Source organism: Oncorhynchus clarkii, chromosome 1, assembly GCF_045791955.1.
Source record: "Oncorhynchus clarkii lewisi isolate Uvic-CL-2024 chromosome 1, UVic_Ocla_1.0, whole genome shotgun sequence".
Lineage (NCBI taxonomy): Eukaryota > Metazoa > Chordata > Actinopteri > Salmoniformes > Salmonidae > Oncorhynchus > Oncorhynchus clarkii.
The window spans coordinates 73,006,085-73,067,032 of NC_092147.1; the positions used below are offsets into that span (position 1 = coordinate 73,006,085).

At 43.0% G+C, this 60,948-nt stretch overlaps 2 protein-coding genes across 2 annotated transcripts; one reads left to right on the top strand and one right to left on the bottom strand.

Moving 5' to 3' along the window:
- The first annotated feature begins 5,063 nt into the window (after positions 1-5,063).
- LOC139417392 (inhibitory synaptic factor 2A-like) lies at positions 5,064-31,338 on the top strand. The gene is made up of 4 exons (XM_071166666.1): positions 5,064-5,221; positions 14,957-16,142; positions 19,976-20,047; positions 30,994-31,338. The coding sequence occupies exons 2-4, from the start codon at positions 14,962-14,964 to the stop codon at positions 31,175-31,177; spliced, it is 1,437 nt and encodes a 478-aa protein (XP_071022767.1). The 5' UTR covers positions 5,064-5,221; positions 14,957-14,961; the 3' UTR covers positions 31,178-31,338.
- Positions 31,339-32,148: 810 nt separating this feature from the next.
- On the bottom strand, positions 32,149-51,441 carry LOC139408352 (indoleamine 2,3-dioxygenase 2-like). The gene is made up of 10 exons (XM_071152162.1): positions 51,343-51,441; positions 49,915-50,010; positions 49,123-49,242; positions 48,910-49,028; positions 48,693-48,707; positions 48,468-48,567; positions 48,135-48,252; positions 37,646-37,697; positions 36,265-36,413; positions 32,149-35,586 (listed from the first exon to the last, which is right to left on the bottom strand). The coding sequence occupies exons 1-10, from the start codon at positions 51,439-51,441 to the stop codon at positions 35,237-35,239; spliced, it is 1,218 nt and encodes a 405-aa protein (XP_071008263.1). The 3' UTR covers positions 32,149-35,236.
- Between the last annotated feature and the right edge of the window lie 9,507 nt (positions 51,442-60,948).

The window sequence follows — 60,948 nt, forward strand, 5'->3', positions numbered from 1 at the left end:
GCAAGCTATGCACACACACGCACACACACACACACACACACACACACACACACACACACACACACACACACACACATCTGTATGAACAGCAAAAAAAAGGATATATAGTACCAAACTTATAATACCTATATGTGTTGCAATGTTGTTGATGCATTCTGTATCAGTAGCTTAGGCTGGCATTCAATCCGACCACAAGTACAATGGTACTTTTAAAGACAATGCTCTGTGTTTGCTGAGATCATATGTTTTGGTAAACACTTCATATGTCGGCTCAATCTGAAATTGTCACACCCTGATCTGTTTCGCCTGTCTTTGTGCTTGTCTCCACCCCCCTCCAGGTGTTCATTTACACCATTATCCCCTGTATTTATATATTTTTTATACCTTTATTTAACTAGGCAAGTCAGTTAAGAACAAATTCTTATTTTCAATGAAGGCCTAGGAACAGTGGGTTAATTGCCTGTTCAGGGGCAGAACGACAGATTTGTACCTTGTCAGGTTCCGGTTACTAGCCCAACGCTCTAACCACTAGGCTAGCTACCCTGCCGTCCCTTTATACATGTGTTCTCTGTTTGTCTGTTGCCAGTTTGTCTTGTCTCATTGAGCCTACTAGCCCCTACTACTCCCTGTTTTCTTAGTTTCCCGGTTTTGACCATTCTGCCTGCCCTGCCAGCCATTCTGTACCTTTTGGACTCTGCTCTGGATTACTGACCTCTGCCTGCCCTTGACCTGTCATTTCCCCGCCCCCTGTTTTTGTATTAAACTTTTGTTACTTTGAACTCTCTGCATCTGGGTCTTATCCTGAGGTCTGATAGAAATTGCTAAATTTAAAAGTGCTTTCCTCACCATCTTAAATAAGCATAACCCATTCAAAAAATGTAGAACTAAGAACAGATATAGCCCCTGGTTCACCCCAGACTTGATGGACCTTGACCAGCACAAAAACATCCTGTGGCATTCTGCATTACCATCGAATAGCCCACTACGATATGCAACTTTTCAGGGAAGTCAAGAACCACTATACTCAGCCAGTTAGTAAAGCTAAGGCTAGCTTTCTTCAAACAGAACTCCAAAAAGTTTTGGGACACTGTAAAGTCCATGGAGAATAAGAGCACCTCTTCCCAGCTGCACTGAGGCTAGAAAACACTGTCACCACCGATAAATCTACTATAATCGCTAATTTCAATAAGTATTTTCCAACGGCTGGCCATGCTTTCCACCTGGCTACCCCTACCCCGGTTAATAGCTCAGCACCCCATGCAGCAACTTGCCCAAGCCCCCCCCCCCCCCCCCCCCCTTCTCCTTCGCCCAGATTCAGACAGCTGATATTCTGAAAGAGCTGCAGAATCTGGATCCTTACAAATCAACTGGGCTAGACAATCTGAACTCTCTCGTTCTAAAATTATCTGCCAAAATTGTTACAACCCCTATTACTAGCCTGCTCAACTTCTCTTTTCGATACGTCTGAGATCCCCAAAGATTGGAAAGCTGCCGTAGTCATTCCTCTCTTCAAAAGGGGACACACTCTAGACCCAAACTGTTATAGGCCTATATCCATCCTGCAATGGCCTTCTAAAATCTTCAAAAGCCACCTACAAACGAGCTTCAATGGCATACAGCACACCTTCCGTGACATCCAACTGATTTTAAATGCAAGTAAAACTAAATGCATGCTCTTCAACCGATCGCTGCCCGCACCCGCCCGCCCAACTAGCATCACTACTCTGGACGGACTTAAAACTCTCCTTCCAGACTGTTAACTCTCCTTCCAGACTCACATTAAGTATCTCCAATCCAAATTAAATCTAGAATCGGCTTCCTATTTCGCAACAAAGCCCCCTTCACTCATGCAGCCAAAAAACTCCCTAAAGCTGACTATCCTACCGATCTTTGAATTCAGCAATGTCATTTTCAAAATAGCCTCCAACACTCTACTCGGCAAATTGGATGCAGTCTATCACAGTGCCATCCGTTTTGTCACCAAAGCCCCATATACTGCCCATCACTGCGACCTGTATGCTTTCGTTGGCTGGCCCTCGCTACATATTCGCCACCAAACCCACTGGCTCCAGGTCATTTATAAGTCGTTGCTTGGTAAAGCCCTGCCTTATCTCACCTCACTGTTCACCATAGCAACACCCACCCGTAGCACGCGCTCCAGCAGGTACTGTATATTTTACTGGTGATCCCCAAAGCCAACACTTGCTTTGGCCGCCTTTCCTTCCAGTTCTCTGCTGCTAATGACTGGAACGAATTGCAAAAATCATTGAAGCTGGAGTCTTATTTCTCCCTTTCTAACTTTAAGCATCAGCTGTCAGAGCAGTTTACCAATCACTGTACCTGTACACAGCCAATCTGTAAATTGCACACCCAACTACCTCATCCCCATATTGTTATTTATCCTCTTGCTCTTTTGCACCCAAGTATCTCTACTTGCACATCATCATCTGCACATCTATCACTCCAGTGTTAATGCTAAATTGTAATTAGTTTGCCTCTATAGCCTATTTATTGCCTTACATCCCTACTCTTCTACATTTGCACACACTGTACATACATTTTTGTATTGTGTTACTGACTGTACGTTTGTTTATGTGTAACTCTGTGTTGTTGTTTTTGTCGCCCTGCTTTGCTATATCTTGGCCAGGTCGCAGTTGTAAATGCAAACTTGTTTTCAACTGGCCTACCTGGTTACATAAAGGTGGAATATATATATATTTTTTAAATTGACGACAACCCATGACTCTCAACTCAGTAGAAATGGCTGAGAGTGAAGTTCCATTATTGGCCTATTCAAGAAATGTTCCTTTATTCTTGCATTGGGACACATTCTCCACGTTTTATTTGTTCTGGTCCCCTTATTTACCAGCAAAGGAAAAAAAATGTTTAGTGCTTCAAGTGTTTCATCCCAAGCCGTAATATGCTAATGTAAACATTTCAGTTTCACCTAGGGATGTAGATCTGAGAGAGGCGTTTGACAGCACTCTTCCTTTCTTCTTAACCTTGGAAGAGTGGAAAATTAACTGGAAAAACAAGTGGAAGAAACAGAATAGCGTTGGCTACTGAACCTCAACAGAGTCCCCTTACAATGTGCGAATACATTTTCCAATGTTCTCTGTTACCAGCAAAATGGGATCACTTTCCAGTCTCAGCGCGTACAGTGGCCTTCCAGGCGCAAACAGTACCCCTGGGAATCCAACTGCAATGAACAGTTAAAAACTGACAGTCATCACCACGAACAAACTATTTGCATAAAACACACTCACTAGCCAGCCCTTGGCAGATCAATAAGTGGAGTGGAAGAGAGATGAAGAGAGATATTTTTCTCCAGTTCGACTTTGCGTTGTCCACTCTTTAAGTCAGTTTTATCTGGGCTTCAGGCTGATGGGGAGAACTTAAGGCTGTTTCTGGGAGTGAGAGAGCATGTGTGCAAGAGCTACATGTGCATTCTGTGGTTTGGCATAGTCAGGCTTATGAACAGGCGGAGCCAGGAGGGAAACAGACAATTAAATCAATAAGACAGCAGTCAGCAGACTACCCTTCTGCCTCCCCCTCAGCTCTTAGCAAGAAAAACTTCATTTGGAACACTTTCTGCAGGTTGCTTACACAAGCAAAGCACAGGGAAACTTTTAGTCACACTGGCTGAAGTTGTGCTGAGAGCTCTCCCAGCAGCCACCTGTGGTGCCTTAGGAAACACTGCATCTTTTTTTTTATTGTAGCGATGCTGTAGTTTTCCCAGCAGAGAAAAACAACCCACAAAGGTGGAGGATTGTATTGTTTTGAAGATCCTTTCCAATCACTTATCCCCCTCTTGATATGCACACCACATTTCATTTCACGATATCTAAAGTGTGTATCACAGTCAACTGAATCGAGTTCATGTATTTCACAGACGTTTGTGCATCTCAGAAGCACGAATCCCTGGCTGATTGTCAGACACGCCTGTGCACTGACCACTGCAGAGAAACAGAATAGAACACTTGCATCAATCAAGAAATCAAAGCCAGATAGGCTTTGATACAGGCGTCGTGTTACTTGCTAGTATACCATGCAAATTCCAATAACACGATAACAAGAATGATAATAAGATGGACAATCAATATACATTTTGAGTGTATTATATTTTGGAATTACTATCTTTGGCTGCAAGTCAAGTTATCTCTGTGGGGTCAGAAATCAGCAGTAGGTCATGCAGAGTTGGATTAAATTAATTAATCTCTCTCTTATCTCTTTCTCTCTCATTCCCTTTCATTCTGTCTCTCTCTCATCTCTTTCTCTCTCATCTCTCTCATTTTCTCTCATCTATTTTTCTCTCATCTCGCTCTCATTCTCTCTATGTACTCTCAATTCTCCTCCCTGACTCACCCTTCCCTCTATATTGCTCTCACACATACTATTGCTGCCTCAACTCCTCTCTCTCCCCACCATTTCCTCTCCCTCTTTTCCTTCCATCCCCCTCTGCCTCTTCTCCTATCCTCTCACAAACAAGGTGTCAGATATCTAAAAGTAACAGGGGCAGGAGGCATCCAATTAAAAACACAATGCATTATTATTTCAGAGCCTTCCCCCCCGCCATCTGGGAAGCCCATCGGATGATATAACAGCTCTGTGACAGCTAGTCTCACCAGCCCCTACGCCACTACGCCAGCTCAGAGGACATGATAAGGAGCTCTTTACTGTTGCTGCATGAGCTCACCAGCTGTGGCGACTCTGGACTTTCCCCAACAGCTTGCACTATCCCCCTCTCTCACCCTCCCTATCACTCACCCTCACTCTCTCTCACCCTCACTTTCTCTCACCCTCACTCTTCCCCTCTCTCTCTCTTTCTCTCACTCACTCACACTCCCAAATGCACAGGGATTGCAGCAGCGCGAGATGGAGATCTCCACTGCGTGTGTGAGTGCCTATTGCCGGTGAGTGCAGGAACGGCAGCAGTGTCAGTGGTGCTTGAGTGAGGGGAAAGAGAGAGAGAGAGGCAGAGAGAGGGAGAGAAGTGGGGGATATCATTGTGGATCTTACGGGTTTAGAGGCTTTTTTATTTCTTTCTCACTGCTATCCTGAACCTTGGCTGATGTGCCACAACTATTGCAGCCGTCACTGCAGCGGTCCCCTCTCCTCTCTCTGGACAGAGCTCTCTATGCCACTCAATGAATGGATATGCACCGGCTCAGTGGGAGATCTCTGCTTTGTTGTCCTTTGAATCACTGATTTGTTTCTCACGGTAAGTGTTTTAAGTCTGTAAAGAAATACTGATAGGAAGTGAATGTACAAACATAGGAGAACCTGCACTTAATGTCAGTTAATCGGCTATGATTTGTCAATAAAGTAGGCGCCTGAGTGGTTTGAATGTCTGTACTGTATGCGCTGCAATATACTGTAGTGTTGTATGTCTAGCTGCGATGGCAGGGGGGGGGGGGGGGGGGGGGGGGGGGGGGGGTGCATATCTGCATTCCAGCCAAGCAGTAAAGGGCTCACGATTTATCTGGAGAAAGCAATGATATTGTCTTTATGTTAGCTGTTTCACTTTTGGCTGATGCTATCTTATTCCCTGTTTTGAAGGTGTAATGAACAGTTTACTGAACAAGAAAATGTTCAGATCAATATTCAATCAGAATTGACATTGTATAATTTACCATAATTTACCATGGCTTGATTTTTAGGGATATCAATGAAAGTGATCAAGTGCTCATGACAGTGTGATAGGTGTTCAGTGTTAAAAACCAGAACAACAGTAGTGCTGCTGACAGCACTGTGAGTATCATGGGCGATGGACGTGTTCTTCAAGACTTCATGTGACGAGGAGATGAGGATCTTGCCTGGGACTGGAGACTTATCATGAGTAATGACATGTATGATCTTGATGCCACAGGCAGGGCACTGCATCACATTCAGGGCAGATCAGATTCTCTCTCTCTCTCTCTCTCTCTCTCTCTCTCTCTCTCTCTCTCTCTCTCTTTCTCTCTCTCTCTCTCTTTCTCTCTATTAGATACTGTTTCATAGTCATTCCACCCCACCCCTTCATTGTCATTCCACCGATTAAGAGACGCATTGTCTCTCTGACCACCTCCTTATGTAGTCAGGGGACCCATTGCATCTGGATATCAATCAAGTGTAAACAAATCTGGAGGGTCAAACCATTTAAATCCTCATTATACAGGCCTCTAAATCATTATCAGGTAGCACCACTAACTTATGACATTAATAATTGTCAATTTTTTGTATTCATATCGGTCAAATAATTTAAATACAGGGAGGAAGCAAGAAATCTGGTCGCAATGCAGACACAGTGGACACGTTTTAATGCCATGTGTGGATCAGATCATGAAACACACGTCAGTGCAAAGTGTAAACAAGGCTTCTAAAACCAGTTCAGAAGGTTTGTTCTCCCCCTGCCTCATTCTAAATTGAGACGTGTTCATGTGCCCTTCTAATTAATTATTTTGTTTTTGTTTATGATCATCTCTTTCTACTCATCTCTGTCTCTACAGAAACCTCAGTCTTAGAAACCAGCTCATGGTACGCGCCCTAGCCATCTTCTATCCTAGGCCCTTAACATCTTTTATTTTTTATTTAAATAGGCAAGTCAGTTAAGAACAAATTCTTATTTTACAATGACGGCCTACCCCTGCCAAATCCTCCCCTAGCTCAGACGACACTGGGCCAATTGTGCACCGCCCTATGGGACTCCCTATCACAGTCAGTTGTGATACAGTATCTATGGCACAATTGGGAAAGGAACAATTACTGTAAGGCAAGGGAACATAAACCAATCTGCCTCTCATGCTCTCCTGCATCAGGGAAAAAGCCCTCAGTTCCCCACAGTATTCTCTTCCTTCCCACTTTTAACAATGTCAATGCGTCAAGTGTAATGCACTTCTGCCTGTCATGGCAATGTTAAACCTACTTTTCGGAGGATCCATTTCATAATCTATAGCTTTCAGTTTGCAGATGTAGGCACTCCTCTGTAACAGAAGGTGCTGTGCAGTGATGAATATTTTAAGTCAATGTCATAAAGCACACTTTCACAGGTGAAGCCTGTAACCCAGCAAGGTACTACGAATTCACACGCACCTGGGGGATACCTATCCTATAACTTGGTGTGAGTGTCTACTGAAGGGCAATATGATACAATCAACTAGAAATACAAAACAAAAACAAAAAAAACCTTGCAGTTGTCCTGACATCACTCACATTACTCTCAAATCACATGTTGTGCAATGGATGGCGAAGTGCTTCTGATTCAAAGCATTACAGTACCTTAGAAAGTATTCATACCCCTTGACTTAAATCCACATTTTGTTGTATTACAGACTCAATTAAAAATGATATGCGCAATACCCCATAATGTCAAAGTGAAAACATATTTTTAGAAATTTTTACAAATGTATTGAAAATGAAAAACACAAATATTTAATTGACTTAAGTATACATGTTAGAATCACCTTTGGCAGTGATTACAGATGTGAGTCTTTCTGGGTAAGTCTCTACGAGCTTTGCAAACCTGGATTGTACAATATTTGCACATTATTATTTTTTTAATTCATCAAGCTCGGTTAAGTAGGTTGTTGATCATCGCTAGACAGCCATTTTCAAGTTTTGCCATAGATTTTCAAGCCGATTTAAGTCAAAACTGTAACTATGCCGCTCAGGAACATTTAATGTCGTCTTGGTAAGCAACTCCAGTGTATATTTGGCCTTGTGCTTTAGGTTATTGTCCTGCTGAAAGGTGAATGTGTCTCCCAGTGTCTGTAGGAAAACAGACTGAACCAGAATTTACTCTAGGATTTTGCCTGTGCTTATCTTTATTCAGTTTATTTTTATCCCAAAAAACTCCCTAGTTCAAACCCATAATATGATGCAGCCACCACCATGCTTGAAAATATGAAGAATGGTACTCAGTGATGTGTTGTGTTGGACTTGCCCCAAATATAACGCTATGCATTTACGACATTATGTTCATTTCTTTGCCACATTTTCAGTTTTCTGCTATCCCACATTAAACTCTTCAACTGTTTAAAAGACACCATTGACCTTATGGTGAAATACATGAGCGGTTTCCTTCCTGTCCAGCAACTGCATTATGAAGGACGCCTGTAATTAATAACTTCACCATGCTCAAAGAGATATTCAATGTCTGCTTTTTTTTAACCCATCTTAAAATAGGTGCCCTTCTTTGTGATGCATTGGAAAACCTCCTTGGTCTTTGTGCTAACAAGAAAAAACTAAAGCAGGAAGTACCAGTGACTCACTCAATGCGGAAGTGGTCAGATGACGCGGATGCTGAGCTACAGGACTGTTTTGCTAGGACAGACTGGAATATTTCCGGGATTCATACAATGGCATTGAGGAGTATACCACCTCAGTCACCAGCTTCATCAATAAGTGAATTGACGACATCTTCCCCACTTTGATCTTACATACACATCCCAACCAGAAGCCATGGATTACAGGCAACATCCGCACCGAGCTAAAGGCTAGAGCTGCTGCTTTCAAGGAGCGGGACACTAATCCAGACACTTATAAGAAATCCTGCTATGCCCTCAAACAAACCATCAAACAGGCAAAGTGTCAATACGGGACTAAGATTGAATCAATCAAATGTATTTATAAAGCCTTCTTTACATCAGCAGATGTCACAAAGTGCTATACAGAAACCCAACCTAAAATGCCAAAAAGCAACCAATGCAGATGTAGAAGCACGTGGCTAGAAAAAACTCCCTAGAAATGCAGGAACCTAGGAAGAAACCTAGAGAGGAACCAGGCTCTGAGGGGTGGCCAGTCCTCTTGTGGCTGTGCCGGGTGGAGATTATAAGAGTACGTGGCCATCAAGGTCAGATTGTTCTTCAAGATGTTCAAACGTTCGTAGATGACCAGCAGGATTGCAGAGAGTGCAACAGGTCAGTAACTCATAAGAAAATGTCAGTTGGCTGGAGCTCTATAGGAGAAAGCCCTGCCTCCAGCAGTTTGCTTAGAAATTCTCGGGACAATAAGGAGGCCTTTGTCTTGTGACCGTAGCGTAGCATAGGTGTAGGTAGAGTTGAAGTCGGAAGTTTACATACACCTCAGCCAAATACATTTAAACTCAGTTTTTCACAATTCATGACATTTAATCCAAGTAAAGATTCCCTGTTTTAGGTCAGTTAGGTTCACCACTTTATTTTAAGAATGTGAAATGTCAGAATAATAGTAGAGAGAATTATTTATTTAAGATTTTTGTTCTTTCATCACATTCCCAGTGGGTCAGAAGTTTACATACACTCAATTAGTATTTGGTAGCATTGCCTTTAAATTGTTTAACTTGGGTCAAATGTTTCAGGTAGCCTTCCAGAGGCTTCCCACAATAATTTGGGTGAATATGGGCACATTCCTCCTGACAGAGCTGGTGTACCTGAGTCAGGTTTGTAGACCTCATTGCTCGCACACGCTTTTTCAGTTCTGCCAACACATTTTCTATAGGGTTGAGGTCAGGGCTTTGTGATGGCCACTCCAATACCTTGACCTTGTGGTCCTTAAGCCATTTCCCTTCCTCATTATGCCATCTATTTTGTGAAGTGCACCAGTCCCTCCTGCGGCAAAGCACCCCCACAACATGATGCTGCCACCCCTGTGCTTCACGGTTGGTATGGTGTTCTTCGGCTTGCAAGCCTCCCCCTTTTTCCTCCAAACATAACGATGGTCATTATGGCCAAACAGTTCTATTTTTGTTTCATCAGACCAAAGGACATTTCTCCAAAAAGTATGATCGTTGACCTCATGTGCAGTTGCAAACCGTAGTCTGGCTTTTTTATGCCGATTCTGGAGCTGTGGCTTCTTCCTTGCTGAGCAGCCTTTCAGGTTCGGTCGATATAGGACTCATTTTACTGTGGATGTAGATACTTTTGTACCTGTTTCCTCCAGCATCTTCACAAGGTCCTTTGCACCTTTGCACTTTTCGCATGAAAGTACGTTCATCTCTAGGAGACAGAACGCGTCTCCTCCAGAGCAGTATGACGGCTGCGTGGTCCCATCGTGTTTATACTTGGGTACCATTGTTTGTACAGCTGAACTTGGTTGTAACGTGATTCGTCTTCCTCTGACAAGGAGTATGAAGGATCGGACCAATATGCAGCGTGGTACATGTCCATGTTGATATTTATTAACATTGAACACCAAAAACAAAATAACAAGGAGAACGAACGAAAACTAAACAGTTCTGTCTGATGAAGACACAGCGACAGAAAACAATCACCCAACTAAATTGGGGAAAACAGGCTACCTAAGTATGATTCTCAATCAGAGACAACGAACGACACCTGCCTCTGATTGAGAACCATACCAGGCCACACACATAAATACTACATAGAAAAAAGTACATAGACTACCCACCCCAACTCACGCCCTGACCAAACTAACACAAAGACATAACGGAACTAAGGTCAGGACGTGACAGTGGTACCTTCAGGCGTTTGGAAATTGCTCCCAAGGATGAACCAGACTTGTGGAGGTCTCCAATTCTTTTTCTGAGGTCTTGGCTGATTTATTATGTTTTCCCCATGATGTCAAGCAAAGAGGAACTGGGTTTGAAGGTAGACCTTTAAATGCAACCACAGGTACACCTCCAATTGACTCAAATTATGTCAATTAGCCTAACAGAAGTTTCTAAAGCCATGCATCATTTTCTGGAATTTTCCAAGTTCTTTAAAGGCACAGTCAACTTAGTGTATGTAAACTTCTGACCCACTGTAATTGTGATGCAGTGAATTATAAGTGAAATAATCTGTCTGTAAACAATTTTTGGAAAAATTACTTGTGTCATGCACAAAGTAGATGTCCTAACCGACTTGCCAAAACTATAGTTTGTTAACAAGACATTTCTGGAGTGGTTGAAAAACGAGTTTTAATGACTACAACCTAAGTGTATTTAAACTTCCGACTTCAACTGTATGTACGGTAGGGCCAAATCGGAGAGATACAGTAGGTAGGTGCAAGCACATGTGATGATTTTTATGTTAACAGTAAAACCTTGAAATTAGCCCTAACCTTAACAGGAAACCAAAGTAGAGAGGCTAGCACTGGATTAATATTATCAATTTTTTTTGGTTCTTGTCAAGATTTTAGCAGCCGTGTTTAGCACTAACTGAAGTTTATTTAGTCCTTTATCCAGGAAGTCGGAGAGAAGAGCATTGCAGTAGTCTAATCTAGAACTGACAAAATAATGGATGAACTTTTCTGGATACTTTTTGGACAAAAAGGTTCAGATATATGTAACGTTACTAAGATGGGAAAAAAGCTGTCCTTGAAATATTATTGATCTGTTCGTGAAAAGAGAAATCGGGTCTAGAGTAACGCCGAGGTCCTTCACAGTTTCATTTGAGACAACAGTACAGCCATCAAGATTAATTGTCATATCCTAAAGCAGATCTCTTTGTTTCTTGGGACCTAGAACTATCATCTCAGCTCTGACGCTCGATGGATGTGGCAGGGCTTGCAAACTATTACAGACTACAAAAGGAAACCCAGCCGCGAGCTGCTTTGTGAGCCTACCAGATGGGCTAAATGTCTTTAATACTCGCTTCGAGGCAAGTAACACTGAAGCATGCAGGAGATCACCAGCTTTTCGGGACGACTGTGTGATCATGCTCTTTCCATAGCCGATGTGAGCAAGACCTTTAAACAGGTCAACATTCACAAGGTCGCGGGGCCAGACAGATTATTTTGAATCTGTGTTTGAAATTCACTGCTTGACTGAGGAAACTTACAGATAATGAATTGTATGTGTGGGGTACAGAGATGAGGTAGTTATTCAAAAATCATGTTAAACATGATTATTGCACAAAGAGAGAGTCCATGTAACTTATTATGTGACACATTTGTACTCCTGAACTTAATTTAGGCTTGCCATGACAAAGGGGTTGAATACTTATTGACTTATTGACTGAAGACAGCTTTTCCTTTCTTATAAATTTGTAAAAAATTCTATAAACCGAATTCCATTTTGACATTATGGGGTATTGTGTGTAGGCCAGTGACACAAAATCTAAATTTAATCCATTTTAATTTCAGGCTGTAACACAACAAAATGTGATAAAAATCCAGGGGTGTGAATACTTTCTGAAGGCACTGTAAGAAACCTTGCATGGTTAAACCGTAGACACAAAGTACCTAACCAAGAGTTATGACCCCTCCTCTTTGGGCATCCTAGATGGGCTTTAAAAATGCTGACAGTATGCTATGCAACATCTGGCATGTCCTCATATATACTCTATTATCTTCTGTATTCATGGGTTTTCCCAAGCTGATGTCATGGGGGGATTGGTGCGTTGTGGAATTGGTATGTGCCTTCTTATTGCTTCATGTACAGCGCCTAGTGAAAGTCTACACACCCCTTTATGCCTTCAATTAAATCTAAAAAAAGGGGTTCAATTCAATTTTTGGCCTCCACAAAGTATTAACTCTGGGGTGTGAAGACATACGCAATCAAGACATCTTCTTTTTATATATACATACACTTGAAAAACTTTCACTTTGATATTGGGGAGTAGGTTGTTCAGATCTGTGGGGGGGAAATATTATTAAATCCATTTTTTAAATGTAATTTTAAGGCAGCAGTGGTGTGTAGACTTTCACTTGGCATTGTATGTACAGCAGCCAATTTATATTCATTATTGACTATGCATACAGTGCAGATACGGAGTAAAATGCATTCATACATGGATAATGTACAGTTCATATAATAAACAACACTGAGTGTAGCCTGGTGATTATCAGAAGCACTAACGCTAAATGGTGTCATAACAGAAATATTCAGAATTGTTATGATTTGATGCACTGAAAGAACATGCCTTTGCAGCAGATAGACAACAAACAGCAAGTGAGATATGGCCTTCCACACACTGATGATACGTATCATGTGTGCTGTGTCAAGGTCAATGCTATTGATAGCACTGTTTTCTAAATGGTTGCCATGTTAGAACAGTCAAAGTCAAGGGCCACTCTAATAGCATTACTACACAATTAATGAGAGTGGATAGGCTGCATTTTCATCCTATAAACACGCCATAGGGGAGCATGTCAATCATTTATCAGGTCATGTGTGGGTCCGTGACACAACACCTCAAGAGACCCTCTCCTTTAAGAAGCTGGTGTTGGAGCTGGAGGCAGAGCTAAATATCGCAAGTCAGATATGTTATAGACTTGCGAGCAGGGATAGTGATACATTCATATCTATAACCAGCCAGCTCAGCCCTATGTCCAAAGAACTGACAGGAAACTCAAGATAATTATGGAGATGACCACTCAATCATAGCATCTGAAGTGGAGTTTTATATCTAACATTTTTGTATGAAGAACTGAAGGGAAATTGGAACAGACAACATGGTCTGCCAGAGTACATAAGTAGATTTAAGAGGATTACTTTTGCAATTTTAGAGTCAATGCATTATTTATAATCCCCTGGATGGCTGGGGCCAAACCAGGGAAGGACCTCTGGTCATTAGCAGCGATAGCTAGCCCTGGGAAGTGGGGAGTGAGGAAGAAAAAGGAAAAGGAACTGGGGATTCAGAGGGATTGTGTTGGTGACAGACTTAGTTGTCTTTAAATATATGCCACTCCATGTTGGCTCAAGAACCTTAAGGGAATGAGGGATTTTTTTATTTTATATTCTCCAAGGTTGAATTACCATTTAGCTTATTTACATGCTTTGGCTTGTGTCTGAATATAAAGTGAGGAGGACTTGAGTGGACATTGTATGAACGTAGATATGGTTTCAGTGTGCTATTGCTATTTCCTGGTGTGAAATAATAGGATCCCATGTGAATCAGCCTTGAAGCAATGGAAGTGTAATAATATACTTGTTTTGTCAATCAACCTCTCATAACTTGTAATTTCAGCATTGTTTGGCATGAAGTAGTCGTTTAAGGTATCTGAAGTGGGTTAAGATTCTACTTCCGATATAGACATGAAGAGAAAAATATGTCTGAAAAAACGTCCAGTAAACTGAGATACAGAAATGTCATAATGTCCTGCTCGCATGGTGATCCACCAGGCAGGACTCCCAGTGCATTCAGCTGGCCCTTTCTTCAGGCCTAGTCCACTGCTATCAGAGTATTGTGTGAGTGAGAAGACCTCTCCGACTAAAATACTGACAGACTCTCTTTAAAAGGTAATGGGGCTTGTTTCTTTCTTCCTTCTTCCATTCAGGTGACATTGTGGGAAAGGAAACTGTGGTAGAATCAGTGCTGACAAATCAACCACATGGACAGAGGGCAATACTAAGGATAATACAGGCTCTTGGACGACTCTGAAATATTAATGACTTACCTATGATAGCTTCATAACCTCATTACAATCTGTTTCATTATAAGCAAATTGTGTGAGGCAGTGCTTTGGGTTTTGATGTGAAAGTGACTAATCAGAATTTTATCAATGACCAAAAAATATATCACCCCAACAAGCATATTGATGGAATTACTATGTCTCAAAATGATTAAACGTGATTGCTCTCAGAGAAGCGACTATGTCATGAAGGGCCTGCCTTTGTGTAATAACAAACAATCCATTTAGGTTTATTCATCACATGGTGTCTCGTCGTATAAAGATGATGAACTACCGCAGCAGTGATGTGTCCTTTATCCCCATTTCATTCCCTTACACTGCTTTCCATGTTTATCCATTGGTAATCAAATATCTTATTACTCTTGTCAGACATTGTTCAATGCAATGCAGCCCCTTAATATGACAGCTCTGCATGTGGAATACCTATAGATTTTTTGGGGGCGGGACACATGAATAAGAAGGTGTGTCTGTCCGTGTGTCATCTATGATATCAATCATGATCTTGTATAAATAAAGCTCTGACAGTTTAGATGTTAGTTGCTCAGTGTCAGAAAATAATCTGCTACCTTCCTACAGTATATCTACTGTGATGCCACCCCAGAGTAATAATACATACACTGTATATTTCTCTCCCTTCTCCCAGAAACCATGGTGAGCAAGGAAAACAGCAAGGTCGTGCTATCCAACTCAGAGTCCGATTCAGAGGCAGGCCCGTCACAAAGCCTGGAGGTGCAGTACGGTCCTGACGGCAAACAGCAGGTGAAGAAGAGGAACAAAGCCTTACAAGTCCGCTTCAAGGACATATGTGACGCCCAGAAGGAGCAGCGGGCAGGGGGGCGAGGAGCCCGGTCCATTTCCTGTAAAGTGGCTTACAGGAAGTACATGACGATGCCTGCGCGGCGCTCCATCCCCAATGTGACTAAGAGCACAGGTGTCCAGACGTCACCGGACCTTACGAAACACTACCAGACTTTCCCCTTCGAGCGAAAGAAAGGACATACGATCAAACACACAGCCTTGGTGGAGGACTACAAGGGCCAGAACAACGGGTTTTTGAGTGACTTGAAAGGGCAGGAGGAGGCGCTGGGTTTAGAGGAGTGCTCGTCTTCTCAGGGTGCAGGGAAGCATGTGCGGCAGACGCAAGCACTGCTCCACCACACGGACGACAGCAGTGGCACAGAGGATCTGTTATCCATTGCCAACTGTGTAGATGGGCGTGCGTGCCCGGACTCCTCTCGCATCACAAAGGACACAGAATGCTTTGCAAATGACCCAACTCCCAGGGGAGAGCCAGAGAACCCTGCCTATGGCGCGAGGACCAAACACAAAGGATTATCCAAAGCGGACACAATGGGTGCCAACCCTTCTGCCAAGCGCCAGCTGGCCAACTGTGAGGAACCCTTACAGGACTCAAGGTCAAAGGTCACCAGTCCAGTTGCCTGGAACTCCCTGACGCAAGTGGAAGGTCTAGGCCTAGGGAGTCCGTCGGTGCGCTGCAAACGCAAAAAGGCCATGCAGCCCAATGGACAACAGTCCCAGACACTGCCCCACCCCCACAGTGCTGGCTGCTCTGTAGCTAGGGTAAAGGCACATCAGTGCCGATCAGGGACTTTACCAACCCCAATGAAACCCCAACCGGGCCTGGACAGCCAGGCTTGCCCCCCGGGACGGCAGGGTGCCTGCAAGGAGATAGTGCCCTTAGCTGGGAACGGGGATATTAAAGAAAAGCTCCAGGCCATGGAAAACCTCATCAGCTCCAGTCAGGAGACCATCAAAGTCTTACTGGGGGTCATCCAAGAGCTGGAGAAGGGCGAGGCTCAGAGAGAAGGGTGAGTGGAAATAATTTATGTTCACCAGGCATCGTATAGAATTGGCATTACATTTACATCATTAGCAGATGCTCTTATCCAGAGAAACTTACAGGAGCAATTAGGGTTAATTGCTTTGCTCAAGGTGACATCAACAGATTTTTCACCTAGTTGCCTCAGATATTCAAACCAGCGACATTTCAGCGATCTTAACCGCTAGGCTACCTGCCGCCCCACATAACTAACCTATTCAAGTAAAACAGACATTTTCTGTGTGTGGTTCAATCTTCACTGAGGTTTGATGTTCCTGCTGGTCCTGCAGCCCTTGAAACTGCTGTGGTCTACAGCATGTGTAATCTACATTTAGCATCTGAGTACAAACATCACAGCTACCTGTGTCATTTAATTCCAATAGCAAGGAAGTGAGTGGTCTCTGATTGTTCTGTAGATACTGTATCGTTCCATGTATTTGCTCAGGGGTACAGAGGCACTAACAAGTGCATAACGTTTCTGAGCCGTGTCCAATACACCAAAACTCTACAGCATTGGACTGAACGTACAAGGCTGTCTGCTTTGCTTCCTTAAACCTGGAGCGGCACAAAGCTAATTGTATTAAGCCTTCTCCAAAGCCACCGGACTCCCCTGATGTTGCTCCCTGAAACCTGGTTTAAAAGGACCAATTAGCAGCGCCTCATAAAGCACTGTCTTTCATCTCCTCTGAAGTGTGTGGCTCATATGACACCTTCAATATGTTTCATCACTATTATTAGAGCCTGCTACTCACCATAAGGCCCCAGCATCTCAACTCCTCCCCACCTTCTCCCTCTCTCCCTGCCAAGGCACTCTAACTCCCTCACCACGTTCTCTCTCTCTCTCTCTCTCTCCCTGCCAAGCCACTCTAAAGCTTTCTGTCTTCAAAGTGATGGTCCCAGTCTACTGGTGGAACAGAATAGTGTCTGAAAGCCCCTCTTATTCTCGCCGGGATAAAGGCATCATGTGGGTGGTATTTTCAGGAGAAAGCTCTGCACACGGTGATGTGTCCACGAGAGGTTTCAGTGCTGTTCCCAGCAGACCAAAGACTGAGAAATGTATAACATACAGTGAGTGAGCAGTGGTTACTTGGTTTGCAGATGTTTGCAGGACCTTATCAATGATGCTCATTCCTATTTCTATTGGCCTTAATGCTCTCACAATAAATCAATTTGAGGTGAATGATTAGTGTTGCACAAGCCTTTTTTTCCTCCCTGTGCTAAACTGCTATCACAATCTGAGGGGCATCACTGGTCCAACACTCCTGCTGGTTTCAAGGTCTCAGGATGATTTGCTTACAGTTCCTACCAGTCAGGTTAGGGACTGAATCCTATTCTGCTAACATACAGGATTATCCAACCTGACCCTACTGTATCTGTTGTTCACAGGATATCAATAGAGCAGAGAGCGATATCCATTCAGCCAGGCAGTCAGCAGTATAGGGACAGTGAGGACATCTCTCCGGAGAGCTGATGTGTGCAAATAACACCGGAGTGAGCCTGTGCAAACAAATAACACCGGAGTGAGCCTGTGCAAACAAATAACACAGAAGTGAGCCTGTGCAAACAAATAACACCGGAGTGAGCCTGTGCAAACAAATAACACAGAAGTGAGCCTGTGCAAACAAATAACACCGGAGTGAGCCTGTGCAAACAAATAACACCGGAGTGAGCCTGTTCAAACAAGTAACACCAGAGTGAGCCTGTTCAAACAAGTAACACCAGAGTGAGCCTGTTCAAACAAGTAACACCAGAGTGAGCTTGTTCAAACAAGTAACACCAGAGTGAGCCTGTTCAAACAAGTAACATCGGAGTGAGCCTGTTCAAACAAGTAACACCAGAGTGAGCCTGTTCAAACAAGTAACACCAGAGTGAGCTTGTTCAAACAAGTAACACCAGAGTGAGCCTGTTCAAACAAGTAACACCGGAGTGAGCCTGTTCAAACAAGTAACACCAGAGTGAGTCTGTTCAAACAAGTAACACCAGAGTGAGTCTGTTCAAACAAGTAACACCAGAGTGAGCCTGTTCAAACAAGTAACACCAGAGTGAGCCTGTTCAAACAAGTAACACCAGAGTGAGCCTGTTCAAACAAGTAACACAGAAGTGAGCCTGTTCAAACAAGTAACACCAGAGTGAGCCTGTTCAAACAAGTAACACCGGCGTGAGCCTGTTCAAACAAGTAACACCGGAGTGAGCCTGTTCAAACAAGTAACACTGGAGTGAGCCTGTTCAAACAAGTAACACCGGAGTGAGCCTGTTCAAACAAGTAACACCAGAGTGAGCCTGTGCAAACAAATAACACCGGAGTGAGCCTGTTCAAACAAGTAACACCAGAGTGAGCCTGTGCAAACAAATAACACCGGAGTGAGCCTGTGCAAACAAATAACACCGGAGTGAGTCTGTCCAAACAAATAACACCGGAGTGAGCCTGTGCAAACAAATAACACCGGAGTGAGCCTGTGCAAACAAATAACACCGGAGTGAGCCTGTGCAAACAAATAACACCGGAGTGAGTCTGTCCAAACAAATAACACCGGAGTGAGTCTGTCCAAACAAGTAACACCAGAGTGAGCCTGTTCAAACAAGTAACACCAGAGTGAGCCTGTGCAAACAAGCAATGGCACAGCTTAGTTGACTTACAGTGTCAGAGTTTAGAGAATGATTTTCCGACACAGCATCCGTACATAAATTAATCTGGCCTAGCAGAATAGAACATTGGTACATTGCTAGATTAACTGAAAATACAGTAAATACAATTGTCGTTTAGATGGTGTATTACAGTGCATGGAGGTTGTGCAAAAAATGTGATGACCTTGATTATGACTGTACCACTCAATATCTCAACAAAAAACTCCCTTCTGTTTGGTGACTCGAATTGACCTTTTTTTTCTCCCAATGATTTGATATATCAAAGGAGTTATTGTGAATTCAGGCCCTCAACTCCACAGTCAAGAGCAACCACCTCTAAGATGACATGGACAGATGAACTTGGTGACCTTCCATTCCCATCAGCACTTTCGATCTATCCAAGGCAGATAAGGTCACCTTTATGACATGGTGAGCAGCAGGGTTCAACCTCTCTAGTTACCATTCATCAGCTCCCAGTGACAGTAGGCAATTACATGTCCTAGGGGACCCGCTTGCCCCATCCGCTTTCCAGTTGACCACTCTCTACACACCCTCTGATCAAAATGAATGAGAAATCCCATCGCTGCCACCAACGTACGCGACATGATGGATGGTGACTGTTACTTCTGGGAGAGACCTGAAGAGATTGATACAGATGCCATCAAATCTCCATGCATGTTCAGTGCACACTTACGTCTGCTCAAGTTTGCCTCCAAGATGCCTCAGGAGCAGACTGTACATAGAGTTGTGCCGAAGATGGAGGAGGCATTGCAATCTAAGTAATGACAGGACAATACAGGTCGGACACTGGGCTTTAGAGCACTTTGAAATGCCATACAGGACACAGACATAATTTGTCATGTTGATTGTCTTTTGCCTCCCTAATTCTCATTATTTTCTGAGAATGTTGAGTTGGGTGGAGCACAGGGAGATCGAGTATTGACTTTTCTATAGTATTCATAAACATGCATTTTTGTTTTGTCAGAAAGATGACGAAAACCATGTGAATACCGTGTCAATAGGAAAGAGATCAGCATATTATATCAAGTGAGCATGTCTATTACCTGCCAACCTAATCTCACAGAAGACTGTACCATTCAGAACGCAGATCCATATCAGTTTGAATAGATCATGTAAATTAAAATAATCCAAGTCAAACGAGCCATGAAAATCATCCATTCTCTCACCACTCCCCAGGCTTTCCTACCGAACAGGACAGGACACAGCCAACTGCGACACGTGTCGAAACAGTGCCTGCATCATTTATAGGTGAGTACCTTAACATCTACTCTCTTGTTAGCAGCTTGAAAGGTCGCTTCCGCCTGCTATGGCGCAACATATTGATGGCGTGAGGCGAGAGATACCTTACGGGAAAACAACATGAATTGTATATGTGTACACATGAAGTGTTCCGAAAATAAGTTTTGTGTGATCACGTGCTCTTATGTGAAGTTAATGTGACAACATGTAAAGCAACATGTGATAACAATAATTCACATGTGAATTCACACGTTTTTTTCTCACGGGTTTTCTGTAAAGGGTGCTTTATGTGTGAGGTGATATACTGTAATATGACAAACCAAGTGCTAAGAGTCAATTGAATATAACGTATTTTACTGTAGGTGTCACGTTCTGACCTTTATTTCCTTTGTTTTGTGATGTCTTTATTTAGTATGGTCAGGGCGTGAGTTGGGGTGGGCAGTCTATGTGTGTTTTTCTATGTTGGCGTTTTGAGTTCAGCCTAGTATGGTTCTCAATCATAGGCAGGTGTCGTTAGTTTTCTCTGATTGAGAATCATACTTAGGTAGCCTGGATTTCATTTTTGAGTTGTGGGTGTTTGTTTCCGTGTGAGTGTTTGTTGCCACACGGTACTGTTTCGGTTTTCGTTCATGTTCACGTTTATTGTTTTGTATTTCATAGTGTTCAGTTTATGTCTTAAAATAAACGTTATGGACACTTACCACACTGCGCATTGGTCCTCCGATCCTTCTTGCTTCTCCTCCTCAGAAGAGCAGGAGGAATGCCGTTACAGTAGGCCTTGAAATGTTTCCCCACAGCAATAATTGCCTTTCCGGTAATGAGTAGAATGGAATAGGATATTATTTGTCTCACTGCAAGATTTTAATGAAGTATTACGGGCTTAGCTCGGTTGTGATACAATAATGACAATTGATAGAATACTTCTGTCAGAGTGAGAGAAATGAATTGAGCACCATTAGATACTTGGAAATGGTGTGACTGAGATCAATGACAGGTTCACTGAAGGAGAATAGAACACTCCTATATGGGTCAGATCAATGATGAAAATAAACGTTTGATATCCTATTACAATGATGCATTGATGTCCTCAACTCTGATTTCAGACTCCGGTAATAAATACAGAATGTACTCACTGTAGAAAGGAATTAACACATCAGCCGAATTGGAAGCAGTAAATTGAGTTGAATTTCTAGACACAGGTGGTGCAACTATAACGTTGTTATTGTAGAAGGTAATAAAATAAATAAAGACAAATCTCTCCAGCAGAATTGCAAAGCACTGTGGGTGAAGCACACCTCGTGAGGGAATAAATAATCATACACAACAGGGGGAAATGAATTAGCCCAGAGAGGAAATGCAATTGGGGCTCGTACAGTATGAGAGCAGCTGGGAACTGGACATGATATCCTGACAGAGTCCCCTTTCAAAGTGCCTTATGAATAACGGCTGCAGTGATGGACGCTAAAAGCCATGGAAACTTGACTCAACTTCTGTGTCCACTTCACTTCAACTGGTCCAGAAGTAGTTGACGAACGATTCCACCAACCAACCGTCTCACTTGGGTAAACACTCGCAGATGATCCGACTTTTCCACTCGTCTGAGAGAGCCTCAGGCAGGATGCAAAATCCACTCACACTGTGACTCCGTTCAGAGACAAGAGTAAAAACATCCATCTTAGAGATCAACGCCAATTTAAACAATATACAGTAATGCAGAACATACTATAGCATACCATCTGAATAATTGGTAAAAACATGAGTACTGAGCCTCCAAAGTCTGGCACGATCAATATTTGAGTCGTTGTTGTACCCTAGTGTGCCAGCAAACTGCTTCTTTAGCTGTACGGCCTGTTCTAGCCTTGCAGCCAGAGAAAGGCTCACAGGGGAAAACATCAGATAGCAGGGTTTGTGAGGTCACGGAGTCGCAAATAAACACCACAACAAGCACTGCTGCAGCAGAGTTCTAAATTTAAAAAGTGAACCAATTTCTAAAAATACAAGTCTTTTCATGTTCATTTTTTGCACTCATTATTGTCGTCTTCGTAAACAACTCATGCATAAGTACATCCGCTTTACTCAATGACAAAACAGCATACGTTTGTTTACTTTGGCTGAGGGGACATCTAACTTTGACCAACAACCTCACTCTTGTCTCCAATTAGTAGATGTTCATCTCCATCTTAACCTAATCGATTCCGTGTCAATCAATGTTCTCATCCAATCAAAGCCTACTTTTTTGTTCATCCTGGGGTGTTCATCATTAGTCCAAACAGTTGCAACCAGTTGGGTTTTGCAACGAATACAGGAGTTTTTATTGGGCAAATTCAGGAAGGTCACTCCCTGTTTCGTTCCATTTGCTTCAGTTTAAGAAATGTTTTGCAACAGTAGTAATACATACACCCCTGTTTTTATTTAACCTTTATGTAATAAAGAATACAGAATGCATCATCATTGCATAAAGAATGCATAATTTAACAGCCATGGTGTCAGACTGAAGGAACTGACATGCAAGAATCATTAATGTAATTATGTGTAATTTCCTGCAACATAGTCTCATGAGAAATGTGTTACATTTTCTCAAGCGATGATCTATGATCTGAGATAACTCCTGTGACAATGCACATTTGCTAGTACAGTATCTAATTGAGGACCAGTATGGCATGAAAGAGGACTACAAATGATTCAATTCATACCCCGATTTCTGCTATGAGTCACATTGCTTATTATTGTTGTCTTCCGGATTTACAACCCATGTAATGTAATTAGTGTATGTATGAGCTGTTGTGTGCTAACAAAGTGATTACAGTAGTTGATGTGTTGGAATGATTTAACTAGAATGCTCCTTCTCGTTTGTGATGCTATATGCATTAGGTGTGATGTGATTATAGGATTACATGAAATATACACAGTCCCCATACTAATATGGGAATGCATGTCAGAACGTGCAACAACTAAACAGATGAATCATAAAGCATAGATCTGAGAGGCGGACTGAAATAGAAATATTTACATGACTCAAACGGGTGTGGATAGCCTAATGTCCTTTGGGGATGTGGAATGTATGTACTAAAAAAAAGATGTCTTGAAACACAAGTAATTCCCGGATTACTACTGAATAAGCTGCGACATGTTCCTTTTTTCATGTCCATTCTCATCATCATCCAAGAGGGCCTAAATATGTACACATGTGCTGCTCTATTCATGAACCTTGGTTGGCGAAATGTAAAGATGTTACATGAATTCTGAACGGCTTTGTTTCAGTAGACGTTGATTGTAATCGAGATCCTGAAGTGGTGCTTGATATCTATTTAAGTCACAGGGTCACATGGAAGAAAGCAGATCGTTTACTGTTTACTAACTGCAGATGCATTACAGTACATTACATCATAAACACTATAGGGTCAGAGATTCAGCATCCTGTACAGAGGCAAACAAACACTAAACTACAAAGTATACAGCCAGGAAGCATAATAGGCACAGAATGAGAACTGTTCTGATAGAGACGGAAAGATGAAATAGTAAACATGTTGTCTTCCACGAATGATTGAGCCAATTGAGATATTGCGTGTGACTAACAAATTTCAGTTAATTACTACTAGCTACCGCCTTGGACCAATCAGTGCAATTTTGTATTTGCCGGTTCTCTATGGCAAGACGCATCATTCACCAAGTTTCGTCAAAATTGTGAGATATAACGTGACTACCGTACGAACGTACGTACGAACGTACGAACGGACAAACGGACATACGGACGGAGATAGATCCACAGTCCACTACCCAATTTCATCATGAGGGACAATTATAAAGCTCTATATCAATGCACTGATCAGCTTCACAAAGACCCAGGTCGGGAATGCATGATAATTCTGTTCAAAACTTGAGATAATCAATAGAAGGTTCTCAGCAATCCCTAACAAGGGAAATACGTTTTTCACTGAAAGTGCCGGAATGTAACATTTCTAAACAAAGCCGTTCTATGACAAGTCAATACAAATTATCCATTTTGTTATTAGAAGAAGGCTTGTGGAACGTGTACAAATTAAATTGCTATAATTCCATCTGTGGTCAACAGGTTTTTCAGCTCATCGTTCCTAAATTGTGCATCTCCACATTTTTGTTGTTGTTTTACTTTCCTTGAGTAGGACATAACAGCAATTTGCAAGCAAGACTACTATCTATCAAGCACTATCTGTCTCTGCCAAAGCAAATAGCAGTAAATATATCCCAAAACTTTGCAAATAGATATAGTTCAGTTTTTTTCTCTACGATACTCCTTCCTCGATCTTGTTTATTTACAGACTGAATTGAGTGATGTGTCACACCGAAGGTATTTATCAAAGTCAGGCGGTTGAACGATGATTCGGGTGTTTACCCTTTTTCTTATATCATGTTTTACAGTGTATATGTTTAACCATTCCTTTTTTGCAATTCTTTCTTTTCAGAGATTTTTGTTGATATCTTGAACTGTTAAGTTATGACCGTGGCTTTCAGTGCTGGCTATGTGGATAAAACTAGATATCCGACATAAACTTGGACTTGAACATACGGTAAAGTATATTCTACAGGTTTGTTATTTCTGCCAGGGCCTGTGCTGGTGACTCAAAGGGCTCATAGGGCACCAGTAATCCCCTTGCTGGGCACGCCACTCAGCCCTTTCACTTAATGAGCTGGCCTGGCTACAGTGAGAAGAATTTAAAAGAGCCAAGAAGAAACTAAATCTGAACCAAAAGGCCAATTATTCCTCAGACTTGGACAGTAACTGCTCATTGCCAAGATTAGCAGCCGCGGCGATGTGGCCTCTAATTCCGAACAGCAAGTCAGTACCAATATGGCTAATAAATCCAGGGCTTGGGCTCCTGCTGGTGCTCAGTTGAGCTGAGATAGTCAATCTACAAGCCCTACCCAGAATTCAACACCCGACCGACACTCCCAGCCCCTTCCCCCTTGTATACTGCAGCATCCCATGCATCACTGCTACTGATACAAATAGGACACAAACAAAGCATAGAGAGAGAGAGAGAGAGAGAGGAGGAGATGAGAAAGAAAGAGAGGGAGATTGGAGAGAGAGAAGGAGGAGGGATGGAGATGAGAGAGAGGGCATAAATGCCCCACTACTGCAGTCACATCACATCCCATTGAAAAGCAGGCTGGGGAAACAAATGCAAAAAAATACATTTGACCGCAGAAAAGTAGTCTAAGCGGGCCCCTGAGAAAACAGTGGACGAAGAGATAGATTATGGCCCAGTGTTTCTAGCCTCTGCTCCTTACAGTTCCCATGCTAATGTCCTTCTGGAGCTTAGACCACTTAGTCTGGCTCTGCAGTAACATCAACAGTAAACAATGTGGGGTCTTTGCCCGTATCCCATACCAAGGGAACACAAAGGAGTCGCCTGCTTTCTAATGCACACCCACACTGAATGGGTGATCATTCAGTGTTCATAATGCCTAATAGGTACAACAATAAGATTACAAAAAAGGGAGAGTTTAATCTTGTTTGCACAGATGTTTTATTACATTTGAGGCGAATAATGGCTTAACAAATCAGTACTAATACAGTTCCTGGTTGTGTAAATTGGGTTTGATGAAGATGTCATTCAATTACTCATACGAGCAAGTAGCTAATTAGGTTAGCTCTTATGCCCCATGCTGTTAAGGAAGATGCAGGTGTTTCATTGGTGTTGAGAGAACTTGGAGTATCGATGTGTTCATTGAAGTGCATGTCTCTCAGTCTGTGTGTGGACATGACTATGCTATTGTAAGCCAGTCAACCATTAAATAGAGCTGGACCTTAGTTGGCTTTTTAACAATAAAGGCACTCTATCAAAATGGCCCCTCGTCAGTCAAAGAGAAATATGCTCAGTGGTTTCAAGTCATTTGTACTCTGGTGATTTAAATCAATAAACCAATTGAAGTACAATTTGTTGGATTTGTTTGGGGGAAACATTAGGCCTATACAATACATGTAGATAGCCCAGAAGGAGAGACAAATAGGAAGCCGTGTACAATAATATCCTGGAAGTGCTATTGGAAGGGGAGAAAATATCAAAAGCATTTGCATCTTCATTTAACGGAAGCTCAATCGTGAATAAAAAATCAAACGTACAGTAATGGTAAAGTAATGTGGTTTGAAGTAGAAACCAACCAGTGAAGGGAGACAGTGAGAGGGTATAGAAGACAACACCTCCCTCCCATACAGAACAATCATTAAACAGGGTTCACTCCAGCGAAACAATCAGGCACCAGTGATCACAGACAGAGCTATTCCCAGACCGTAGCTAAACAGATGATTCATCTGCTTGTGAATGGTTGAAAATGATACACCCTGTCTTTAGCCGTCCCGATCTTTTGGCCGATGAGATGATTTGAGGTCTGTGGTCTTTGTTTACTCAGTCACCTGCTCTCCAGGACCACCCGCACAGTACAGCGTGCCTCAGGCTCCCTGCAGAGCCAATTGTCCACAGCATACAGTAATTGCAGCTCTCTGCCAAGTGATTAATTGCTTAATAAGTGCCAAGACCATTCCATAGTGTGCTGCGCTGTTGTCTTTTCTGCTGTTCTCTAGCGAAAGCTTGGCATCAACAAGAGCCCATAGATGGTGAACTTTTAGAATGGCTCTAAAAATACTGTGAAACAAGGGCACGTCTTCTGCAAATATACAAAGCGTGCAACTCGTTTCAAATGTTGTGGCAATTCAGTCTTGATGGAAGTAAGAAGCTGGTCCCTGGTCTTTGTGTGTTGCTACTGAGCAATGTGAAATAAAATAAATTGTCACATGCGCCAAGGACGTCGGGTTTAGACTTTACAGTGAAATGCTTGTTTTACGAACCCTTCCCAACGATGCAGTTAATAAATTACATGAATAGTAACACAAGAGGAATAAAATGCACAATAATGGAGCTATATAGAGGGAGTACCAGTACCAGATCAATGTGGGGCTATATAGAAGGAGTACCAGTACCAGATCAATGTGAGGCTATATAGAAGGAATACCAGTACCAGATCAATGTGGAGCTATATAGAGGGAGTACCAGTACCAGATCAATGTGGAGCTATATAGAAGGAGTACCAGTACCAGATCAATGTGAGGCTATATAGAAGGAGTACCAGTACCAGATCAATGTGGGGCTATATAGAAGGAGTACCAGTACCAGATCAATGTGGAGCTATATAGAGGGAGTACCAGATCAATGTGGAGCTATATAGAGGGAGTACCAGTACCAGATCAATGTGGAGCTATATAGAAGGAGTACCAGTACCAGATCAATGTGGACCTATATAGAGGGAGTACCAGTACCATATCAATGTGCAGAGATACAAGGTACTTGAGGTAGATATGTACATAAAGGCAGGGTAAAGTGACTAGGCATCAGGATAGATAATAATAAGGTACTTGGGGTAGATATGTACATAAAGGCAGGGTAAAGTGACTAGGCGTCAGGATAGATAATAATAAGGTACTTGGGGTAGATATGTACATAAAGGCAGGGTAAAGTGACTAGGCATCAGGATAGATAACAATAAGGTACTTGGGGTAGATGTGTACATAAAGGCAGGGTAAAGTGACTAGGCGTCAGGATAGATAATAATAAGGTACTTGGGGTAGATATGTACATAAAAGCAGGGTAAAGTGACTAGGCATCAGGATAGATAATAATAAGGTACTTGGGGTAGATATGTACATAAAGGCAGGGTAAAGTGACTAGGCGTCAGGATAGATAATAATAAGAGTAAAATAGAGAACAGAGTAACAGCAGCAAATGATGAGTGAAAAAGTGCGTGTGTATGTATGAGTGTGTGCATGTGTGTTTGTGTTATGCATGTGTATGCTATGTGTGTGCGTATGTGCGTATGTGAATGTGTGTGGGTATTGTGCGAGAGTTGTGTGTATAGTGTGTATATATAGTCTTGTGAGTGTGCAAAGAGTCAGCACAAGATAGGACCAGTACAGATAGTCTGGGTAAACATTGTATTAACTATATAGTAGTCTTATGGCTTGGGGGTAGAAGCTGTCTCTGAGCCTCTTGGTCAGAGAGCCGCTCCGGTACCGTTTGCCAGACAATAGCAGAGTGAACAGTCTATGGGGTTTGGTGGCTGGAGTCTTTGGCAATGATAGAGGTCCTGGATGGCATGGAGTTCAGCCCCAGTGATGTACTGGGCTGTCCGCACCACCCTCTGTAGCACTTTGCGGTCGAGGGCGGTGCATTTGCCATACCAAGCAGTAATGCAGCCAGTCAAGATGCTCTTATTGGTGCAGCTGTAGAACCTTTTGAGGATATAAAGGCCCATTCCACATCTCGACAACACTTAACAGAGGTGTGTGCTGGCACATACTGTGTAATTTAAGTGGTCTCATCATGTCACAATTATGTTTTGGGGTTAAAGGTCAGATATTAATTCCTTATAGTCTAAGATGTTGGGGAGGGGGGGGTTATATGGTATTGTTTTAAGATGGTCATACTATGTATTATTTCGATATTTGATTGGAAATGTAGGTGTCCCAAGAAAAATATTAAATAAGTATTTGATAAAAACCGATAGAAACTGAATAACAATTTCATAAAAAATCAATCATAAGAAACAAGGTTTTGAAGTGTTTGTCATAATTCTAGGAGATATAAAATAAAATAAATTGGAAATACATATATACAATGTATATTTTTTACACACAAAAAAATAAAGGGGGTAGGCACAAAGCTACCTTCATACTTCCATTTCTTTTATCAAACCAGTGCTGGTTACCTTCAGGCAAGTCGTGTGACACATGTGGGGGTTGTAGAGCAAAGCGGAGAATACCATAGTGTTCGTGAGAGTCTCCCCTTTCCATAGTTTGTAGGTCGAACCGTTTGGACGCATGCTACAGATGTTTCCGCGAGAAGACCAGTTTTCGGGATGTCTCATGGTCTGACAAACACCGCTCTGGCCCTGCCTGTCACCGCAGATGTCTCATGGTCTGACAAACACCGCTCTGGCTCTGCCTGTCACCGCAGATGTCTCATGGTCTGACAAACACCGCTCTGGCTCTGCCTGTCACCGCAGATGTCTCATGGTCTGACAAACACCGCTCTGGCTTTGCCTGTCACCGCAGATGTCTCATGGTCTGACAAACACCGCTCTGGCTCTGCCTGTCACCGCAGATGTCTCATGGTCTGACAAACACCGCTCTGGCTCTGCCTGTCACCGCAGATGTCTCATGGTCTGACAAACACCGCTCTGGCTCTGCCTGTCACCGCAGATGCGGTAGTGCGGTGGATCGAGACACATCCTATGCAAAAAAAACAGATATCTCTAGCTTAAATTGACAGATTTTGATGGGGATTTTTTGTTATGTAATTTAGACTGACGCACTGGTGCGTCAATCGACTCTCAGGGGTTAATTAACTGAATACATTCAAGATAGTATTCATAGTCAAGTTTATATTCATATAATCAGACCTTTATTGATTGATTCAATCTTCTGCACTGCCAAATTCCTCTCTGGCACCCTGTACCGTTTTCTCTGAAGGTTGTAATAGAGTTGAATAACTGACACTTATCGTAAGGGTAAGGATAGTTACTAAGATTCATTCTGTCACTTTAAGCAGAGCATCGCCTTCAGAAAACGAATTGGACTGCCTGTCAGGCCGGTGAATCTGAACAGAGCTGAACAGGGCTTTGTACATTCATCTGGCTGCCTAAGCTGTCTAGACTTATGTTTGACCTTGGAGGGTTTAATGTCCTTTAAGCAAGTTTGACTCTTCCTCTGTGTGTTTGGCTGGCAGAAATATGCCACTTCATTCTATGCTTTCAATAAACAACGTATCAATGATCAACAACATTGTGTGATAAGGTTCATGCTATAAAAATGAAACTTTCTGCTCCTATTGCTATTGTTACTTCTACTGCTGTACAACCTTACATTTTAATCTTCAGAGAAATTGTTTTTTTTATTAAGTTGGCAGAGGATTGGTAATATAATGACTTTGTGGCAATCTTTTTTGTCAACGTGTATTAAATGGGCTGGCAAGTATGACAGTATGATTCATACTTGACTCATTCCAAGCTAGTATTCTGCCAAAGATGATACATAAATGCTGTACATACATGTAGATGAACTTAATCAATAGCTGTATAGATGGGGAATACGCAATGTGTACTAATGCATAATATGTCCTTCGCTTATGCTGTAGTACGTCTGGGTCTGCTTGGGTTCCGAATGATTTCATTTGGTTGGGATTAAGCTGCTTCTCCCAACAGTCAGAGATTTAATCTATGAGTTCAACCTCGGTGCCCGAATGGAATCAGATGATGGCCAGCCAGGGATTACAGGAACGGATGAGGAAATCAGACTCCAGAAATGACCCATATCCCAACGGACATATTGTATCATGACTATGCACTAAAACATACAGATGTGCAGGCTGTTTACATTTGTCTGATTTCACACTCAGTACATTTCAGCATCAAAGGAATTTATTTGTGTTGCTAGAATTATCAGACTGTACTGTGCCCTCCCCCGACAACCCATCTGGAGCCTATGGCTAGCAACTGCCCTGGATTATCAACAGACAAATTGAATGCCGGCGTTTTGGCAGTACTCTTGCATCCTATTATTAACTTAACATAACTTTTATGGGATCAAAATTCAATGTACCAGATTGTGCAGAGTCATGGTTCATACTTGAGCTGCGTCATTCATGTTAAACTTGTGATACCCACAATTAAGATGGGTTTGAATGTAATTTAATCTCTTAAATCCTGGTAGTCTAAAAACTAAAACTTAAATAGGATTGAACCACCCTTCCACAGTTTCAAATTGTAGTATTTTCCTTCTCTAAGTATTTAGTAGAATTACCAGTAGAATTCATAAATTTACATTCGGTTTATCCCCCACAAGAATAAATTAATATTGTGTTTTATTGTATGTTTGTATGTGTTACTGTAACCCAATGCGATAGTTTTTTGTGTGTGTGTTGCAGTGTGGAGCTGGACTTCAAGCAGCAGGAGGACAAATTACAGCCCCTGATTAAGAGACTGTGCCCCTTGGACGACCCTCAATACCCTGCTCTGCCTTACCCCCACGAGGTGTTCACCTCAACCCCCAAACGCAAGTCCAAGACAGAGTCCAAAAAGCATGGTCGCTGGAAACTCTGGTTCCTATAATTTAGGGAACACTTTGGATTTTGGAATGGCCTTTTGGATCAGTTTTTACCCATTTACTATCTTCTCTCAAAGGGATTTATCAGAACAGATTTTTTGCTCCAGAGGACAGATAACCCGATACCAGTAAACCATCTACAGTATACCAGGGTTCTGAGTTGGAACTGCACTAGAAATCAATGGGGGGGGGGGGAATATATATATATTTTCTCATGGAGGTTTAGAGTCTGCCAAGACTTCAGTTTCTGGCTCAAACACCAGAGAAGATCAACTTATACCCTGGCTAGAGGTTAGAAAAACAACAAGGTGAGACTGGATATATTTAGGTCGTCTTGAGATGTAGCCTACAATATGAAGACGGATGTTATTTATTTACTGGGCAAATGCTTCTCACTTTTTTATTTATGAATTCCAATGGCACACCTTTTTGGTCTCTTTCCCCAGAGACCTCTGCTTGAGTAGAAGAGGAATCACCATGTGGAAGGCCTGTTTCTCTACAAAGCTACTTTAACCGTACATCAGCCTGTCGGCAAAGCACAAACATTTGGAGACTGAGATGGAAGAAGGAGTTATATACAGTACATTACAGTATATTAGTGAACCAACTCTACATGAACCCTTCTTGCCCCTTCTCTCCAGTCTTGAGAGAACCCAATCTCTGTCTCTCTCTATCCCCTCTCACTCTCTCCCCTCTCTCTCTGTCTCTCTTTCCCCCCTCTCTCTCTCTCTCCCCCCTCTCTCCTTCTCTTCCATCTCTCTCTCTCGCTCGCTCTGTCTCTCTCACCCATCTCTCTCGCTCTCTCTCTCTTCCATCTCTCTCTCCCTCATTCTCTCTCTCTCTCTCTCTCTGTCTCTCTCTCTGTCTGCACACAGACACACACTTCAGGAGTATGTTAAGAATGCTTGAGGTATCTGAGATCCTAGATTGCGTTGTCTTTTAGAAACAGGATATTATCCTATAGTTCTCCTCGAAGCTGTTCTAATCCCTCAGTGTTCAGAAATAGAAAAAAATGGACTTATTTTTAACATATTAAAGTTTATTGATAGGTTTTATTACTGTGTTATTCAACCTGCAGCAGACCTTTTTTTTTTAAATACCTTAAATGCTTTTCTTAAATATCAGTTGAAAAAGTAAGCATATTTTGCAACTTCTTTATCATGTCACACGCATAAAGCTTTCCGTGTCTTTAACTTACGCACTGGCTAACATCGCACTAACTTATTCTCACCCACAGCAAGGAAATGTACTGTAAAGACATGATGAAATGCATCACTATTCTCTCTGCGATATGTATTTCACATTCTAACACACTTGGCTTAATTGATCCTCATCACAGACCACGTGGTCATTCACATGATGCTATAATTCTGCAATTGATTGATTAACACTGATCAGCACCAAACGCCTTTGATTACCATCTCCTATATGATTACGTTAGGGGTGAAATCAACTCACCACCCAGGAGAAGCAATCCATGCACTGAACTTGCAATCTTTATATTTCTAAACCAGTGATAAATAGTGACTTTGGTAGCAGAGAGATTCAGTTGATGTAGCCACTAAAACGATATACTTACTGCACCATTAGTTTATGGACAATCATTTCAATCTCACATTAAAAATGTCACACAGACATCATGTGATTCAATCACACATCTGTTCTTGTCGACTGGGTTACCAAGTCTTTCATTATTTGGCTGTAGCATACTGAAAGACAGACACATAGCGATACCTTAAGGAAGTGCAATTCATTGATCATGTGCAATATTATGCATTTTGTACTGTTTTTACCTCACACAAAATGCATTTTCAATAAAAACCAATATAATTACGAGAGGTGTGCTGAAATTACTCTGTGGTATACTGTGTGAATTGCAGGGCAGCGACAGTTTGACACAAAGCAATGTTGATGGAGTATAAAAAGTTGGACCATCTGAGAACCGGTAGGTACATCAACATGGTACAGTACATGTCTTAATCTATGCTCTCTTCCCTGTCTTGTTGAGAAAGACTTGTAGCATGACCACGGCTCAGCTGCAGTGTAGGATTGTGTAGAGGTCTGCCCAGTCACTCTCAGAACTCTTTCGCCCTCTCTTTCTCTAAATGTGATTGGCCCACTCTCTGGCAGGGACACTACTGGTGTGCCCTGAGGTATGACAGTTTCCAGCCTGCCACCTGCTGCCAAAATACTGTCTGCTTGGACACCTGAATTCAAGGGTGTAATTTCCCTCTCTCTACCTCCCTCCCTATATTGCTTCATCCCTCACTTCCGGCTTGTGGAGCTAAGATCCCGAGCTACAGTGAAACCATAGTTACTATGGTGAAACAGGTTGGATAATTGACGCAAGCTCAGTGGCTCAGCTCCCTGAGGAGCTAAGTGGTTCAGGTCCCTAAGGATATTTATAGTGTATGAGTTTAACTGTGCTTTTGTACGTGTCAACTTTCCAGGAAGAATTTGATGGAATAGAAAATCTCCCTTTATAGAACAATGTAAGGGCCTTCTCATTATCCACATCCCCATGGTGGTTAAAGCCAGGCGATGATGGCATTTCTACCCATACTTACTCTATCCACTATTGGGATATCTAGTCATAAAAGCTACTTGACAAGCGAGCCCTCTCAAACTGCATACTGATGTTTCAAGTTGAAATGTGAGGCAATGCTGAGGCATGTAGCCTACTGCAGTTTACCACATCAGTGAAGGATTTGCTATGGCATCCGCCAGGTACTTTCATGTTAAGTGTGCTGTGCACATCACAGGACCATCCACTTTCAATCCCTTTTACCAACCCGACCCAGTACTGTGGCCACTACTACAGACAGATAACCATAAAAGACATCAGTGAACAACCATCATTTTTTTGGGCCATTTGAGACCCCATACAAAAGCATGGCTGGTAAGACCATGTGGTTTATCTACTGTAAGCCAGCCAACATCACACTTCATGACTGAGGGTTCCTTCTCAAGCATCCTTGAAACCATGATCCAAATAACTGCTGGCGGGTTTAAGATGTACTTTGGGTAGAGTTGGAGTTCCACAATGAAGCTTACAAGGTAAACTGTTTTACAATTCAATACCTATCACAGAAACCACCACTATCACCTAAGCATCAATGTTTTAAGATTTCTATATACCGCATACAGATGTAGGATCTTCATTTGATCACTATTTTTGTTGCTGAGAATTTTTATGCCCAGCAGGAAATGCAAAGTTGAAAGAATTCTAAAGTTTGTAATTTCCACTTTAAATGTCAGACTTGATTCATCCGAAAGAAAATTGTATCAACTTCATAAAAAATGTATTCCACATAATAATTCACATTTCCTGTTGCTTGCAGGATTCTTTTCCTGCTGAAGGAAACTGGCTCAAATGAAGATCCTACATCTGTATTTGTCTTTTATGCTAGTATGTCGATTGGGATGTACATTTTCCACAACCATAAAGTTGTGTTGTTAGGTCATAAACAACTGGCATATAAAGCATTTAGCTGTGATGGCTTAGTTGATAGCTCTACATCACGTGTCAAGATCATTCTGCGGAGGGCCGAGTGTCTGCGGGTTTTCGCTACTCCCTTGTACTTGATTGATGAATTAAGGTCACTAATTAGTAAGGAACTCCCCTCACCTGGTTGTCTAGGTCTTAATTGAAAGAAGAAAAAAAATGCAGTTACTCGGCCCTCCATGGAATGAGTTTGACAGCCGTGCTCTACATCATTCTCTTGGTTATTCCTAGTCAAATAGATCATCAAACTAAAACGCACTAGGCAGTGTTGGAAGTGGGCAGGCCCTCGCCAGAAGCCAATTTTCAACTAGTTTGAGTAATATTTACAATAATTATGTAGTGTTTGCCACAGCAAGATAAAATATATTAGTCAAGCATAATGATATATACTGTATATACAACCAATACAATGATGAAAGGTGTGCTGAAATTATTCTATGGTATACTATGTGAATTGCAGAGCAGCGACAGTTTGATACAACACCATGTTGATGGAACATATGCTGTATAAGTAACCAAACGATGGTGATCTATATCAGCGTTGACTCTGTGATGTGAGTCAGGTCTGTGAGATCAGTGCTCTCTGAGTGGCATCACGGATGCTCTTCAGGAAGGGCAGTGGGCTGGAGCCTCCGGTTCCGGTTTCATCCAACGCTGAGCCTACGCCGTTGAGTGGACAGCGCATGGCACGGGCCCGGTGACCAGGTACAGTGATGTACCGGGTCACGGCGGAGAGGTGATAACTCCGCAGGTTCACCAGGGCAGACACACAGGAGTCATAATTGATGCAGAGAGAAGGGCTGGAGCAGGAGAGGATAAAGTCACGTAGAGGGGGACAGCCAGACAGAGTCTCTATCAGCTGGCGGTGGGAGGGGAGCATGTACTCCCGCATGCGCTTCAGGAAAGATGCTGTACATGGAGAGATGGAGAGGGGGAACAATTGAGGAAAAATGAGGAGAGGGGAAAGGTGAGATCAGAGGGGAGATACGCTTGGATTAGAACCTGCCTTGGAATATCTAATAAAAGGGAAGAGAGACTGCAGATTCTTTCAAACAACACTATCATAAGATCTGCAAAAATGGAGAATCAACTACCCACTCAACAGTGCATAGTTGAAAAGCTCCATGAATAGTGCCGGATCAATGCTTTTATAGAGAAAATACATACAACCCCTTTCTGTTTACGTGGCAGTCAGCAGGTAGTGTATAAAAGGTAATTTGTTGTCTATGTAAACTTAAGATAGCACAAGGTTGATAGCCCGAGGGCTCAACCGATTAACTGCGTTCACATCAACAAACACTCTATTGTACTCCTTTCTGCAGGATTTCACATGCTGCGGTTGCACACAAATATCTCTAAGCTGTAAGCCCAGTCTTATGACGAAGTCACACCAAGACAAGTGTGTATCAGGTTAGGAAAAACACTAGCATATAACAAGAGACTATTCTTTAATTAAGCAATAAATCATGGGATAGCATGACTAATTATGTAATTTTCCACGACAAACCCAAATTGAAATATTACTGGAAATTCACTTGGAATTTTTATTCAGAAACAGAGCCTTATTGGGTCAGAATGGGGTTATACCTGCATGGTCGTCATGACAGATGCCCAGTAGCGCATCAAAGCACTGAATAGAGGAACTCTGGGCAGCACTTCCTCCTGACAGCATCATCGGCTCCTCAACTATACCCTCATACAACAGCCCTTCTGGAAGCATGGGGTTATCCCTCCATCTACGAAAGCACAATACAGGGTTATGCATGAAACTATTACAGCACAGAATGGGGTACATAATGTAGGGATAATGGATAAGGTTGTACAGCAGTAGAAGTAACAATAGCAATAGTAGCAGAAAGTTTCATTTTTATAGCATGAACCTTATCACACAATGTTGTTGGGATAAAATCAGTTGTATTTTTTGCCAAATTCTGTTTTCTCCATTTTGTTTTTCCACGTTTCAGAATTATTTTTATTTTTTTAGGTTTTCTCTCTCAAAATCACACTTTTTTAATAGAAAAACAGCACAATTGTATGTTTTAAGTCCACAACAATGCATAAACCACATCAGGAGACCACTTTTGAGAAAAATCATTTTTGGGTGTAGAATATACATTGAGCGTACAAAACAATAGGGAAACCTGCTCTTTCCATGACATCGACTGACCAGGTGAAAACTATGATCCTTTGTTGATGTCACCTTAAATACACGTCATTCAAAGCCTTGAGACATGGATTGTGTATGTGTCCTATTCAGAGGGTGAATGGACAAGACAAAAGATGTAACTGCCTTTGAACGGGGTGTGGTAGTAGGTGCCAGGCGCACCGTTTTGAGTGTTTCAAGAACTGCAACACTGCTGGGTTTTTTACGCTCAACAGTTTCCCGTGTGTATCAAGAATGGTCCACCACCCAAAGGACATCCAGCCAACTTGACACAACTGTGGGAAGCATTGGAGTAAACATGGGCCAGCATCCCTGTGGAACGTTTTTGTCACATTGTAGTCCATGCTCTGACGAATTGAGGCTGTTCTTAGGTGTCCCTAATGTTTTGCATGCTCAGCAGAGATGCTCTTTCATTCAAGTGTGCACCAACAAGAGACTTGTTTGAATAGCAGTGTTTCTGTAGCACACATGTGATTTCAGAGTTTGCTAAACAAATCATCACTGGATTACAGCAAATAATGATATAATTCTGTAATTAACATTTAATTGAAAAGGCATTTCCATCTACCAAAAGATGGTTAGCATTAGCATCTTTGCTAACTGCTAAACAAAGTGCTACAAACGTGCACACAGACAGCGGAATTCCCACATTGCCTCTTCAGAAAGTTGAAAATATAAATCACTGATGCGTTTTGTTAATGTCTTATGAATAACTTGGGCAAATTAATCAAATGTCTAATAAGTTGAATACATTTAGTTGATAATTAAATGGCTTGGATATGTATGGATTGTATCATACATTACCCTGAGAAGAAGATTCTCAGAGTTCCATGGAATGCAGTGGGGTCCACATGCCCTGAAAACAGAAATATTTCAATATTCCAATAACTTGCACAATATATATATTGTGACAGATGGCAGGGAGAGGTGAGGGGAGTGGTGATTGAAGGGAGATATCTTGCAGCCCGCCAGCTCCACTCTCAAGCCTTATATGGACTTCCTGCCCATATGAGGCAAGCCTGTGGGTCATTAGGCCATGGAGTGCTTGGGGATAAAAGAGAAAGCGGGCTGCACAACCTGGGAGAGGACTGAGAGGGAAACGTGTGTTATGGAGAGTGTGGGAAGAGAGAATTATCTGTGTGATTACCCGTTGAACCTGGACTGTCTGATTACCTCCACTGTGTACCGAACCGGTTTGGCTGAGGACCCGAGTTTTAGGAATGAAACGGACAACGAGAACAGATTGTGGACTGTGAACTGGTTGCTCAATTCCCCCCTTTCCCACAGTGTGCAAATTTCCCTTATAAATATCCCATTTGAATTCTAGTTGTGCTTTGTGTGCGTGTTTGGTTATTGAACATGGTGATGTGGAAACCCCACCCCCTTGAGCCTGCTACATGTGGTGGAGAATGCGGGCAAAGCAAACCATGAACTAAAATAGCGCCGGAAGAAATGGCAGCAGTTTTACGGCAAAAAAGAGCTTCTGAATATCAGGACAGCGATGACTCACCTCGGATTAGACAAAGATTTTTTCTACAACAAGACGACGCACAATACATTCTCCATACACCCCACAGAACAGACATTGCCGTTATTTGCAAGAGGAAGTGATGCAGGTACAGAGGACAAAGAGCCGGATGCCTGGTCAGGACCCTGAGAAGGAGACTGGGAAAGCTGCCGTTACCGTCAATACTATTCGCCACCTTGCAATCATTGGACAATAAAATAGATGAGGTACAATCATGAATATAAAAAACTGTAATATCCTATGTTTCACGGAATCGTGGCTGAATGACGACATGGAGGGGAGGGGAGGGGGGGTGGGGGGGGGGGGTGCATGAAATCTAAGGAAGTCTCTAGATTTTGCTGGCCTGAAGTAGAGTATATTGTGATAAATTGCAGGCCACACTACTTGCCTAGAGTTTTCAGCTATACTTTTAGTGGCTGTTTATTTACCACCACAGACAGATGCTGGCACTAAGACAGCAGTCAGTCAGCTGTATAAGGAAATAAGCAAACAGGAAACCACTCACCCAGAGGTGGCGCCCCTAGTGGCCGGAGACATTAATGCAGGGAAACTTAAATCAGTTTTACCTTACCTAATTTCTATCAACATGTCAAATGCGCAACCAGAGGGAAAACAATTCTAGATCACCTGTACTCCACATACAGAGACACATACAAAGCTCTCCCTCGCCCTCCATTTGGTAAATCCGACCACAACTCTATCCTCCTGATTCCTGCTTACAAGCAAAATTAAAGCAGGAAGCACCAGTGACTCGGTCTATAAAAAAGTGGTCAGACGAAGCAGATGCTAAACTACAGGACTGTTTTTCTATCACAGACTGGAACATGTTCTGGGATTCTTCCGATGGCATTGAGGAGTACACCACATCAGTCACTGGCTTTACCAATAAGTGCATAGAGGATGTCGTTCCCACAGTGACTGTACGTATATACCCCAACCAGAAGCCATGGATTACAGGCAACATTGGCACTGAGCTAAAGGGTAGAGCTGCCTCTTTCAAGGTGCGGGACTCTAACCCGGAAGCTTACAAGAAATCCTGCTATGCCCTGTGACGAACCATCAAACAGGCAAAGCATCAATACAGGGCTAAGATTGGATCATACTACACCAGTTCCGATGCTCATCTTATGTGGCAGGGCTTGCAAACTATTACAGACTACAAAGGGAAGCACAGCTGCGAGCTGCCCAGTGACACGAGCCTACCAGACGAGCTAAATCACTTCTATGCTTGCATCGAGGCAAGCAACACTGAGGCATGCATGAGAGCATCAGCTGTTCCGGACGACTGTGTGATCACGCTCTCCGTAGCCGACGTGAGTAAGTCCTTTAAACAGGTCAACATACACAAGACTGCAGGGCCAGACTGCAGGGCCAGACGGCACTCACATTTGTAGCCATGAAGTGCTTTGAAAGGTTGGTAATGGCTCAAATCAACACCATTATCTCAGAAACCCTAGACCTACTCAAATTTTCATACAGCCCAAACAGATCCACAGAAGATGCAATCTCTATTGCACTCCACACTGCACTTTCACACCTGGACAAAAGGAAAACTTATGTGAGGATGCTATTCATTGGCTACAGTTCAGCTTTCAACACCATAGTACCCTCAAAGCTCATCACTAAGCTAAGAATCCTGGGACTAAACACCTCCCTCTGCAACTGGATCCTGGACTTCCTGATGGGCCGCCCCCTGGTGGTGAGGGTAGGTAGCAACACATCTGCCACGCTGATCCTCAACACTGGAGCTCCACAGGGGTGCGTGCTCAGTCCCCTCCTGTACTCCCTGTTCACCCACGACTGCATGGCCAGGCACGACTCCAACACCATCATTAAGTTTGCAGACGACACAACAGTGGTAGGCCTGATCACAGACAACGACGAGACAGCCTATAGGGAGGAGGTCAGAGAACTGGCCATGTGGTGCCAGAATAACAACCTATCCCTTAACGTAACCAAGACTAAGGAGATGATTGTGGACTACAGGAAAAGGAGGACCGAGCACACCCCCTTTCTCATCAACAGGGCTGTAGTGGAGCAATTTGAGCGCTTCAAGTTCCTCGGTGTCCACATCAACAACAAACTAAAATGGCAGTCGTGAAGAGGGCACAACAACGCCTATTCCCCCTCAGGGAACTAAAATGATTTGGCATGGGTCCTGAGATTCTCAAAAGGTTCTACAGCTGCCTGGTACAGCAATTGCTCGGCCTCTGACCACAAGGCACTACAGAGAGTGGTGCGTACGGCCCAGTACATCACTGGGGCTAAGCTGCCTGCCATCCGGGACCTCTGTGGTGGTGTCAGAGGAAGGCCCTAAAAATGGTTAAAGACCCCAGCCACCCCAGTCATAGACTGTTCTCTCTACTACCGCATGGCAAGCGGTACCGGAGTGCCAAGTCTAGGACAAAAAGGCTTCTCAACAGTTTTTACCCCCAAGCCATAAGACTCCTGAACAGGTAGTCAAATGGCTACCCGGACTATTAGCATTGTTTTTACGCTGCTGCTACTCTCTGTTTATCATATATGCGTAGTCACTTTAACTATACATTCATGTACATACTACCTCAATTAGGCCGACCAACCAGTGCTCCCACACATTTGCTAACCGGGCTATCTGCATTGTGTCCCGCCACCCACCACACACCAACCTCTCTTTTACGCTACTGCTACTCTCTGTTCATCATATATGAATAGTCACTTTAACCATATCTACATGTACATACTACCTCAATCAGCCTGACTAACCAGTGTCTGTATGTAGCCTCATTACTTTTATAGCCTCGCTACTGTATATAGCCTGTCTTTTTACTGTTGTTTTATTTCTTTACCTACCTGTTGTTCATCTAACATTTTTTTTGCACTATTGGTTAGAGCCTGTATGTAAGCATTTCACTGTAAGGTAAAGATTGTATTCAGCGCACGTGACAAATAAACTTTGATTTTATTTTTTTATCTGATTTGAACCAAGCTCAATAACTAAACAGACATGGAGCACAATGGAAGCATCGGGAGCTGCTGGAGGAACAGCGTCAGCAGACCGCTCTCCTGTGAGCTCAACTCAACCAGCTGACAGCCACCCAGGCCAGCGTGGCTGCAGGCGCAGCAGTCTCTTGTTCCAAACCCAGTAGGTTTATACTGAAGCTGACAGAGGCTGAGAGCATTGAGCCTTACCTCCAAGCCTTCGAGAGGACGGCGGCTAGGGAAAAAATGGTCCCATGAGCATAGGGTAAGCCTGCTAGCACCCTTCCTGTCAGGCACAGCACAGAAAACCTATCAGGATCTGACGACAGACCAGGAGATGCATTACGAGGGGCTGAACAAGGAAATCCTGCGCCATTATGGTTACACCCTGATTAGCAGGGCACAAAGATTCCATCATTGGGCATATGATGCCTCAGCGTACCCTCGGTCGCAAATGCATGATCTAATTAGGCTGGCCAAGAGCTGGCTAACTACTGAAACACTGACGCTCATGCCCATTGAGTAAGTGGTCATAGATACATTTCTACGCTCTCTCCCGTTCGAAGCTAAAAGGTTAGCAAGCCAAGCTAACCCGCAGAGCGCAGATCAGCTGGTGGAACTGGCGGGAGGTCAACAGATGGCTTTCAAGGTTCTGTGCAGTGGACAACCATGGCAAGCTGAACTCTCCACTCGCCCGAAGGAGCCGAAAAGGGCGGAGGATCATGCCGGGACCCCAGCCAAGGATGGGAGGACACCAACAGCCAGCTCCCAGAGACAACGCCCCTTTCTGAACCTGGACAGCAGGAAATGCTACGAGTGTGGTGAGCGGGGACACATCGCCTGGAACTGTCCAAACCACGATGTCCCGATGCCTTTGGCCTCAGCCAGTGAGGTAGCCACTGGCCGTCCCTGGGGCTTGCTGATGGAATACTGGGCTGAGGAGAGTGGTCCTTCCCCTGTCACCCCGGTAAGAGCCAACGGAAAGGACACCACTGCACTTTCGGACACCGAGAGTATGGTGACCCTGATCCGACCTGACTTTGCCAAGTCCCCGAACCTGACTGACACCGTGGCCATCATGTGCATACACAGTGAGACCAAGGACTACCCTGCCACACTCCTCCACCTACAGACCACAAAGGGACATCACACAAGGTCAGTGGGAGTCATCCCAAACCTGCCTGTGCCGGTCCTTATCGGGAGGTATTTCCCGATGTTCCACCAACTGTCGACCAGTATGTTCAGAGACGTGAGGAATGGAGAGAACCAGAAGGGAGGAGGAAGCCGGAGAGGTGGGAGGGACACCAGAAGGAGTGATGCCCGGATGTGTGGATTCCAGAAGGTGGACTACCAGGAGTCAACAGAACCCCTCCCAAAGGGTGGCTGGGGTGAAGCAAGACTGGAGGCAGGTGTGGCGACTCTGGAAGACCTGTTCCCGATGGACCATGAGTTGGCGCCACAGCCCGCCTCTCTAGTGGGCCAGTTCAGCACGTCCCAATTGGAGGTTCTATAAAGAAGAAATTGCTGTATCAGGTGGTGAAGAATAATGACGAATTCATGGAGTTGTTGTTGGTGCCCAGTCCCTGCAGTTGGCGCACTCCCACCTTCTTGGGGCTCACCTAGGGGTGGAGAAGACCTTAGACCGGATCAAGGCAATATTTTACTGGCCAGGTGTGAAGAGAGCAGTGGAGGATTACTGCCGCAGTTGCCCGGAGTGCCAGCAGGTGGCGCCAAAACCACACTTTTGCAGCCCCTTAATTCCCCTACCCATTATTTCAGTCCCTTTCAGCAGGATCGCAATGGGCCTGGTGGGATCTCTACCAAAGAGCAACCGAGGGCACCAATACATCCTGGTGATTCTGGATTATGCCACCAGGTACCCGGAAGCCATTCTCCTCTGCATCATGGCCACCAAGGGAATCGCACATGAGCTAGTCATGCTGTTCACCCAAGTAGGCATCCCTGACGAGATATTAACTGACCAGGGAACCCCATTCATATCGCAAATCATGAAGGACCTCTGCAAACTAATGAAAATAACCCAGTTGCGCATCTCAGTGTATCACCCACAAACCGATGGAAAGATTAAATCGAACCCTGAAGCAGATGCTAAAGAAGGTGATGGAGGCGGATGGAAAGAATTGGGACCAGCTGCTACCCTGCCTGATGTTCTTGATATGAGAAGAGCCCCAAGCTTCAACACGGTTTTCTCCCATTGAACCCCTGTATGGGAGACAACCCCGAGGACTGCTGGACGTGGCTAAAGAAGCAACCGTCGCCCCATCAACCCATGGTGGACCAAGCGCGGATGGAAACCCTGGGGCCCTGGTACAGGAACACATGCTGGAGGCCCAACCGTGGGTGTACAATAGAGGGGCACAACAAAGAGACTTCCAGCCAGGAGACAAAGTGTTGCTGTTGGCCCCCACCTCAGAATGTACGTTTTTGGCCCGATGGAATGGGCCGTACGAAGTCCTTGAGAAGGTGGGTGAAGTCAACTATAGGGTCAGACAGCCGGGACGTAGGCATCTGACACAGATTTACCATGTGAATTTATTAAAGAAATGGAATGCACGTGATGTACTCTACTCTGTTGCCCCAAAGAAGGCTACCACAGAGACAAAGCCTGCGAAGATGCCACTGGGGGAGCTGCTGAGCCAAGCACAGCAGCAGGAGCTGACAGAGTTTGTCGGCCGGAACCAGGATGTGTTCTCCAGTTAACCAGGACACACCAGGACACACCAATCTGGTACAGCACAGCATCATCACCGAACCCGGGAACAAGGTGAAGTTGAGAGCCTACCGCATATCGGAAGCAAGGAGCAAGGCCATCAGGACTAAGGTGAAAACAATGCTGGAAGCTGATATTATCGAAGAGTCGAAAAGTGAGTGGTGCAGCTCCATAGTCTTGGTGCCGAAGCCAGACGGCACCTTTCGCTTCTCTAATGATTTTAGAAAAGTAAATTAAATCTCAAAGTTCGACGCCTACCCCATGCCCTGAATTGATGAACTAATCGAACGGCTAGGGACCACCCGATTTATCAGCACACTTGACCTGGCGAAGGGTTATTGGTAGGTGCCCTTAGCTCCCGAGGTGCAGGTGAAAACTGCTTTCACCACCCCTGATGGGCTGTTCCACTACAAGAAGCTGCCCTTTGGGTTGCACAGGGCCCCGGCCACCTTCCAAAGGATGATGGACTGGATTCTCCGTCTCCATCGTGAGTACGCAGCGGCCTACCTTGATGATATTGTGATCCATGGAAGCGAGTGGGAGACAAATCTAAACCAGGTGAGCGTGGTATTGCAGGCCTTATGGGGGAAGGGCTAACAGCTAATCCAACGAAATGTCGGCTCGGCCTACTCAGGAGGCTGAGTACCTGGGGTAAACAATCGGGAGGGGATGTGTCAAACCCCAGGTGAAGAAAGTGGAGGGGATTCGGGACTGGCCCCGCCCCCTCACCAAGAAGCAGGTACGCACATTTGTGGGATTGACTTGTTACTACCAGATAATTATTTTCCACTTTGCCTCCCTAGCCAGCCCCCTGACAGATCTGACCAGGAGCCGTCTGCCCGCCCAAGTGACGTAGACCGGGGAGATGGAGAAAGCCTTCCAGGACCAAAAGGGAGCACTGTGTTCTGGACCAATGCTGGTGACCCCGGACTTCTCCAAACCACTGGTGGTACAGACCGATGTGTCTGAAACAGGGGTGGGTGCTGTCCTATCACAGCTACAAGAAGGTGAGGAACACTCAGTCGTGTACATCAGCCGGAAGCTGTTGCCGCAGGAATAAATATATTCCACTGTGGAGAAAGAATGTCTAGCGTTCAAGTGGACGCTGGAGATACTGAAATATTAGTTATTTGGAGGGCACTTCACCCTCGTAACGGACCACGCACCACTGGTTTGGATGTCACGGAATACGGACAGTAATGCCCGGGTCACCCTGGTTCCTATCCTTACAGCCCTTTGCTTTCTCTGTCGTCCGCAGATCAGGTGCAGCCCATGGAAATGCCGATGCCCTCACCAGGAGGGATGCTCTAGGGAGCTGCACCGTCCCTCGTGGGGGGGGGTCGCACATGTCAGGGAGAGGTGAGGGGAGTGGTGTTGTGCTTTGTGCGCGTGTTTGGTTATTTAACTTGCTCTTGAAACCCCACCCCCTTGAGCCCGCAACAATATATACAGTTGAAGTTGGAAGTTTACATAAACTTAGGTTGGAGTCATTAAAACTCGTTTTTCAACAACCCCACAAATTTCTTGTTAACAAACTATAGTTTTGGCAAGTCGGTTAGGACATCTGATTCAGTCATTTTCCAACAATTCTTTACAGACAGATTATTTCACTTATAATTCACTGTATCACAATTCCAGTGGGTCAGACATTTACATACACTAAGTTGACTGTGCTTGAAAAATTCCAGAAAATTATGTCATGGATTAGAAGCTTCTGATAGGCTAATTGACATATTTTTTGTTAATTGGAGGTATACCTGTGGATGTATTTCAAGGACTACCTTCAAACTCAGTGCCTTGATATCATGGGAAAATCATGGGAAAATCAAAAGAAATCAGCCAAGATCTCAGAAAAAATTGTAGACCTCCACAAGTCTGGTTCATCCTTGGGAGCAATTTACAAACGCCTGAAGGTACCATGTTCATCTGTACAAACAATAGTACGCAAGTATAAACACAATAGGACCATGCAGCCTTCATACCGCTCAGCAAGGAGACGCGTTCTGTCTCCTAGAGATGAACATACTTTGGTGCGAAAAGTGAAAATCAATTCCAGAATAACAGCAAAGGACCTTGTGAAGATACAGGAGGAACCAGGTAGAAAAGTATCTACATCCACAGTAAATCGAGTCCTATAACCTGAAAGGCCGCTCAGCAAGGAAGAAGACAGAGACTACAGTTTACAACTGCACATGGGGACAAAGAAGTCTGATGAAGCCAAAATAGAACTGTTTGGCAATAATAACCATCGTTATGTTTGGAGGAAAAAAGGAGAGGTTTGCAAGCCAACAAACACCATCCCAACCATGAAGCACAGGGGTGGCAGCATCATGTTGTGGGGGTGCTTTGCTGCAGGAGGGACTTCTGCACTTCACAAAATAGATGGCATCATGAGGACGGACAATTATGTGGATATATCTCAAGACATCAGTCAGGAAGATAAAGCGTGGTCTCAAATGGGTCTTCCAAATGGACCATGACCCCAAGCATACTTCCAAAGTTGTGGCAAAATGGCTTTAATTAAGACAACAAAGTCTAGGTATTGGAGTGGCCATCACAAAGCTCTGACCTCAATCCTATAGAGAATTTGTGGCATAACTGAAAAAGCGTGTGTGAGTAAGGAGGCCTACAAACCTGACTCAGTTACACCAGGAGGAATGGGCCAAAATTCATCCAGCTTATTGTGGGAAGCTTGTGGAAGGCTACTCGAAATGTTTGACCCAAGTTAAACAATTTAATGGCAATTCTACCAGATACTAATTGAGTGTATCTAAACTTCTGACCCACTGGGAATGTGATGAAAGAAATAAAAGCTGAAATAAATAATTCTCTCTATTATTATTCTGACATTTCACATTCTTAAAATAAATTGTTGATCCTAACTGACCTAAGACAGAGCATTTTTAATCGGATTACATGTAAGGAATTGCGAAAAACTGAGTTTAAAACTTCTTAAGGCTAGGGGGCACTATTTTCACATCCGGGTGAAAAGTGTGCCCAGAGTAAACTCACTGCTACTCAAGCCCAGAAGCTAGGATATGCATATAATTGGTAGATTAGGATAGAAAGCACTCTATGTGTGTGGGTATAACAGAACTTATTTGGCAGGCAAAACCCAGAGGACAAACCATCCAGAAAATATTTTGAGGTCAATCTCTTTTCAATTCAGTTTTCTATGTGGATCTAGATTTCTAAGGCATTTGCTTGCAGTTCCTATCGCTTCCACTAGATGTCAACAGTCTTTAGAAATTGGTTGATGTTTTTCCTTTGAGAAACTAAGAAGTAGGGCTGTTCAGAACGAGGGTTGAGTCCAGTGTACTGTTGTGGTTGGCACGTGCGACCTGAAAGCTCGCTCCACTTTGTTTTCGTCCGTTATTGAACACAGTTTATCCCGTCTTAAATTGTATTGATTATTTACGTTTAAAAATACCTAAAGTTGGATTAGGAAAGTTGTTTGAAATGTTTGGATCAAGTTCACAGGCATATTCGATACTTAGTAGTCATGTTGCACGAGTTGGAACTGGTATTTTTCTGGATCAAACGCGCCAAATAAATTGACATTTTGGAGATATAACAACAGAATTTCTCGAACAAAAGAACCATTTGTGATGATTAATGGACATATTGGAGTGCCAACAGAAGAAGATCTTCAAAGGCAAGGCATGAATTATATCGTTATTTCTGACTTTTATGCCGCGCCTGGCGGGTTGTAATGTGATTTTCATGTGTTTATTTGATGGGTTGCTGTCCTCAGATAATAGCATGGTTTGCTTTCGCCGTAAAGCTTTTCTGAAATTTGACACTGTGGCTGGATTAACAAGAAGTTCATCTTTAAACCGATTTACAACACTTGTATGATTCATGAATTATTATCGAGTATTTCTGTTTTTGAATTTGGCGCTGCTATTTCACTGGATGTTGTCAAATCAATCCCGTTAACGGGATTGGCGTGCGAAGGGATCACTAAGAAGTTAAATGTATTTGGCTAAGGTGTATGTAAACTTACGACTTCAACTGTATACTACCTGGGTATGGATATGATTCACTGTGGATAAGGTAAGAATGTAACTTACTGTGCATGAGCTCAAATATTTCCTTCATCTTCCTCAGAGACTGGCCCACTTTGTAGAGGCCCTTCTGTATGCTGATGATGTCACAGGTTACCACAGCATTCATCACTGAAAACGCCCCCTAGACGTAGTTCAGGACAATTAGGACTCATAATCAAAAGCCCCTTAATGGTCATAGCGAAAGAGACCACGAAAGACAGAAAGAGATTACAAAAACAGAGAGAGAGGGAGAAACAGGGTTATAATGAGAGACAGAGAGATGTGAAGTGTGTGAGAGATACAGTACATAGATAGAGACAGAGACAAAGAAAGACAGAGACACACATAGAGACTTGCCTGTATCCCTGAGCTAGCAGCCCTCTCCACCAAAAGAGAGACCAGGAAGAACCCTTTACAGCTTTCTCCCCCAGGGAAAGAGAACAGTGTTTCCAAGTTCCTATATTGAAATGCACATGAATATCACATGGAAACCACAACAATATCAAATAGAAACCAAACTGAACCGAAAACAGGAATTTACAGGAGATGTAATTCTCATGACAGTGGTTCTGTCAAACTCACCCAATTTCCATGTCCCTGAAATAACAAATGTGAGAAAGAATGTCAATACATTGCATGTGTTTCATAAACAGTACATAGTCCTGTCGTGTTAGTAGACGAAATGGTTGTGGACATAGGTGTAGTGGCATATTGGTACGGGTTGGAAAGAAAGTGGTCAAGTAGGTAGAGGTGAGGGATAGTGACAGACCAGGGTGTAAGGGTCAAAGGCCCAGCTCACCCTGTAGGGTCCTTGAGTCTCCAGTTGACCAGAACAGAGTCTGCATAGGTCAGGATGGGAGGCAGGCCGAGTCTCTTGGAGACCAGCCAGTAGGGCAGAGCCAGGGATTTGGGGAGAGTCTAATAAACACAAACACCGAACATGCCAACAATCAATGGGACAGATTCCAGTGTTCATGTCTGAGGTTAAAGGTCACTCTGAGCTGATTTTTACCTGGGCCGGCAGGTGTTGCCCCTCCTGCCAGACATACCCCATGGTGATGAAGCCCAGGGCCAGGTGAGCCAGCCTCAGCTCCCGGTGGCCCTTTAGGTGATGGGGACTCAGCACTGGCATCTGTTTACAACAATGGTAACAATGAGTCTGTTAGTATGGAGTCTATCAGCAACACTGGTACAATCACACACGCAGCGGTGTAAAATACTTAAGTAGTTTTTTGGGGAATCTGTACTTTACTTTACTATTTATATTTTTTTGACAACTTTTACTTTTACTCCACTACATTCCTAAAGAAAATAATGTACTTTTTACTCCTTACATTTTCCCTTACACCCAAAAGTACTCGTTACATTTTGAATGCTTAGTAGGACAGGAAAATTGTCTAATTCACGCACTTATCAAGTGAACATCCCATATCCTCGCCACTGACCCTGACATGGCAGACTCACTAAACAAATGCTTTGTTTGTGAATTTTGTCTGAGTGTTGAACTGTGCCCATGGCTATCCGTAAAAAAAAAAACTTGTCTGGTTTGCTTAATATAACAAATGTTAAATTATTTATACTTTTACTTTTGATACATTTAAAACCAAATACTTCTAGATTTTAGTCCTTTTCTCTTAAAGTATCTTACCTATAACTCAAGTATGAAAATTGGGTACTTTTCCCACCATTGCACACGTCAGCACGGACATCACAAGCCCAGACACATGCATAATCACATCAGTACTGAAGCCTAAATCAAGTGTATTTGATTGTTGACTGAGATACAGTCCATGTGGTTTCTCACCTCATTGACCAGGTCTCGCAGCTGATGTGTTTGGATGAGGGGTGTGAGGTTGCTGGCCAAGCACATCCATACCCGGTAGTAATCTGGAAGGTCTGTCTGAAATGGGCAAAGGTCATATAGCTAGATATGACAGTACATTGTTTTATCTGTGCACTATACGCAAAATAAGAAAATGGTTGGTTCTAGAAGTTCAAGCAAAAAATATGTTTCTGTCTGAAATCGGAATGTACTGTAAGTTAATGAGGTGTGATGGGATAAAAGAATGCACTAAAGTAGAGAGTAGAACTGTATCTAGTCCCTCAAGTCTCATTGATCTAGTGTTGACATTGAGCACACTGTTTCCAGTCTAAGTCAATAGAGACCAGAACAGACCAACTGTCATTGCCTCACAGCTCAGTACACGCTGGAGGGAGAAAAATCAATAGGTATCCATATAACATCCCATTCTCTGTTCTGTACAGTATCTATGCTTATCTATCTCCAGTCTCAATGTCACGTTATGATCGCTTCACGTGGATGTCAGCCTCTGTGAGTGATCTGTGTCTGAGCTAGTTTTTCTATACTGTATCTCTGTCCCTTTATTATTGAACACATCCCTTTTATCATTGTTTCTGCAGTCGTCAAGTTCAATAATAGAAGGTAGTGGACAATGTCATGTGACAACCAAGCAGTTCCTCAAATCTAGGCTAAAGAGTTTAGGAAGTTCAATTTCCCTAAATTTACAACATGTTGATTGTCATACTGGATTTTGGTTAGAAAGAAACTAGACATGGCAGTATGGTGTGATGGGATAAAAGCATGATCTGAAGTAGAGAGTAGAACTGTATCTAGTCCCTCAAGTCTCATTGATCTAGTGTTGACATTGAGCACACTGTCTCCAGTGTAAGTCAATAGAGACCAGAACAGAACAACTGTCATTGCCTCACAGCTCAGTGCACGCTGGAGGGAGAAAGATCAATAGGTACCATATAACATTAACCAAAGCAAACATATTTCTGAGTTTAAAATCATGGTAGCACATGGGATTTGTGGATCAAGACTTACTGGAGGAAATACTATAGGTCACTGACACAGAAGTAATTCCACACTTCTAATTTTTTCTATTGTGAAGTCTACAGACTGATGTTAAATGTGGACGTAGGTTCTTTAATTTTGCTTTTCACATTCACAAAACAATACCAGGAAATTATTTGAATGGTGACTTAGTGAGTAGATCAAATTTGTAAAGAGCAGCAGTCTAGCTTGTTTTAACAGAGAACTAAACAGCATGTAAAGGAAAATTAACCAATAATGTAATAAATAAAATGGCAACTGATGAACCTGAAGACTCACCATTTATAACGTTCTGTTAACAGTAATTGCAGTATTTTGAAATGTTTTTATGCTCAGCTCAAAGTACATATATAAAGTTGGAAAACGATGCCTTACTGCTGGCTGCTCCAGGATGAATCCAAACTCCTCAGACACGAAGAAACAGTCCAGATCAATCTGCAGTGCTGACCTGGGGAATCTCTCTCCGTCTCCCATTCTCTGTTCTGTACAGTATCTATGCTTATCTATCTCGTCTCGTGTACACGTTATGATCGCTTCACGTGGATGTCAGCCTCTGTGAGTGATCTGTGTCTGAGCTAGTTTTGCTATACTGTATCTCTGTCCCTTTATTATTGAACACATCCCTTTTATCATTGTTTCTGCAGTTGTCAAGTTCAATAATAGAAGGTAGTGGACAATGTCATGTGACAACCAATCAGTTCCTCAAATCTGGGCTAGGGAGTTTAGGAAGTTTTTTAAATTTCCCTGAATTTACAACCTGTCATACTAGATTTTGTTGAGAAAGAAACTAGTATTTATCATGAAGTTTCACAGAAATCTGAATCATAAGCCCATTCCTGTATCCATTCCTGCATTCCTGTATCACACCTATTTCAGGTCCAAAAAAATCCCAATAAAAAACTAACGAACAGATACAATCCTATGGACCCACTCCCATGTAAAGCATTATTAGGACATACAGTACAGTATGTGCAGAGATGGAGAAAGGAAGGAAGAAAAGAGAGGGAGAGAGAAAGCAAGAGAAAGAGAGAGAGGGAGAGACAGGGAGACACAGAGGGTTTTATTTTTGGCTGGTGTTAACCCTTTACAGACTAAAGGCGGACCCATGCTTCCCAACCGAAACAGTTCGGTACGGTTTGTGCATATATTATGATGGGGCGGCAGGTAGCCAAGTGGTTAGAGTGTTGGGCCAGTAACCGAAAAGTTGCTGGATCAAATCCCAGAGCTGACAAGGTAAACATCTGTCGTTCTGCCCCTGAACAAGGCAGTTAAACCACTGTTCCCCGGTAGGCCATCATTGTAATTAAGAATTTGTTCTTAACTGACTTGACTAGTTAAATATCAAAACATATATAATAAAAATATTGTATGGCAAGTGTTATTTGGCCTAACTATTAGGCCATACAAACACATTGAATAACAGATTCACTACATGGAACAACAGATAGTCCCCCCAAAAGCAAGTTTCTTCTGAAGTGTTTATCTTATATCTGAGAGATATCAGAAGATCATGAAACAATTATTTCTTATTATTTTTGGCACTAAACAGTCTCCATAAATAGTTCCAGAAATGTTTTCAACTGGTACTGGGGGACCTTCAGAGTCTTGTGAGGCCTGAGGGCGTCCTAGAGCAAAACAACCAGCATGCACCTGTTCGTGAGAGTTTCGCCTTTTCAGAGTGGTCATATTAGTGTTCTGATGCTACAGACAGAAGTTGGTAGATCGACTGTACCGACTTCAGACGAGTCCCAAGACGCTTGTGGGGGTCATAGAGCAAAACACCACTCTAGCTCTATCACCTTTCACCGCAGATGCGGAAGTGCGACATAGCAGGATTATCTCTAGTTTAAACTGACAGATTTTTATGGAAATTGTTTTAATTATGCTAATTAGAATTCAACGGGGGCGCAGACATCAACTCTAGGGTTTTTTAAAGCAGCGCTACGGTGATAAGAGAATTTCCAATTCCAATGATAATAACAATCAATCAATAGCTCTGACCAATTCCTGAGGTTTGTAAAACCATGGGAATAATAATAATTAGTCAAAGACTCAGCTTATTTAAAAGGTTAGTACAGTTTATTCAGAGAACGTTCTAAAGTCAAGAATACAAAGACATTCATTTTATACTGACTTCTCACACCCACACATTCACACAGCCATACGCACACACACACACACACACACACACACACACACACACACACACACACACACACACACACACACACACACACACACACACACACACACACACACACACACACACACACACACACACACACACACACACACACACACACACAAACAGACGCACATACACACATACCCACACACACATGCACACAAACAGACGCACATGCACACATACCCACACACACATGCACACAAACAGACGCACACACATGTCCTGCTACCCAGTCGCCAGAGCTTTGTGACCTTGTTCTTGACACGTACTCCCTGTTCTCCACCAATCTCTAGTCAGGTCGGCACCAAGCTCAGACAGTCTGTGTTTATAATAACATAAAGACATATTGTTTTACCCTAATTCTGACTAGAACTACACATTTATTAATTATGATTTTATACATTCTAATCACTTCCATACAATCATATGTTTCAGGGCGGAATATTCTAATCATTCAACTAACCGATAATTCTCACCTAACATACGGTCAAACGTTCTTTCATTGGCAATTTCCCTGTTATATCCAGCATGCTGCTATTTTTAAACTGTTATGCAAGGATTGGTAATTTAATGTTTTTATATCAGCTCCTTGGGAGGGGTGGAAATATCTGAGTTGTGGCCTTACAAACGTGATCCCAAGTGCTAATTTCAAGCAGCACTATTTAAGTGTCTAGGTCTTGTCTCCTGTCTGATACATTTGTACTTGGTCTTGACTCGGTCTCGGACAGTGAGGACTCATCATTTCTTCCCAAGACTAGCTGTGACTAGCAGAGTAAATAACTCCTTTTATCAGCTTCCATTCAGTCAACCCATAAAACTGCTTCGGCCATGCCAAATATATACACTCCTTTCTAGATACATTAATACAGTATCTTAACAGCCATGATATATTTTATAGACATGTTTGCGCAGTGACAAACCTACAGAATAGGCCTTCATTTTGTGACAGGTTTGTGATTCTGAAACGACAGCAACTGTAATACCAGCACACCCATTTAGGAGAGTGCACTTTTTGTAAAACAAAGGGCCAATGGTGTAGTGGAGGCTACAGTATATGCAGATATAAGCCGAATACCCACTTTCTTTTCAGTGGGCATTGCGTATACTCCTAAATCACGACTGATACGTATAAAAGTAGTGTAGTGGATGTATATGACTTATCAATTATCTAGTACAATAGAGAAATCATGCACAAAGTAGACCATACAATCGCAGAGTATGTGAAATATATTCACATGCGCGCCTCACACATAGTCAAGTTTCAGAGGAACATCATCTGCAGGCAGCAAGAGTGTGCAGCTCTCAGAAGAATGACATCGGTAGTTGGTAGGAGAGACGTTTCAACTTATGATATCTACCAGTAAATGCTAACTAAAGCAACAATGGGTATGCAAACGAGGTATTGAAAAGGTTTAGTCCGAAGTGTTGGTTAGTAGGCTAGGCTATTTGTGATGTGCAATTGTCATCATGCCTGTTTGCATCAGGGGCGTAGACATGGATTGGCCCACCCACTGGGGAGCCAATCAGCCCAATCAGATTGATGTAAAATGGCGCCGACAGATATGGCAGCTCTGCTTATAGCTCCTAAGCAACTTTGCAGTATTTGAATTTTTTTAACGTGTTATGTCTGTCATTATTAGCCCAGAAATGTTTTTGTTTTATTACATACAGCCGAAAATAACTTTTGGATATCAGAGCGATGGTAACTCACCAACATTACATCCAAGAATACGACTTTCCGGAATGGATCCTTTGTTCGTAGCCCCCAGGGCAATTGAACTTACTCCAGTGGCTGCTCCATAACACCGCCGGCGGAGAAGAGGTTTTTGGAGTGGACTTCTAGTCCGACTCAGTAGGCTTGCACACCATCCACCGCTTCCGTGTATATTATTTGCTAATGTTCAGTCTCTGGATAACAAAGTAGACAAGCTCAGGGCAAGGATCTCCTTCCAGAGAGACATCAGGGATTGTAACATACTCTGTTTCAAGGCTCTCACGGCATATACTGTCGCCATCCATACAGACATTTGGGTTCTCAGTACATCGCGCAGACAGGAATAAAGAACTCTCTGCAAAGAAAAATGGCAGGCGTGTATGTTTCATGATTAACCACTCATGGTGTGATTGTGATAATATACAGAAACCCAAGTTCTTTCCTAGAATACTTCACAATCAAATGCCGACTCTATTACCTCCCAAGAGAATTCACTTCGGTTATAATCACAGCCGTGAATTTTCCCCCTCAAGCTGATATTACGATGGCCCTCAGAGAACTACACTGGACTTTATGCAAACTGGGAACCACATATCCTGAGGCCACATATATTGTAGACTACCGAAGTTCTACCAACACATTGACTGTAGTACTAGTAAAACATTGGACCACTGCTACTTTTCAAAATTCCTACAAGGCCCTCCCCTGCCCTCCCTTCAGCAAATCATCTTGCTCCTCCCTTCCTATAGTCAGAAACTCAAACAGGAAGTACCCATGCTAAGGTCTATTCAACGCTGGTCTAACCAATCGGAATCCATGCTTCAGGATTGTTTTGATCACACAGACTGGGATATGTACCGGGTAGCCTCTGAGAATAACATTGATGAATGCACGGATACGGTGACTGAGTTCATCAGGAAGTGTACAGTATAGGAGATGTTGTACCCACTGTGACTATAAAAACCTACCCAAACCAGAAACTGTGGATAGACGGCAGCATTCGAGCAAAACTGAAAGTGTGAACCACTACAGTTAACCATGGCAAGGTGACTGGGAATATGGCCGAATACAAACAGTGTAGTTGTTCCCTCCATAAGGCAATCAAACAGGCAAAAAGCCAACACAGAGACAAAGTGGAGTCGCAATGCAACAGCTCAGACACGAGACGTATGTGGCAAGGTCTATAGACAATCATGGACTACAAAGGGGAAACCAGCCGCGTCGCGGACACTGACATCTTGCTTCGGGAAAAGCTAAACACCTTCTTTGCCCGCTTTGGGGATAACACAGTGCCACCGACGCGGCCCGCTACCAAAGACCTCAGACTTTCCTTCTCCGTGGTCAACTTGAGTAACCCTCACAAGACTGCCGGCCCAGACAGCATCCCTAGCCGCATCCTCAGAGCATACGCAGATCAGCTAGCTGGAATGTTTACGGACATATTCAACCTCTCCCTATCCCAGTCTGCGGTCCCCACTTGTTTCAAGATGTCCAACGTTGTTCCTGTACCCAAGAAAGCAGAGGTAACTGAACTAGATGACTAGCACTCAATTTGGTAATCATGAATTGCTTTGAGAGGCTAGTCAAGGAACATATCACCTAACCTGACACCCTTGACTCAATTCAATTTGCTTACCGCCCCAATATATCCACAAATGATACCATCGCCATCACACTGCCCTATCTCCCATCTGGACAAGAGGAATACCTATGTAAGAATGTTGTTCATTGACGAGAGCTCAGCATTCAACAGCATAGAACCTTCCAAGCTCATCATTAAGCTCGGGGATCTGGGTCTGAACCCTGCCCTGGCCTTGAATCGGTATCCCTTTAGGTGGTCTCAAACACAGCACTGTATTTAAGACCAGCCAACATCTGATTTCAACAGTAACGTGGTTGGTTATGGCACAACTTTTGACGAAGTAAACGCAGCCTATCCAGCCGTGATGCGCACAATTGCTTATTTTACGTTTCATATGTTCAAACCCCAAGCCCCCCGTAGGCTAGCCTTACCCTGCTATAATAAAGGTTGGTTCTACAACAATGTGTTGTGTCTTTTCTATCCTGGAGATTTCATGATATCATTACATTTTACATGTATTTATTTTTGTTGTTGTTCTGTTAAATAGATTGCTTGGTTTTCGTAAAATGTTATTAAAACCAAACTTATTGGAATGATTCACCATCCTGGTTTTATGGTGAGAACGTCCATGGCGCGAATACAATGCAACTTCTGGAGAAGTGTTACTGCGATCTGTAAGATTGTTCCAATATGTTTATAAAACATCCTGGGAGCTGTTTAACGGTGAGTGGACATTCACCCTTTCTCTTTATATTGGATTTTTGTCCAGCTACAGTGAAAAGTTTGGATGTGCCTAAAACCCTCCCTAGTTTGCATTGTTTTAGTAGTACAGTATACGCCCACGGGGAGCAATTGTTAAGCATAGCATCTTTAAAACAAGTTGTCTTTTCGTTTTGTTTAGAATTTGATTATAATTATTCACTCTTTTCAAGCTTTCTCAATAATGAATTTAATCTTGCTTATTGACAACATTTAGCATATCCATGCTCAGCCATAATGTGATTAATAGTAGGCCTAGCACCTACAGTATATCAGTGTGAATGCTGTGTATATATTTCCATATTGAAGTTATGCTATTACTTATAACAATGTGGACTGCAAACAAGTTAATGTATTTAAAAAAAGATGGGATAGGTCTACATTTTGTTATTTGTTTCTGTAAGCTATTTAACAAACTCAAAATCAAATCAAATCAAATTGTATTTTTCACATGCGCTGAAAACAACAGGTCACCTTACAGTGAAATGCTCACTTATAAGCCCAGTTGCACTTAGCCATCCCGGATCCGGGATCGTGAATACAGCCTCAAGCTCATTACCATAACGCAACGTTAACTATTCATGAAAATCGCAAATGAAATGAAATAAATATGCTAGCTCTCAAGCTTAGCCTTTTGTTAACAACACTGTCATCTCAGATTTTCAAAATATGCTTCTCAACCATAGGAAAACAATAATTTGTGTAACAGTAGCTAGCTAGCGTAGCATTTAGCGTTAGCATTAGCGTTAGCATTAGCGTTAGCATTCAGCAGGCAACATTTTCACAAAAACCAGAAAAGCATTCAAATAAAATCATTTACCTTTGAAGAACTTCAGATGTTTTCAATGAGGAGACTCTGTTAGATAGCAAATGTTCAGTTTTTCCTGAAAGATTATTTGTTTAGGAGAAATCGCTCCGTTTGGTGCGTCACGTTTGGCTACCAAAAAAACCCGAAAATCCAGTCATCAAAACGCCAAACTTTTTTCCAAATTAACTCCATAATATCGACTGAAACATGGCAAACGTTGTTTAGAACCAATCCTCAAGGTGTTTTTCACATATCTCTTCGATGATATATCGTTCGTGGAAGTGTGCTTTCTGTCCTGAATCCCAGGAGAAAATGCCTGCAACTGAAGATTACTCACCAATTTAGACAAAGGACACCGGGCGGACCCCTGGAAAATGTAGTCTCTTATGGCCAATCTTCCAATGATATGCCTACAAATACGTCACAATGCTGCAGACATCTTGAAGAAACGACAGAAAGCGCAGGCTCGTTCCTGGTGCATTCACAGCCATATAAGGAGACATTGGAAAACAGAGCTTCAGAAATTCTGCTCATTTCCTGTTTGAAGTTTCATCTAGGTTTCGCCTGTAGCTGAGTTCTGTGGCACTCACAGATAATATCTTTGCAGTTTTGGAACTGTTTTCTTTCCAAAGCTGTCAATTATATGCATAGTCAAGCATCTTTTCGTGACAAAATTTTGCGCTTAAAACAGGCACGTTTTTTTATCCAATAATGAAATAGCGCCCCCATAGATTCAACAGGTTACCTACAGTAAGGGAATTTTAAGGGAATTTTAATGTTTGTGCTTTTCTCTTATCTCGTTTATTCTATTCATGTGCTGTTCTAATAATCAATTTCTGTGTACATGCAAGTGACTGATTTAACGAATCCTCACTGTTAGTAGCTGCAATTTGTCAGTACGCCCAGACCTTGTTTTGAGAATGAACAAAGATATCTCCATTTCAACGTCTCAGCTTAGAGAGAAGAAGCCTCATGAGGTATTGGTCTGTCACATGTTATGAACCAGTATTAGTCTGTCACATGGATGAAACAAAATGGTAATTATTAATTAATTATACTAAATCATGCAAATATAACTTGTCTGTGTATAGCCGTATATATCAAATCAAATCAAATTTTATTGGTCACATACACATGGTTAGCAGATGTTAAATTCGAGTGTAGTGGAATCCTTGTGCTTCTAGTTCCAACAGTACAGTAATATCTAGCAAGTAATTTAACAATTCCCCAACAACTACATAATACATACAAATCTAAAGGGAATGAATAAGAATATGTACATATAAATAAATATTAGACAACTGCTGGAACTGTCCAGGCAGAGCTCCTGATTGACATTTGTACTATGGTGCACTCAGTTGGAACCTCTCCAGCGCGCTGACAATAAACAATGATTAATTTAAGATGGACTTTTATTGTCCTTGTGTAAGAATTTCCACGAGACTACCCTCACCACCTGGGGGCAGCACATCAGGAAGTCCAGGATCCAGTTGCAGAGGGAGGTGTCCCAGGGTCCTTAGCTTAGTGACGAGCTTTGAGGGCTGAACGCTGAACTGTAGTCAATAAATAGCATTCTCACGTGGGTGTTCGTTTGTCCAGGTGGGAAAGGGCATTGTGGAGTGCAATAGAGATTGTGTCATCTGTGGATCTGTTTGGGCGGTATGGTAATTGGAGTGGGTCTGGGGTTTCTGGGATAATGGTGTTGATGTGAGCCATGACAAGCCTTTCAATTCATGGCTATAGACGTGAGTGCTATGGGTCGGTAGTCATTTAGGTAGGTTACCTTGGTGTTCTTGGGCACAGGGACTATGGTGGTCTGCTTAAAACATTTTGAAACATATACATGGACTAAGATTGGGATTTAAGTTGATACCAAGGCAATACATAAAATTCTGTAAATGCACAACTTGAAATAACCACATATTTAGCTATGGAGCATGTTCTGATTGTATAACGAATGCGCTGAGAGTCGGGAAGCAAGTACAGGGAGTGAGTGTTTAGTAAATAAACGTAACAGAAAACAAGGAACACAAATAGCGCACTGACATGGAACAGAGTCAATAACACCTGAGGAATGAACCAAGGGGAGTGACAGATATAGGGAAGATAATCAAGGCGGTGATGGGAGTCCAGGTGAGTGTTATGAAGTGCTGGTGCATGTGTCGATAGGGACAGGTGTGCGTAATAATCAGCAGCCTGGTGACATAGAGGCCGGAGAGGGAGTATACATGACAGTACCCCCTCCCTGACGCGGAGCTCCAGATGCAGGACGCTGACAAAAGGGACAATCCTGGGGATCAGGAGCGGACCGGTCACCTCTGCTGATGTGCGGGAGCTCCAGATGCAGGACGCTGACAAAAGGGACAATCCTGGGGATCAGGAGCGGACCGGTCACCTCTGCTGATGTGCGGGAACCTGTCGAGCTAGCTGGGGCGCGGGAGCCCGGCGACCTAGAACAACGAAGGAGCAGACGAAACAGTACCCCCTCTCCAAAGCATGACTCCAGCCGCAGGACGCCAACCAAAGGGACAATCTCGGGGTTGAGGAGCGGACCAGTCGCCTCCACCAAGGCACAGGAACCTGACGAGCAGCCTGAAGCACCGGAGCCTGGCGAGCCAGCTGTGGCATGGGAGCCTGCCGAGCCCACCGAGTCTTGCGTAATAATCAGCAGCCTGGTGACCTAGAGGACGAAGAGGGAGTATACATGACAGAATGGCCAGTGCTGGGTTAAGACTCAACACACCTACAACTTATTTATTAATCAAAGCTCAGCCTTTTTCGCACCACTGCCAGTTGCAAAATATGTCAGAGACACCGCAGAACCCACATCGCTTAGATTTACCATTGCTTTTGGTTGGTAAAATCGAGCCCAGAGACAGAGAGAGCTTGTCAAGACTGGACTGAATTTGAAATCTTAAAATTCAAGCCAT

Coding starts and splice junctions, on each gene's coding strand:
- LOC139417392 (XM_071166666.1), top strand. CDS start 14,962: ATGGTGAGCAAGGAAAACAGCAAGGTCGTGCTATCCAACTCAGAGTCC. Junction 16,143..19,975: donor GGCGAGGCTCAGAGAGAAGG/GTGAGTGGAAAT, acceptor ACCACTCCCCAG/GCTTTCCTACCGAACAGGAC. Junction 20,048..30,993: donor AGTGCCTGCATCATTTATAG/GTGAGTACCTTA, acceptor TGTGTGTTGCAG/TGTGGAGCTGGACTTCAAGC.
- LOC139408352 (XM_071152162.1), bottom strand. CDS start 51,441: ATGGGAGACGGAGAGAGATTCCCCAGGTCAGCACTGCAGATTGATCTG. Junction 49,029..49,122: donor GGCAACACCTGCCGGCCCAG/GTAAAAATCAGC, acceptor TGTGTTTATTAG/ACTCTCCCCAAATCCCTGGC. Junction 37,698..48,134: donor AATATTTGAGCTCATGCACA/GTAAGTTACATT, acceptor TTCTGTTTTCAG/GGCATGTGGACCCCACTGCA.